This window comes from Nelumbo nucifera, chromosome 1 (assembly GCF_055504915.1).
Source record: "Nelumbo nucifera cultivar China Antique chromosome 1, China Antique-T2T, whole genome shotgun sequence".
In the NCBI taxonomy this organism is placed as follows: domain Eukaryota; kingdom Viridiplantae; phylum Streptophyta; class Magnoliopsida; order Proteales; family Nelumbonaceae; genus Nelumbo; species Nelumbo nucifera.
Window position 1 is genome coordinate 29783923 of NC_142649.1, and position 72089 is coordinate 29856011.

The 72089-nt window shown below is 37.8% G+C and overlaps 1 protein-coding gene across 9 annotated transcripts; it reads left to right on the plus strand.

Annotated features, from left to right (window-relative positions):
* The first annotated feature begins 17108 nt into the window (after positions 1-17108).
* On the plus strand, positions 17109-51033 carry LOC148803072 (uncharacterized). 9 transcript variants are annotated; one of them, XR_016081219.1, is made up of 6 exons: positions 17113-17289; positions 17430-19871; positions 33240-34943; positions 41364-41495; positions 41570-41826; positions 50768-50855. XR_016081219.1 is itself a non-coding variant. In XM_088896344.1 (4 exons), exons 2-4 carry the CDS (start codon positions 17537-17539, stop codon positions 36349-36351), a joined length of 4143 nt encoding a protein of 1380 aa, XP_088752470.1. In that variant the 5' UTR covers positions 17109-17289; positions 17430-17536; the 3' UTR covers positions 36352-36513. The 9 variants fall into 9 exon arrangements, 4 of the variants coding, with proteins under 4 accessions (XP_088752470.1, XP_088752467.1, XP_088752466.1 ...); XR_016081222.1 differs by having other exon boundaries at positions 41373-41495; XR_016081218.1 differs by having other exon boundaries at positions 41364-41826.
* Positions 51034-72089: the final 21056 nt, after the last annotated feature.

A 72089-nucleotide genomic window follows, 5' to 3' on the forward strand; every position in this document is an offset into this window, starting at 1 on the left:
TATTGAAATGCAAAAGGGGCCTAAGAGAGAAATTGTAGGAGCATTCAAGGGAGGCTAATGAATTCATAGGAGAGTATTCTACGTGAGAAGGGAGATGATACCTTAAATATGATTGGATAGTTTGAAAATGACATGGATTTTAATAATATAAAATTAAAAAAAAGGAGAAAAAATAGGAACTTCTTTCTTTTAGTGTGTGTACACACACACACACACATATATCTATATATATATATATTATATATATATATATATGTATATATATATATATGTATGTATATATACACACACACCCACCCACCCTTTTTTGAATTTTTGAATAGAAGATATCCCACCAAGACCTAAAATAGGGATGAAGCAGACATGATTAAACACCCCTAAGGAAAATAAGAGGTTGATTCACTAAGGCTTATTTTGGAAAGAGTACAAATACAAATATGCAGAGTACAAAACCTTGTATTTAGTACATATTTGCACAATGCATATTTGTATTTGTACTCCTTCAAAACTAAGTCGAATAAACAAAAAAGGTTATGAAGGGATTGAAAATGTGGTGATTTAGATAGGGGTGTCAATGGTATTCGAAAATCTGATTTCGAATTCAATATTCGACATAATCGAATCAAATTCGAATAATTCGAATATCTAATCGGTCGGATTTAGATATCCTATGCTTACCGAATGGTTAATCAGATTCGAATTTGGATATGACCTGATTCGATTTGATAAATATCTAAATTCGATTGATTATTTAATTCTTATATATAATATATATAATATTTTATATAATAATTAAGTTATATAAATAATTTATATATTTATATACTTTATATCAATAAAATATTTATTTTATATATTTATTAATTATCTAAAATAATTAATTAATCAAGTTTAAATTGAATATTCGAATATTTAATCGGATTCAAATTCGGATATTAATTTCCAATATCCATCAGATATCGAATCGAATTCGGATATCGGATTCGAATTTGGATATTACCTGATCCGGTTTGAATTTGACCCATTTACACCCCTAGATTTAGATGATATGAGAGTGAGAAGAATTGTAACATGCATAAAACATTCCCCCAAAATTTATAATGAACATTCATCTAATATTGAAAAATTATGTCATTTCCATCAAGTGTTTGCATTTTTTTGGGCGATTGATCTGAAATTAAATCTTTAATAATCTGATTAATATTTAGAACTGTTCTATATATTTTTCTTGATTTTTGGGCTATTCGTATGGTGGAGATTGAATTTTTTAATGGTGCAAGAAATCTATACACCTACTATTCTATTCATTATTGGTTTGTAATTAATTATTTTTAATTTGTAGACGGAATGTACAGGAATTCAATTCTGATGTAATATTAATAGAAAATTAAGTTTTCTATTTTATTTCATTCGAAGTCGAAGCAAAAAGCGCAAATGAGAGATTTTCGCAGATTTGGGTTCGGCCATCTATGATTTGCAGTTTTGGAAACTATGTACTGCGAACTAATCTTTGTTTTTGTAGGGTAGTAGTACGAACAACCCTCCTACTGATTCTTGATTGTCTTGTATCAGTTATTTAATTTCAAATCATTATATTGAATTAAATCTTAAAATTAAACATCGAATCCTAGACCCATTCGAACCAGATTGAACCAAACTGGTTAGATCGAATCTGTGGTTCTATGGGGGTTGTTATCTGCCCTAAAATTTTCTACATAGATCAATGAATTGATGGTTAATTGCAATATGCAATTCGGTCCATAGGTGTAAAACCTTGTGTTTTAATTATGGGTTTTACAGTTATCTAATTGATTGAATCAATTATGATTTTTATGCATGTGATGTATGGATGTATGATGTGCTACGTTCTTGAGCCATAAGCACTTGGCCCATGCTGATTCGTTAAGTGTCTCTTATGCACACCATGGTTGAATGCATATCATTGTCATGGTGTCCTTAAGATCATTGGATGATCTCCCTTTGTGGTGTTCCCCACACCATTTTCCCCTCGAAGAGAAACTGTGTAGATCCCTAGCCATTTAGGGCCTATCTAAATTTGGTTTTGAGAAAGTCAGTGAGAGCCACTTTGGTTTGACCTAAATAAAACTAGGGCATAATATTCCGTTCCCTCCATTGAAATATGAGTGCATGTGATAGGGCAATTCTTATAATGAATTCTCTAAAGGCCTTCCATCATTAACATGAAGATGCTCCATTCAGTAATGAGAAAACGCACCATAAAATTGGGTTATTCATTTGCTGTTGGATTTGTTGGAATGTTTCATAAGATGATAAGGGCATCATAGACTAATGTGGGAGGGGCCTATCCTAAAATGGAAGACTCTCTCACGGTACCTTAGCGTTCATGAATATGATGAGTAAGCACTCACTGGATATAAATGTTTAACCTAAAATGGTAATAAACCTTGTTAGACAGAGGCCAAAGGGAAAACTCATAAGATGACTAGATGTAATCCTTTACAAAAGGTGGTGGGGTTATGCAACTGAAACAGTTGGTTTCATGCACCTTATGTAATTTCCCACATTTCTAGAGACAATTCATAGTTTTTGTCACTACTGAGATGGGAGGAAAATCTCAGAGATGAATAAATGAAAATAAAACATAGATTAAAAATCATATCTATATAGATAACATGAATTAAATAAGATTGTGAACTAATATTTACTTTGCCCTTTATCAGAAATGACAAACAGACAATTCGCTAAATTGTTAGACGACAACAAGTTTAAGGGCCCAAACTACGGTAACTGGTATCGTAACCTTATGTTGGTCCTGACATCCGAAAAATTGAACAATGTAGCTAAAAACCCTACCTTGTATTATCCGAGTGATAGGGCTTCTAAGGCCCATAGGAGGGATTATCAAAAATGGGAAGAGAAAAACTATCTTGCTCGGTATTACATCATAACCTCTTTAAATAATCAGATACAACGACAATTCGATTAGATCAATTTGTCCAAAAATATCTTGGATAGTCTAAGGACAATGTATGAAAAACATAATCATTATATTCGTCAGAAGGTCTTGAAACAGTTCATAACTGCATAAATGTCCAAGAACTAAGTAGTTCATGACCATTGTCTTAAGATGATGGAATACATTAATGAACTAGAGGCTCTTGGATTTGGGCTTGATTATGTCACCAAAGTTGATGCCATCCTAAATTCTTTGTCTTTTTCTTTCAATTAGGTCATCATAAACTATAACATGAATAAACTATTAATGTTAGCATCCAAGAACTCAACAATATATTGCAGAGGGCTAAAGAATTAATAAAGAAGGATGAGCCCATTGCCATGCTTGTTGTAAGTGGCAAATCAGACAAAAAGAAGAGAAAGGCAAAGAAAAAGCATTAGAAGAAAATTAGCAAACCCAAAAAGGCAAAGAAAGGACAAAGCAAAGAACTCTTTTTAGTCACGAGGAGAAGTTACATCCTGTATGCTTGCATGTGAAGAACTCTTTTTAGTCAAAGCAAAGAAAATCACCTCCATATTAATCAAATACAGGAGAACACTGCTACAAAATTTCAACTAACCCGAACTCTAGAAAAATATTTTGTATAAGCATAAAGGTGGATCAAATCAGCAGCTACATCATGCCGACACTTGTATATACATGGAGAACTTCAAACTTCATCCCTCAACCTTGTATGTACACTGCTTACCATAATAAAGATTTCTACAGCTCTCTCCGGAGATCTACAGATCCAGAAGTATGGGTGGAGCTTTATTTGGGTCACCAAATACACTTCTCATTACATACCTTACCTATTAACATGAATTACATTCAGATCACAATGAAAGACAAGCATTGTGGGGGGGGGGGGGGGGGGGGGGGAGAGAGAGAGAGGTTCCCTCCCTCAAGTAAAAATAGAAAGGTAAGCACCTTATCAAGAGTAAGAGCCAAATTCTGAAGCCTCTGGTTATAGACCCCCTCAGCCTGTATCATGCAAGAAGAGATAAGACACAAGTTATTATAAAATCATTCATCAACCCACAAGCATAACATTCATAAGCTTATGTCCACCCATGCATCACATAACAATGTGCAGAGTCTGCAAACATGCAATGAATGATATGATATAAACATATCATAACCAATAGTCACTTGAATCTCAGCTTCATTTTTCTCAACTTCTTCAGAAATATCTAGGAAAATTTTCCTCTTCTCTTCCAAGTTATGCCTTAGAATCTCCTCAAGAAGCTTTGTTCTTTCAAAATTTATAAACCTCACCTTCATTCAAATTCGTATAAAATACATTCAGAAACAAACCAGAGAAGCATCAATTCTGTGACAAATTATAAGGTAACAACATATACCAGACGGGCTGAATATGCAATAAGTCAATCAGGTAACCCAGCAAGCAAGCAGGCACCTAGACCAGCCCTTCCCAAGTCGATATAATCCTCCTCAGATACGGAAGTCAATTCACAAGCTTCTAACATCAACACTTCTCTTGGATAGTTTTTCTAGCACTAGAAAGGATTGCAGGAAACAAATTGAAGAAGTAATTTTTCTTCAATCAATTCAAACAGAGAAGAAAGGAAGGAGGTCATTACCAGAACACTAGTATCACTGTGATTTCTGTGGAAGAACCGCTTGGGCAAACAAGTTGTGAGAAGTTCTAGAATATACCAACTGGACAGTGATGGAAGCACTTCCACTGAAGGATGGCTTAAACTCATCCTGGAGCCTTCACAAATCGGGCATATTTGGCATGGATGGAAGGCAAGTCAAGAGCTCGTGCAGATCAGTTTTTTTTCAGCACTTCAGGCAGGTGATGCAGGGATTGGAGATCCACAACTTCTGGAAAAGGGAAAGGAAAAGGAAAAGGAAGAAACCAATCAAGTGCCTGAAACAAAATGGTCTAGGTTTTAGAGCAAGAAAATTTCCAGACTGAGAAAGGCTGAAAAATATAAACTTCTTTTACTATAACACATCCAAAGACCAATAAACTCATAAGTCATTAGAACCCACAATTAGAACCTTCGTAACAAATCAGCATAGAAAAAGAAGTTTCTAACTATTGGACAATACCATTATGTTCAGAAACTCGGACATTTTTGTTAATACAACAATGTGATTGCATTATTAGTTAGAGCCCAGAGAGAATTCTTTGCAGGCATATATATTTTCTCAATTTTCTAAACTTGGATTTTCCTTCTTTATCTGAAATGAATTTTTATTTAAAATAAATTGGAAATGATCTGGGCACATCCTATTTATGTCATATTAGGTGCAGCCCCAAATCACTCTCCAATGAAGATCTTTTGTTATAGTGAAAATAACATAAGGAGAACTATCCATGGGCATACTAGTAACATATTCAAATTGGTACTAGTCAACATCTTGTACAAAATGAAACATACCGTCAACCACAGTGGGAGGAAACCCAAAACAGATGGAAGAGAAGCAAAAACAATGCAAGATAGAGCAAGAACCACACTTTGCTTGACCTGCAAGAGTGCATTCAGATTAGATTAATTAACATGATCTGCAGTTCCTGCAGAAATATAAATGGCAGTGGACTGATGAATACCAGTGATGTTGTTTGACGAGCTTTAGTAATGCAAAATGGTACACCAGAAATATTATCCTGCAACAATAAACCATCTGCAACAGCTATAGCAGTTGCACTGGCACGTTGAGCAAGCACTATACCCACAGTTGCTGCAACAAGTGCTGGTGCATATACCATTATCAAACCTCCTCCTGTGAAGAAGTTGCAGAACTTTGCTTGACCTGCAAGAGTGCACTCACGTTAGGAGATAGCCATGCATTTTGTACCACACAGACTAGTTGAAAACAGAGAATAAATAAGCATGACAGGCTACCACCTTCTTTGTTGCAAAGCATAAGTGGATCCTGCGGGACATTTCTGTCTTGCTACTAGAGCTTTTGCTACCATTGCAGGCAGGCTATGGCACATTGCAGGGGTAAGGCTGCAAACATCTTTTCTAAAGCCCATTTAGGACTGCATACATCTTTTCTAAAACCCATTTAGGAACTTTAGTTTAATGTGGATAGAATGCAAACCATTCAGTAATGTTGCTTCACAGAATTCCCATACCCATAGCTGATACCATGTGGCTCCACCCAGTAACCAACTGGAATTTCTGTTAGAGGCATTAAGAAGTTTGCGATTGGAGCACGAGCAGAAGTCTAGGTGGGGCAGAAGAGAAACAAGAGAAAAGAGAAGCGAGAAAGAGAAAGCCTGAGGAAGTATAGAAGCCATGACCACTCAATGAAGAAGATGAGGAAGAGGCAGAGGAGGAAGAAATTTCTACAGTCATATTGATGATTGATGATCGATTAAGAGTCTAACAATAATAGTAAACAAAAAAGCATATCAGTAAACACACTTATAATGCCAATCTTGGAATTGTACTTTGAGACACATATTACCTCTGCACCTCTTGAAGGTAAATCCCGATCATCATTTAGCATATCCTGAAGATTTTGCGAAAGTATAGATATTATCCTTCCCACCCGGTGTTGTACATCACTACATGCTCTAGACACCCTTTCAAGGTTATCTTCTATCCGCTTGAATCGTTCATCTCTATCCTCATGCCCCCAACCTCCTCTTGTTGATGTAAACTCTGATGCTCTATTTCTACAACTCATGCTCAAAGTGGAAGGAGTAATGCCTAATCCATACGTTCGCACATACCCATGTCGTTTTGCTCCAAACATTTGATCAAAGTCGTCGTCATTAGGGACTGAGGACCCACCAGAAGTCGTGGTCCATTGTGATGTTAGGTTCTCTAATTGTTCCTACAAAATACAACACAACTGTTGTGAGGCTAATATGGGATTTTTATACTAAAACATATAATTAACATTAAATACGTGTGTGTTCAATAATCAACCATTGCCCTTCTTGATTCTGCATCTACAGGCGCCCCATCTTTCCTTTTATGTGTTTTGATCCACACAAGTCCCTTACTTGGTTGTGCCCCATCACTGGTTTCCTGCATCTATATCCATACTAAGCATTCGACATTATCATCATTTTCAAGTAGTAGTATAGTTAGCTGATTGTATTACCATCTCATGACGCAATCTTGCATTACTCTTATTGGTCCCCCCAGAGTGTGCGTATTTTTGCTAGGACCGATTTCCTCTAGCTATAGCACTCTGTATCTACAGTTTTATGAAAACTACAAGTGTAAGGCCACATATATTGTGACACTCGAACAATATAGGTTAATCAATATAATTAAGAGATAATACCTTGCCCTCATCAAAGTTCCAAAAAATGACAAGAATCTGCCATTGATCATTAGGAACCTTATTTGGGCAATTCCGCATTGCCTCATCAGGGGTAACTGGATCATAGTATATGGCTTTCAAATCTGACTTGTAATCTTTCCATTTTTTTCCAATCGAGGACAATACCCACTTTTTACCTGTACTATCTATCTCAAATTTACCCTACAAAGAACACATTTAAGCCAATGTATTAGCAATTAATGTATGAATTCAATCAAATAAGCAGACCTAAATAAAAAAATCATATACCAGTACAAGGTTCCAAATGTCCTCTTTACGGGACTGGAAATAAAGTCCACTGCTTGAAACCTAGAGGACAGAGATCGCTGTTCCTGGCAATTGTTCCTTTAAACTTCACTATTTTCTTTGTATTTTCTCCAATTCCTTGGCCTACCTCATTTAATGTTATGGGTATTTTTTTCTCCTGTTGGCAAGTTCCAAATATCGACAACTCTTATGGGGCCCCTGCCCCTCCTTTGCACTGAGGCATCTATTTCATAGTACACAAGAAGTTAAAACATTCAAAGTGAATATGATAAAAATAAGGCCCAAAATAAAAAGTTATTCATAAAATAATACCAATTGATCCAACAACATCTTCAACCATAATTTCCTACGAGAAAGAAAACAAACATTTTAAATTAGTTTCCTTTGGATTCCGATTTGGAATGATCCAATCCCAATAGTCTGTTTGATTCAGACAGGAATGGGAATGATAATTAGAATCAGCAAGAATGAGATTTCATTCCCCAAACTGTGCAAGGGCTGGTACCATCCATACTCCCAAATATTGGAAGTCTAATGCCACCACAAGAGTCAGCATCCCCACTCCAACTCATCTAGGGGTTTGTACCATCTGCCCTACCAAGGGCTCATTAACGAAGAGCACCCTATTCTCATATATGATGTAGTATGGACCAACAGACCTGAACTTGCAAACTTGCATGGGGACCATTAGGGTTATCAATGGTATGGACCAACAGACCTGAACTGATCTGAATCTATTATATGGAGCTGGATCTGTATTTTAATCCCCAATTATTAATAGAATCAGTTCCTGTTATGTATTTTGAGTCCCCATTAGAATTTTCTATTTTGGTTAAGAAAGGGTGTAGACATCTTAACAAAGGACCATTCTATTTTGGTTAAGAAAGGAGAGGATCTGTACCCATGCAGTATAAAACAAGAAAGGAACTTACATGGAAGTAAGAAAAACCTAATTAGCTAATTCACTCAGCAACAACCCCCAAAGTCCCTTTATCAACAACCTATCAAAAGATAGTATACTCCAATCAACTCAAATCAGCCTCAACCCCACCTATTTAGGGTCAGTCATGTCAGTACATTACATCAAACCAAAGAAATTTTGAAAACTCTGTTTCCTGTTTGCAAGGAGCTTAGAGTTTTTTTTTTTTTGGTTTGGGGTTGGTTGTATTGGGCATACTGGTTTTCCTCTGTACAGCTTCTCAATGTACCGGGGTTCTATCGTATCTTTGCTTTATGGTTTTTAATGAATTACTTTACCTTACAGTTCAAAAAGACAGATCCCCAAAGCATACAATGTTTTCAGACAACAGAATATCCCAGCCTCAGTTTCAGTCCCTTTCCTTCCTGAGGACCTCTACTCTCACCCTCGGGGGTACCAGTTCAGTCACCATCTCTAACTCCACCTTCAGACCGCAATTACAAGGGGAAACTCAGTTCCCCAAACAGATACCCAGTCAGATCCAACCCCATACACCAAGGAAGCCATATAATATGTGTAGAGTTTATCTTGTTTATTGGGGTGGAATGCTTTTATTGTTTGTTGGGCTAATTGGCTAAATGTCCTGAGGTGGGGATAATGTTGGCATTGGAAAGCACTAAGTTGCAGCAGTGCAGAGTGATAATGGAGGATGACAGGGGACACTAAAGTTTCTTTGTATGTGCTATTGTGAGCCAATCAGGGAAGAGCAAAAGATGGGAGTGACCTACTGCACTAACTCCTCTTTATGTTTATGATAAGAGCATGACAACTCCTTTATATCAAATTCATGGATACCAGCTAAAAGCCAACCATCCTTTTGTAAAGCTTGTCCTTTATCCAACCACTTAGGAGTCACATCACTTGGTCCATACTCAGCACCATACCGCATCCACCTCTTCCTTTGATGCCAAACACTACTTTACCAAAGTAAAAAAAAAAATCTCTACTATGTACCCTTCATAGGATACTCATAAAATCTCCTTTTCACTATGTCTGAAAGATACCCATCACAGCTCTTCCCTCTCTTGTTAATTTGGATGTTAGTATTCATGTGCGTGTGCATAGAATAGAAATGTAAAGTAGTTAGTATTCATGTGCGTGTGCATAGAATAGAATTTGACTGTATGTTAGCTGTGAAACAAATGGTTCACCTAGACAAAAAAAGCCCCATTTCCCAAGGAACAAATATTCCCAAGACCATGATTTAGAAAGTACTTTTTCAGAATGATAGTCTAGTAGTAAATAATAACTTCCAACAGGTAGGTGCGTGGTGCTAGACTTAGGGTTAAGATCCTCTAATGACATCTACCTTTCAGGCATCAGCACACCTACCAATGCTACTGCTCACAGCTATTCTATTCTAAGTTAGGTGATTTCTAGTACATTTGCATTAGCCTAACATAAACATTTGTGCAAGCTATAGGATCCGGCTGTAGCGGCCTCTTGTTGGTGTTTAGCCTAACATAAACAACTTACGATTACTGTTTCTCCTCGGATGTTTTCTGGAAAAGTGGTTCTCAAGATTAAAAGAAAAAGAAGAAAGAAGACAAGTCATTTAAATTGCTTCTCGTTTTTACTCATCTGGGTCCTACCCTACACATTATATCAATATCAAGTTATCTCTGTTGGACAGTTTTGTATGTCCTTAGCTCCAATCAGTTTTGATGTACTTTTGATATTTAATGTAAATAAATAAAGTATATGTTTGATTCATGTTGTGTGGTATACTTTTGTGTAAAACCCTTAAACTGGACACTTAATGAGACTTGTGTTAGTTTTAAATGTTCATAGCCGTTGGATAAGTCTGGGGAGATTTATCCTACCAAGGCTAACACTGGTGTGCTGCCAACTGTTGGGGTGGCTTGTCTCAGCCGCTAGGGTGAGACCCAAGGCACACGTAGTGTAGGATTACTTGAATCCTTGAACCGGACCAGATTTCCAATATTGCCATAGACCTTGGAGATTGATGGACAAAACTGGAAAGTTACACCTGACCCCTAGACTCGATTATGATATTGGACTAGGTGTCGGATTGGGCTGTCTTTGATATCCCAATCAGTGAGATCCTTAGCGGGGGTCAAAACCTGGGTATGTTGGGACAGCTCGAGAATTCATCTGAATGGGTGATCGTAGTGACAGGATCAACCCCTTTGTCGGACAAAGGTAATGATCGGGGATGCACTCTCACTGATGGAAACCAAGACAGCCGATTTCAACAGTCTTGGTTTCCATCAATGAGAGTGCATCCCCGATCATTACCTTGTCCGACAAAGGGGTTGATCCTGTCACTATGATCACCCATTCAGATGAATTCTCGGACAGTCCCAACATACCCAGGTTTTGACCCCCGCTAAGGATCTCATTGATTGGTATTTCAAAGACAGCCCAATCCGACACCTAGTGCAGTATCATAATCGAGTCTAGGGGTCGGGTGTAACTTTCCAGTTTTGCCCATCAATCTCCAAGGTCCAGGGCAATACTGAAAATCTGGTCCAGTTAAAAGATTCAAATAATCTTACACTGTATGTGCCTAGGGTCTCACCCTGGTAGCTGAGACAGGCCACCCCAACCGACTTGGTGGCACCACAGTGTCAGCCTTGTCAGGACAGATCTCCTCAGACCGACCCACTGGCTGTGAACATTCTAAACTAACACGAGTCTCATTAAGTGTCCAGTTTAAGGGTATTACACAGAAACATACCAAGGGAACATGAATCAAATATGCACTTTTATTCATTTACAATAAACTCATAAAGTACATCATTCTGATTGAAGCTAAGGGCATACAAAACTGTCTAACAGATCCCACTTGCACTTAGGTCTAATCAGGTACTAGCCGGAGTCCCATGCTTTTCACGTGTTTCTCAAACACTTTCTGTGATAGTGGCTTTGTCAATGGGTCTATCACATTCTCTGCTGATGCTACCTCTTATCATCATCCTCCCGTAGGTCCAGTGTTGTTATACAACAGTGGAATGGATGATGTGCTAAATTCCAAATTTAGGAATGAACACTTTCATTCATAAGGCAGCCTCACTTACGACAATGTGTTCGGCATTGGTTGTGGACTTTTAATTTGCTACTTAGGACCCTTGTTTGCTGACATTCAGGAAACAGCACACAATCCTATCGTGAAAACATATCCAGATGTAGACTTTCTATCATCTGAATCCGACTGGAAATCGGCATCTGTATACCCTTGGATCTGCAGTGAGCTACCGTCGAACACTAGACAAAGCTCTTTTGTCCTTTGAAGGTACTTAAGTATGTTTTTCACAGCAATCCAATGCTCCTGCCCTGGGTTGGCCTGAAATCTGCTTACTATAGTCACTACCTGGGCTATGTCAGGACGAGTGCACAGCATGGCATACATGATGCTCCTTACGGCTGAGGCATAGGGAACGTCTTTCATGCCATCAATCTCCTCAGAAGTTTTGGGAGACATCTTCTTGAAGAGAGTAACTTCGTGCCTGAAAGGAACATTTCCTTTCTTGGAGTTTTCCATGCTATATCTTTTGACTATTTTGTCAATGTAAGCAGATTGGGATAATCCTATTATCCGCTTCGATCTATCTCTATAGAGTCGAAGACCCAGTATATAGGAGGTTTCTCCAAGATCTTTCGTGGAGAATTGTTGTGATAGCCATACTTTCACCGTAGTTAACATTCCTACATCATTCCCAATGAGTAGAATGTCATCTACATACAGAACCAAGAAGGTAACCTTATCTCCACTATACTTCCTGTAGACACAGGGTTCATCTGGATCCTGCTCAAAGTCAAACGATTTGACAGCAGAGTTAAAACGGATGTTCCAACTTCTAGAAACTTGCTTAAGTCCATAAATGGATCTGTTAAGTTTATATACCATGTTTTCGTGTCTTGCAGCAATGAAGCCTTGCGGATGCTGCATATAGATATCTTCAGTAAGATCTCCATTCAGGAATGCAGTTTTGACATCAATTTTCCAAAATCTCATAATCATGGTATGCTGCTACAGCTAGTAGGATCCTAATGGATTTAAGCATGGCCACAGGCGAAAAGGTTTCCTCATAATCGATGCCCTCTTTCCGAGTGTACCCTTTCGCCACCAGTTGAGCTTTGAAGGTCTCAACCCTACCATCGGGGCCCTTCTTCCTCTTGTAAATCCATTTGCAACCGATTGCTTTTACCCCAGAGGGTGAATCTACTAGAGTCCAGACTCCATTGGTCTCCATTGAGTCCATCTCTGCTCTCATGGCCTCCACCCACTTCTAGGAATCTATGTCCACCTCACTAGTCAAGGTTTCCACCAGGTAACTATCCTGGTCATAACCATAACGGACTGGTGGCCTGGATACCCGAGTGGATCTTCTTGGTTGGTCACTACCTAGAACTTGTGGGACATCTCCCACTGCTCCTGAACTCTCATCATCAAGGACTATTTCCTAACGATGGGTGTCCAGGATATAATCGGTTTCCAAGAATTGTGCATTTTGTCTGCATAACACTTTCTGCTCACTTGGGTCATAGAATAGGTAACCTACAGAGCCTTTTGGGTAGCCTACTAATAGGCAACGGCTGGTCTTGGATTCCATCTTGTCTGCACTCGTTCTTTTAATGTGTGCTGGACAACCCCAAATCTTCAAGTGTCTGACACTTGGTTTCTTTCCAATCCAAAGTTAAGTCCCAGAAAGCTAAGTTCTCACTTTTTAGAAATTGAAGCTATCACTTTATAGTTTACATTTTTTATGAACTCAAAGACTATGCAGTAAACTAACAGACTAAGTAGCTCTACCAACCTTACTTTCAATTCAGATAAAACCTCATCAGTCCTCTCCGCAAGGTCCCTTCTACAAAGATGAGCTCTTCATTGCTTCCGCGGGGGTTGGCAGCCAACGAACTAAATAGGCACCCATGTTGGTAGAGCCTTCCAAGGCTCCCGTGTGAGTTGGTGACCTAAAGTTAGTAGTGCTGCCCCTGAAGGTCGAGCTCCTAGTAGCTTCTTGTAGGAGTGGGTGACCGCATTACAAGGCTGATTCATCACAATCATAGGTAGCTCGGCACCTGGTCAGCCCGACACCTCAGGTAGCTCGGCACCTGGTCAGCTTGGCACCTCATAGGTAACTCGGCACCTAGTAAGCTTGACACCTCAGGTAGCTCGGCACCTCACAGGTAGCTCAACACCCGGTCAGCCCGACACCTCAGGTATCTCGGCACCTCACAGGTAGCTCGGCACCTAGTCAGCCCGACACCTCACAGGCAGCTCAGCACCTAGTCAACTCGGCACCTGGTTAGCCCTACACCTCACAGGTAGCTCGGCACCTCACAGACAAAGCCTACAAGCCACATTACTGCTTAAGACCCAGTTGCCTCTTCGGCAAGGGCAAAGTCAAGAAGAGTGGACTACAAGTCGCTCCCAAAGCCTACAGGTCACATTATTGCTAAATACCCAGTTGCTTCCTCAGCATGGGCAAAATCAGCAAAAGTGAACTATAAGTTGCCCCCAAAGCCTAAGGGCTACACTACTGAACTGGCAGAGACCTCCTCACCTTACAGGCTGCTTGCTACTTGCAAGCAGCTCGCCACATACAGACGACTCCCAAGGCCTAAGGAATTGGATCGACATTTACTAGCTCGTCGACTTACAGGCCAAAAGAAGAATACTCCCTTCACTGAGTTACTCTCAGCTCGGGAGTGGGGGGCAAATGATGAGGGCAGATTTGGCCCTCCAGTGAAATTGTGACACGTGGCACCTCGTGACAACTAGGCGACACCCAGGCAACAACTTACCAAGTTGGTGTCCCACCCGGGCACCGGCCTGGCGTGGCCTGCGCGACCTGGCCGACCTGGATCAGCCTAGCACATGATCCGACTTGGCCGACCTAGCCGACCTGGATTAGCCCGACACATGATCCGACCTGGGCGACCTGGATCAGCTTGGCACACGACTCGACCTAGCTGACCTGGCAACCCATAAGATATGCCCACCGATATCAAGGAGCTCGCCAAGGAGCTCGGTAGCTCACCAAAGAGCTCGCCAAGGAGCTAGGCAGCTCTCCAAGGAGCTTGCCACCAAGGAGCCAGGCAGCTCGGCTGAGCTCGCCACAAGCAGCTCGGCTGAGCTCGCCACAAGCAGCTCGGCATAGCTCCCCCGGCAGCTCGCCACTTGTAGGGTAGCTCGATACAGAAGAGCAATTTGGCGTATCACAGGAAGATCTCCTACTGACAACCGTACCTGACAGATCTGGAGACCTGTGCCCACGTCTCTCGCCAAGCGGCGCCTTGCCTGGTAGAGCCGTACTCTGCTACAGTTGCCTGCACCCGCCGCCTCAGCTCTGACAGTGACGACTGTGGCAGAGAGACAGAGGCAATTATGCCTGACTTGACAGAGGTGGTCACGCCTGATTTGACAGGACACCACTATATAAGGACTCCAACCCTCAAAGGCAAGGGAAGAGAATGAAAAAATGGAGCTAATCCCTGCTCTCTACCTCTCTCATTCCTCTAATATCATCTTCAAGCTCTCGACAATCAGAGTGCTAACTTAGGCATCGGAGAGTCCCTGTCAGGTAAATACTCCTGGGCCCCCTAGTTCAGTTCTTGTAGGTTCCTTAGCTCCCGCCGCCTACAAAGAGGAATGAAAGATGGAGTTCTCGTAGGTCCCTCAGCTCCCGCCGCCTACAAAGGAGAGGAGATCACCTCATGCAGAGGGCAGTTGGGTTGCGCTACACCAGGGAGCTCCACCATCCTCTGAGTTACAGGCCGCCTAGGAGCAAGTTAAATGACGAGTCCACCAAAGTAGCTCACCACCAAGGAGCTCAGCATAGCTCTCTCCCGGGCAGTTCGCCATCAGGGAGCTCGCCATAACTCTCCCCAACTCGGCATAGCTCTCCCCCAGCTCGGCATAACTCTCCCTCAGGCAGTTAGCCATCAGGGAGCTCGTCACTAGGTAGCTCACCACCAGGGAGCTCGTCACCAGGTAGCTCACCACCAGGGAGCTCGTCACCAGGTAGATCACCACCAGGGAGCTCGTCACCAAGTAGCTCGTCACCAGGTAGATCACCACCAGGGAGCTCGTCACCAAGTAGCTTGTCACCAGGTAGCTGACCACTAGGGAGTTCGTCACCAAGTAGCTCACCATCAGGCAGTTCACCATCAGACAATTCACCATCAGGGAGCTCCACCATCCTCTCCTGGGAATAGGTCAAATGACAAGGCACTTAGCCAAAAAAAATTGATACATCACAAAAATTGATATGTAACCAGAAACGATTACATCAATTTCCAATGTTATTCCTTTGCGATTAAGCTTGGGAGGTCTAAAACGAAAGGTCATGTCTTTTCTTGAATTATATCTTTTGAAAGGTAGAAAGATTTCTACATGTTTCTGAAAATTCGTGTGTGTGCAGTCAATCCATCATACCTATTATCGCAATGCTTGGCTCGCCAAGTGGTGCATTACTTGTCTTTAGATGGCATGTTCCATTGGAGTTGCAACATCAGCCTGGTTGTCACCTCATTCTAAATTCATCGTGATTGGGCATCATTTGGAGGCCCCTCGGAGATCTTTGTGGTATCATAGCCCCCATATCTCTACCGATTCCCTTGGTCTATCCAAATTGGTTTAGGGATAAGAGACCTCTTTCGTTTGAGGGGCGATTAGTCCATGCACAAGTTGGTCATCCAAGGGCAATCAGCTTGTTATTGAGATGGCCCATGTTAGCCCACGCAGAGAGACAATCACGCATCATGCCAAAGAAATGGCCGAATGCCCACTTGATGTCCAACCTGATCTCATGAGCGCGACATAGGCTAACATACCACTCCCGCCCATGTCGAGGATGAGGCCTTTTCTAGCCTACACAGCCTCCAGGCCATAGCCACCGAGACCGAAAAAACACCAAAATAATTATTTGCCAAATGAGTGCAAAGTATTAATTGATCCAATCCACATAATTTGAATAGTTGTAGATTAGGGTGTGATATAGATTGATCCTTACCACAAGGTGTAGTAGCATGGACCAATCTATATCCACCAATTTCTATCTATAATTCGATACTAAAGAATACCCTCTTAAATAACTGCCTAAAATTTCCACAGGCCAAACCTAGTTTCTTGTAGTGAGTTGACATGGATAATTACATTTTAGAATATACCATTAATAGATAGAATTTTTTTGGTATTGGCTATTAAGTGCAAAAGAATTAAAATGACTAGTCTGATTTTTTTTTTTTTTTTACCGAAGCAATTACCAATATGTTATAAAAGGGTGAAATACCCCCCTTCCACCATGTTGAGGTGAGTCCGCCAAATCTACTCACAAAAAAAAAAAAAAAAAAAAAATCTATTTTAACACATTCCGACGGAAACGGGGTCTGCTCTCACGAATGGGCGCCTTTACATGTACATCCACCGTGCATTGAGAACATCCCCGTGAATAATAATTAATAAGTGGTAGGATGTGAGTGTGAGGCGCCAGTAGTGAGGAGCAGATCCGGTCTCATTCCAACGTGGACCGTGTCCACAAATCACAGGTATGGTGGGCTACAGTCTTACAGACTCATGGTGAGATGTGTGAACAGTTTTGAACATTTTATCGTTAGCAGATCCCGACTCGATTAACGTGCCATGAGGCTTTAAAACAGCCCAGGCTGTTTTTTCTCCAAACAGCCAAAAACTTCTCATGATTTTGCTTGTTGGAGAGATCTATCCTGCCGGAGTTTGTCAATAGCTTCTGGACTCCATTACTGTCCTTTTATTCAGGTACATATGTTTTTTCGTCTTCTCTAGTTCTATTTATATTTGCTTTAATTTTCATAAATTGTAAGATTTAATCTTCCGCTTTCTATCGAAATTTATTCAGTTGTTCCTTCCCTTTCATTCATTTCGACAATCACCTCCAGGGGAGACCAGGGTGGAGTCTGGAGTGCAACACAGAGAAAGATAAGTTGGGGGAGGAAGAGGGAGTCTCGGTAACGCATGACCTCGTTTTGACTCTGCAACATATGCTATGGATTCGAAGGATTTTTCTCATCTGCTCAAAGTCGAAGGCAAACGACGACCCAAAGCCCAGTTTATTCGCGGGGGCCATATAACTAAAAAATCCGGGGCCAAACGGGACCAGAATTCGGTGCAGGCGGCCGTTGATTTAGCCCGTCCTGATCTACTCGGACATATCAGCACTATTACAGAAAAGCTAGATGAATGGAAGGATTTAAATCTTATATGCTTTCCTTCCACCGTAATTCCTCGTCTATCTAGGTTAAAGGAGGCTTTGCTGAGCTTCCCGTCAGAAGAAAAATTAGAAACACCAGATGTTCAGTCTCAGCGTGAAGAGTTCCATAATCTCCTTCAAAATCTATGGAAAATTTTTGGCGGCATTAGAAAAGTTTTATCGTCAGTGTCGAGCAATCAATGGGACAGAGAAGATATGCTTGACCATATCGACTCAATTCATGACAAATTATTTGTGTTTGACGACATCTCTGGCCTATTAGAAACGGTTGCAAAGGAAATTAAAGCTGCAACTTCAGATGAGGAAAAATCCAAAGAAGAGCTACCTTACTCATCCAGTACTAGTCGAGTAGCATCTACTCAAATTATTACCACACCGCAGATTGGTCACAAATTCAACTTGCTACCTGAATCTATAAAGAGGTGCTTTTACTATTCCTGTCTATTTCCTAAACGGTATGAATTTGAGGAGGAAAAGTTGATCCAGTTATGGATTGCCGGAGGCCTTGTACTCCTTTATGGGAAACTGAAGGAGCAACTGGAGGATGAAGGTAGAGGTATGAAATTGTTCTGGAATTCTCTGTTTCAGAGATCATCTGTTGTGTATCCAAACGGTATTCCGAGGTACAAAGTCCCCGAGCAACTGGAGGATGAAGGTAGAGATATTTTTGAGAAATTGTTGTGGAATTCTCTGTTTCAGAGATCATCTGTTGTGTATCCAAACGGTATTCCGAGGTACAAAGTCCCCGATGATGTGTATGATCTAGTCCAGCAAAGCTGTCCAGATGTGTTTGTAACAACGGCGGACCGCGAGCCAACTGCAACGACGTTGCATTCCTTGTTGCTGCTCCACCACAGTAATGATACGGCGATTTTTAAATCACTCTATGAATCCGAGATGCTGCGAACCCTTATTTTACTAAACGAAGAAAACCACCGGAGCCGCATCAGGCAAGTCCCTCCCGATCTTTTTCTCAGACTGAGATTCTTAAGTGTTGTAGATTTGAGTGGCACTTGCATCATGGAGTTACCAACATCCATTGAAAACTTGAAGCATCTAGCATTTCTAGACCTCTCCTATACTCCCATCACAATCTTACCAGATTCCATATGTAGCCTCAATCATCTCCTAACATTGAACCTCAGATATTGTTCAGAACTTATTGAGTTACCCAATAGCATATCAAAGATGTTGAGCCTTCGACATCTTGATTTAGAGGGAGCTCGTCAACTAACATCCATGCCCCCAAGCATTGGTAAGTTAACAAACCTAAGAAAATTGGGCACATTTGTCGTGGGAAGGGAAGAAGGATGTAGAATTGAAGAGTTGAGAAACCTAAACAAGCTTCGAGGATCACTTGCCATCTTAAACCTTGAGAATGTCATGGATGGAGACGAAGCTGAAAGAGTGCGTTTACAGGACAAATGGTACCTTACAAAATTAGAGTTCCAATGGAGAAGGGTAGAGTGGGGTGATAAAGCAAAGCACGTGCTTAGCAATCTTGAGCCTCCCCCTGAAGTCAAAGAATTAAAGATATTGCATTACAGTGGTTCCACATTTCCAGGATGGTTGATGTTGAGCATCTCAGGTTTCTGGTGTCTTACGACAATCATCCTTATCGGTTGCGGGAGGTGTACACATCTTCCATCTTTGGGAAAACTTCCAAACCTCACATCATTGTGCATTGAAGAAATGCATGCACTAAAAGAAATAAATAATTATGGGTTGTTTGGGATTCCAGAGTTTCCAAGGTTGATGAAACTGGAACTTGATGGCATGCACGAATTGAGGAAGTGGTGGGAAATAGAAGTGGGTGACATGCCTCGCCTCCACAAACTTACCATCACTGACTGCCCCAAGCTCACTACTCTTCCGATGCTTGAATGGCTCCCATCTCTGCGACATCTAGAAGTTACTCTCTGCCCTAAAATCTCATCACTACCAGATGGAGCACCACCAAATCTTCGATCACTAATTATCGCGGAGAGCCCAAAACTTGAAAAACGATGTCGGAAGGGAAAAGGCGAAGATTGGCATAAGATAGCTAGAGTCCCAGATATATGGATTCATTACAAACAGATTTCTGGTATCAAAACAGAACATTCTCAAGGTATGAGTCCTGATCTTACCATATTGATTACTTTAATTACATAAGCATATAACTTTATTAAGATTTCTTTTATTTTCATCATGACACAATTTTATTTTCTTTTATAGGCTAAATTTAATATAGGTACCCTGTACTTTGGGATATTCATGCTTAATTTTTAAATGTACTAGCATCTGAATTTCTGGAAATATACATTTAAGCATAACTCCCATAAACTAGATAAAATTATGAAAGTATTCATGTTTTGATTCTCTTTCTTCACTGTTCATCGTTCTACTTCTTTGGGACTTTGGACACAAATCAGCAGTTCAAAGTAAGCATCCAATCAACACTTTGTACTCTTGTTACTTTTCACATGAATAACAATAATTTATTAAATAAAAAAAGAAAAAAAAAATACTAGATACAAGAGAGATTGGTCCTCAAAACCCAATTAAAACAAGCAAGGGCCTAACATAAATGCTAAATATCATCTACTCAAAAAAGCACCACAAGACCCAACAACCAAAACACAACCGGGTCTGACCCAAATTAACATGGCCCATGTCAAAACAATTGCTCACAGAAAATCTCCGATCAAAAACCACACCCAAACAAAAGTTAGTTAACAACAATGGTCAGATAGTGTGGACCATGTCCACATAAAGATCTATGAGTTTCCTTAATTTTCAACATCCTTATAAGTTCCCCATACTCAAAGAGATCCTCTTCTAAGCTTTAGCTCTTCTTCAATCTCTTCCCCTTATTCCTTCTCTAGCCCAGACCATGTGTTTTTATTTTGTCAGAGATTGCTTATCACCTTCCCCAAAATTGGCTACATCCACTTTCGCCTCACTTGCCAAACCAGTACAAACCTGATGCAGTATGGGAATCGGCTCAACTAAGTTGGATTCAACAACCATCTTAGTTCGTTTTTACGAAGTTAGCTCCATTGTAGAATTTCTTTCTTCATTCACATTTACCTAGTTAGAGTTATGGTAGGATTTCCAAATTTGTATTCAATTAGGACTTTCTTTTTAAAAAGATTTAATAAGATTGCAATTGTTTTATTAGATTAGGAAAGTTCCTTTTTGGAGGCAAAAGGGTGTAAATAAATTCATATAAAAGTAGTCAAAAGCTAGGGTAGTTTTGGTGATTTTCTCTTAATTATTCAATGAAGAGTTGTTCTTCTTGTTTTTTTCAGCTTTAGTTGTTTTCTTTAAATCTTCTTTAAACGTGATTTTTTTCCAAACTACGCCATTTGGTATCAGAACACAAGTTTGATCATTTTTTCCTAAGAAGAAACAAGTGGCTCGGATCATGGAGTAGAAACTCAATAACAAAACACAAAAAGAAGTGACGAAGTTGAGAAGACAAGTCAATACACTTACTCGAGTTAAGATCGCTACATTCTCGTTCTAAAACAGAGCATAGTGACTTCGACACAAGTGCTTTCACTCATTCCTTTTCATCATCAAGGCAAGCAACTCAAGATTGAAATGCCAAAGTTTCATGGAGGTTCTTTCACTTGTTCTTTATCATCATCAAGGCAAACAACCAAGGTCATTATATTTGAGGGTGGTGATCAAAAGTAGTGGAAAACAAATCCAAATCTAATGACTTTATTTATTGGTCTAATATTGTTCAGGATTGTAATGAAAATCATATGTGGCCGTTCTCTTGAAGAACAATATGTTGATTGGAACAAACCTTCAATCTATGAAGAAGATGTTGGAAGGGTTAGAAATCAAAATTGACATGGCTGAATCTAGTTTAATGGATGGTCGAATTTTCAAAAATTTTCTAACCCAACCTAGTAACTAATATCTCGATGATTTTGAAATTTGAAATTTCAAGATTGATCTTACACTGAACTGGGCCAAATTTGAAACCCAAATTAAAATTGATTGTGCCTATAGAGACCACAGTGTACAACTCCCAAAGTGATAGTTCACGCCCAATAGTAGTCCTAAAATTGGCCTCCATTGAAAATGGGGTAGTGTGTATGTAAAATCGATTCAATAGCACCGTTTCAACAAAAACTGGTCCCCAACTTGCTTGAATCAACGAGAGTATGTGAACCTGCTATACCTTGATGTTTTTTTTGCAAAATCATAGTGGATGACTGATAAAAATCAGCCCTTATCAAGGCTAGATCAACTTAAGGTTTCTGAAAAGCTTGGGAGAAGAGAAGAGAGCAAGAGAGTGGAGAAAAGTAGTTGAATTGGACTCTCCCCTCTTTTTTAGAAGCTGATCCAAATCAAATTTGGTTAATGAGTTTATCTTTAATTGATAAGCATTATCTTGTTAAGAGGATAGGTGATCCACACCCAGATCTATGACCATTCACGTCCTAAGGTGTTGCATGGCCACTTTAGGCTTGATTATTGCATAGCGTGGGACCCAAAAAGGTCTTACACTAGTCCATAAGGGTTTGGCCCCACCTCTGGTAGAGGTTACACCGAATCCACTGCTCAAGGGCAATGAACCCCTGACCCAGTCAACTTGGCCTCAGTTTGGGCCCAACATTTACACATAAATGATCATTGGATTCAACTAATCTATGAAGATCTAAGGATAATGGACTTTTGTATAATAAAGTTCATTAGGTAATCAGCCTAATAATGGTTTCTTACACCTAACCTCTTGGCCCATAATTATGAAAACACTATCCACAATAAATAATCTCTTCCCTAACTGTAATGTCACACTCACTGTCGACAGTTTAGGCATCCATTAGAAAGATTGTAAAGCATGATATTCACTTTATCCAGGTATTTGACCCTTGATGGATCTCACTAGTTAGTACATTAAAGGCAACTTAGTCTAATACCTAGTGTAGTATCACAATTAAATCTAAAGTTAAGTGCAACTTTCTAGTTTTGCCCATCTATCTCCAAGGTCTACAACATAACTGGAAATTGGTATGATTTTAGTGTTTTTTCTAAACACTCACTGGCTATGCTTGAGATTTAACCCTAGCAGTTGAGACAAGCTATTCTACCAATTCAGCAGCACACTAGTGTTAGCCTTATCAAGATAACCCTCATAAGTCTATTCAATGGCTAAGAACATTCTAAAACTAATATGAGTCTCATAAGTGTCCAATTTAAGCAGTAATTCAGAGAAAACATATCGTTTAGAATATGAAACAATTATGTAATTCACTAAATACTTCAGAAAAAAACCAACAGAACTCCCTAACTATTCTTTATATAGACTTCTTTACAACCTTATACCTCTTAGAAGGAAGTTTCCTAATCTAATAAAACACTCATTATAATCCTATTAAATCTCTTCAAAAAGAAAGTCCCTAATTGAATATATATTCAAAAATCTCACTGTAATGCTAACTTGGTAAATACAAACTAAGATAGAAATTGACGCTAACTTGGTAATGTGAAGTAAGATAGAAATTCCATAATAATGCTATTTTAATAAATATTTACTAATTTGGGTTAGTGGCGTCATCTTCACTTCTTATGTGTCTTATAGTGGTCATAACTTGCATAGAACTTATTAACCTCCTTCTATTTTGCATCATCTTCCCTAAGTTGAAGAGAATCCAACCTCATATTCATGTTACCATTTGAGTGCCACCAACATATGTTGTTGCACTTATGCTGTATTTCTTTGTTTCTAATCATCTGATAGATAATTGATGATATAAACCTCCAATATGAATTGAGATTTATTCATTATATCTCTTAATCTTTGAACCATGTTTCTTAATCTTTAAATAATTCAATTCCTCTTTTATTAACCATTTTTAATAATGTACAGTTACATATCAATGTGGAACTTCATAGACTTGTATGATGATAATATTGTCAAAGCCTCCAGTATGATAAATATTGTCTCCATCGTCTTGAAATTCACTATGAAGGATAACATATTCCTCTTGAGTAATGGGTTGTTTATCATAGATTGGAGGTTTCTTCTAACCAACATATTGTTCTTCAACAGATGTTGAGGAGAATGGCCACACAATATTTTTATTACAGTCCTCAGCAATATTAATCCAATCAATAAAGTCATAAGATTTGAATTCGATTGGATTTATACCTCTATGAAACTCTGGAAAGTCAATTTAGAGATTTGTTTCCCACTGCTTATGGTCACCACTTGCAACTACAGCCACCTTAGTTGCTTGTCTTGAAGATGATTAATAAAAAGTGAAGGAACCTCCATGAAACTTTGGGATCTCAATCTTGAGACCCGTTTCCCACTTTTTCTAGTTACCATCCACAACTACAATTGATCACCTTGATGATGAAAATGAACGAGTGGAGGAACTTACATCGAAACCATTATCCCCTTTTTTGGAACAAGAACGATAGTGATCTAAACTCTTGAGCAAGTGCATAGACTTGTCTTCTCAAGTTTGCCACCTCTTCTTGTGTTTTATTGTTGATTTCCTATTCCATGATGTGAACCACTTGTTTCTTTTTAAGAACCATAATCCAGAGAATGATCAAACTTGTGCTCGGATGCCAAATAGTGTAGTTCATCAACAAATCACGTTCAGAGAAACTTCAAAGAAAACAACTAAAGCCAGAATAAATAGAAAGAACAATTCTTCACTAAATACCTAAAAGAAAATCAAGCAAAACTACCCTAACTTTTGGCTTAGCTACTCTTTATATAAACTTCTCTATACACCCTTATGTCTCCTACAAAAGAAGTCCTAATTTAATACAAATTTGGAAATCTTGTAGTAACTCTAACTTGGTGAATGTGAACCAAGATAGATACAAAAATCTGGCGTCAATGCTATTTTGGTAAATACAAATTGACTAAAGTTGTTAAAAGCCAACCTAGTAAATGTTTACTCAGTTGGACCGAATCCTGTACTGCATTAGTAGTGAAATTCGGAAATAAATAACATTTAGAGAAGCTACAAATAAAACCAAAGTTGAAATAAATAGGAAGATCAAGTCTTTAATAAACACATAGAAAATCAACAAAACTACCTAGCTTTTGGCCTAGGTACTATTTATATAGACTTCTTTACTCCCCTATGCCTCCTACAAGAAAGTTTCCTAATCTTATAAAACACTCTTTATTGTCATAATTGAATAAAAATTCAGAAATCCCATTGTGATGCTAACTTGATAACTGTGAACCAAGATAGATAGATACAAAAATCCAGCATTAATGCTATCTTGGTAAATTTGAACTAACATAGGTCATCAGAAGCCAACCTAGTAAATGTTCACTAGATGTTTACTAAGCTGAAACCTAGTATGTTGGCACAATTCAGAAACAAATCACATTTAGAGAAGATTCAAAGAAAGGAACCAAAGCCGAAAAGAACAGGAAGAACAATTCTCCAGTGAATACTTAAGAGAAAATCAATAAAGTTGCCCTAGCTCTCTTTATATAGATTTCTTTACACCCTTATGCCTCCTACAAGGAAGTTTCCTAATCTAATTGAATATTCCTTATTAGAATCATACTGAATGTTCTCAAAATGAAAGTCCTAATTAACACATCCAAAACTCCCATTATAACGCTAAGTTAGTTAATACGAACTAAAATAGAAACTCTATAGTGGCGCTAATTTGGTAAAAACGAACTAAGATGGCTTGTTGAAGCCAACTTGCTAATCGTTTACTTAGTTGGGCCGAATCTCGTACTATCATCCTCCCCGGGTTGGAGAGAATCCAACTTCATATTCATGTTAACATTTGAGAGGCCGCCAACATATTTTATTACACTTCCGCTGTGCTTCTTTGTTTGTTAACCCTCTCATACATAACTAGTGGTGTACACCTCCAATATGAATTAAGATTTCTTTATTACATTTCTTAACCTTTGAACTATATTTCTTAATCATCAAATAATTCAATCCCTCCTTTATTGACCATTTTGAACATTGCAAAAATGCATGCCAAATGAATCATCGTAGACTTGTATGAAGACAATGATATCAGGGCCTCTTATATGATAAATATTGTCTCCATCATCTTGAAATTCATTATGAAGACAATGTTATTAAAAATCCTGCATTGATGCTTTCTTTGGTAAATGCGAACTAAGTTAGCTTTGGAAATCCCACTATCAAAGCCGCACATCTCACAAAATGAGATGGTAATGTATGGTTGCAATTCAAGGTGAGTAGAGTGTGGGTAGAGAGTAGTGAGTAGGAAATCCGGTTTGGGCCAATACCACCAACTATACACACCTTTCTCCTTTCCTACCCAAATTTCTTCTTGCTTCCAACTACCTATTTTTACCTTCTAGAGTAAGCACCACTGACACTCTTTTCCTCAACTATTTTTTTTTTCTTTTAAGCTTTTATTTAGACATGTTCATGGGCTAGGTAACCCAGCAGGCTGGCCCAACTTAGCTTATTTTTATCATGTTTGGACAAAATTTTAGGGCCATGGCCTAGGTTTGGGTTCTAAGCACCATGCCTAATTATGTTTTGCATTGGACTTTGACTTTATCAAATAATCCCAGCCTGATAGTATAATATATAATAAAAATGTATGTTAATAATATATAATATATATAATATTAGTTTATTAAATTATTATTAAATTAATATATTATTAGCTTATTAGATTAGATTATAAGTAGAATTTTTTATGTCCTTTTCGAACTTTGGACTTGGGCTCAAGCTTTGGGCTTTATATAAGGGTTAGTCACCAATTAAAGATCTAGGCATGATGATCCAAGATGACAACAATAAATAGCTTGGCCTAAACTTGGCCCATGGATAAATCTACTTCCAACCACCCCTACAAGATTGCAACAATTTTACCGTAATTCCAGCAAAGTTTTCCTTATGCTCTTTTGTGTTCCAAAATAACCTTGCTCTTAAGTTTGGTTCTTGTGAAAAGCATTAATTTTTTTACTCATTCTTGCTTCCAATTTGAAAAATTACTATCATCTATAGTTTCATCAAAACAAGTAGGCTGACTATCCTCTATTACAAAGCTTCTATGGTAGCAGGATCTACACAATCTTTGAGAAGAGTTGGTAAATTCCTCTCTCTTCTTGGATGGTCTTGTAAAAGCAATGGTGCTTACTGATGATTTTCAGTGTCTTCTTCAATTTCACCACCATTCCTATCCACATCATGTTCAAATTGAATGTCACTTTTTGGAGTTACATGATTCGTACAAATTCAAAATACTTTGCTCATTCCTAGTACAATCCTTTCTCCACCTCATTCCTACGAAACTTATACAAATTTCCAACCTAAATGCCTTCCATCACAACCAAAACACCACTAGAAATGTCAAGAACTCCACCTTACCTGATGAATTTGTAGTCACTTGAATGGAATTTTGATAAAGAAATCAAACTTTTCTTCAAGCCTAGTACATGCCTCACAGTTTTAAGATTTCTACTATTTCCATCAAACATCCTCAATTGAATATTTACAATTTCCCTTCAAAACGAAACCACTTAACAAGGTTGATAAGAGCAAAACGAAGAATGTGTTAACACATGTGATGAGTAGCACCACTATGAAGAATTCAATTATTTTTATGGAAAATGATATTACTATGAACTATAAGTACCTCATCTTCAATTATCCCGAATTTTGACTCTTGGACCAACCTGGTTGGCTTCATCCTTTGTCTCGGCCCTTGCATTTTGAAAGGTACTTGGATTTACTTCTTAAATTCTTGTTTGAAGAGTTATCCTGCTCAAGTTGTTGGCCTTTAGCCATAATGGTTCATTTTCACCATCCTCCAAACTCTTTAAAGATGCCGTTTTTTGAAGCTTGTTTGCTAGCAAAGTACTGCATTTATCATTCAAGCAAAGAGTGTGAACTTTGGTGCAACTCAAGGCTCTAACCAAGTTGTTGTAATTATTTGGAAAAATACAAAATAAAGGTGCCACCTTATCTTCCTCTTCCATCCTCACACCAATGATATAATGGAAGATGTTCAAGTGTTTAGAAACCTTCATCCCTTCATTCTCAAACTATACAACATCTTCAAAAGTACATGATTTAGGAATGACTTGGTTTGATATAAGCTTTCTAATTTTGTCCACAATCTCATGGCTATTTTTTCTCTGAAAAATTCCAGAAGCCAAAAGGGTGCCCTTTCCATTGATACCTTATAATATTTATATACAAACAATGGAGTTCCTTGCTCTCCAAAACTTTTTAAAAACAAGGTCTTCCTAATCAAAAAAGAAAAGCAAAACAAAAAAGACTTCTTATCCGGGACTCACACGAGTCTATCTGGGACTCTACTTCCTATCCGGGACTCTCGCGAGTCTTATCTTTGTCCAATACTCCCCCTCAAGGTGGTGCATGAGGATTGCGAATGCCTAGCTTGGGAAGGAAAAAATCAAATAGTTTTTGTCTGAGAGCCTTTGTGAAAATGTCGGCAACTTGTTCACTGGTACGTACATAGGAAGGCGCAATGGTGCCGGCTTGGAGCTCATTGTGAGTTTCTGATGCAATTCCCAATGTTGGGTCGTAGCAACTACTAAGAAGGTTTGAACTGTGACTATTTTAGCCACAGGGGCAAAGGTCTCGTTGTAATCAAGACCTTCAATTTGAGTGTTGCATAGGACTACCAACTGTGCTTTAAATCTTTCAATGGATCCATCAGAGTTGTACTTGATTTTGTAGACCCATTTACACCCGATTGCCTTTTTTCCAGGTGGGAGGTCTTTCAAGGTCCATGTCCCATTGTCTTCCAAAGCCTGTATCTCTTGGCGCATAGCCTCGCACCACCAAGCATCAGTAATTGCCTCAGAGAAACGAGTAGGTTCTTAGCCTACAGTAACATCTGCCAAGAAATGTCTTTGTTTCACAGAAAAATTATCATACGTCACGTAATGAATTATGGGATAAGGAGTACCTGAGGACGGCAGAGGGGTCTAAATGATGAGCAATGTGTGTGACAAAGTCTTGTAAATAGCTGGGGGGCCGCTTTTCTCGATGTCCGCGGCTTAATAACTCCGTGGTGGGCTGAGGAGCAGCTGAAGTTTCATTACTTCTACAATCTGTATGGCTCCTTGTCTCATCAAGAGGACCTGCCTCCTCATCATTACTCACGTTTTGATGTCCTTCTTCATTGATCGTGTTGCTCCCCTTGACTTCTATATGAGGTGACTCAGATACCATGTCAGGAGGAGTGGCCCAAGGCAACCAACATTTTCTTTGGCTTTGGGAGGACTGGTTACTGAGGGTTGATGTTCCGGAGTGGCAAAGGGAAACTTGGCCTCACTAAACACCACGTCTCGTGAGACGAAGTAATCACCAGACTCAAGATCATATAATTTTCATCCCTTTTTCCCAAAAGGATACCCAACAAAGACACATTTCCTACTCCTAGCGGCAAATTTGTCACGGTCCCGAGTATTTGAAAAACACAAGCAACCAAAAACTCTAAGATGTTTATAAGAAGGACTTTGTCCAAACAGCATCTCGTAAGGTGTTTTACCACCAAGAAGGGTTGAAGGTGTCCGATTAATCAAGTACCCTACGATCAAAACACACTCACTCTAGAAATTGATCAGAAGATGTGCTTGAAACCTGAGTGTTCTTGCCACATTCAAGATATGACGATGCTTTCTCTCCACACAACCATTTTGTTGTGGTGTTCTAGCACAGGAAGTCTAAAATAAAATCCCTTGCTTGTCAAAATATGATTTCAAGGATTTAAACTCTGTTCCATTATCACTTCTCACCACCTTAACCTTCTTGTTAAATTGTCGTTCAATCATTGCACAGAAATTTTTGAGTGTTCGACCAACTTCACTTTTTTTTAGCCAGCAAATAAATCCAAAATGCTTGAGAATAATCATCAACAATTGTCAAAAAATATACAGCACCGCAAGATGCAGGTACTCTATAAGCACCCCATAAGTCACAATGAATCAATGCAAAACAATCAGTTGCTTTATTGTCGCTTTGGATAAAAACATCTTTAGTTTGCTTTGCCTTCAAACAAACATCACAGGTTTTGTTCTTACTATTACTGATATTAAGAAGCAAACTAACCGTTTGATAAGAAGGGTGTCCCAATCTCCGATGCCACAAATCGCATGATCCAATTCCTTCTGTCTTGTAAGCACGAGCCGACGCCACACCCTTGAAGACATAGACCCCATCAAGTTGTTCACCCGCACCGATCAGAGTCCTCGAGATGCGGTCCTGTATCACACACAACTTATTAGTAAACGCCATAATACAATCTGTGTCACGAAGTAACCGACGTACTGACAATAAATTACAATTGAGTTTTGGGACATATAATACGTGCAGCAATTTAAAATTATTTCCAAGTTTAACAGTGCCTTCTTTCACGGCCTCGGTGTGCGCACCATTGGGTAAGCTAACAGGACAAGGTGCAACATCATAGGTGTCGACGAGCACATTTAAATTCCCTGTCATGTGATGTGACGCCCTAGAGTCAACAACCCATTTAGTGGAGTAATTCTTTCCAAAGAGTTTTTCATTAGTCCTGGTTTTGTAAGCATTAAGCATGCTTACAAAAGTCTGCCATTGCTCGTCATTAAGTCCGTTCAGTCCGGTCTTTTCTTCGTCAGTCACAACTGCATTAGTAGCCACCTCACGCCCCGTTGATGACCGAGCAGTATGAGCCTTTGTCGTACCTCAGCCACATCCGCCAGAGGGACCAACAGACTTACTCGAGCTCTCACCGTTCCTGTCGTTTTTGGCAGCCATGGTGACCGATCAGCAACACTACTTGAGTTGAGCGACCGATTAGTACTGTCTCTAATATAATTCTAAGGTGAAGTTAGCGCTGCAGGGGTTTGGACAATGGTGCTAAAAAAAGTTGGTTGGTTCTTCGACTGTACCCAAGGAATGACTTTCTCTTTCCCTTTCAGTTGGATTATTTTACTCTCACCAAGTTTCTGCAGAAACACAAGAAGTCACCTTCTCCAGTCTTTTTGCCGGCGAGGAGAGCAACAACAGAAACCTACAAGAAATCATATTCCCCATCATCCATGCTACCGCAGCTGATGAAAGAATGAATCCTCGCCACAACCGTACTGAGAGAGGAGATCAAAGTGATGAGTTATTCCGGATTGACCCTGCCGCAGTTGAAAGGATGAATCGCTACCATGATCGCCCCAGAGGATTAAACGATGATCACTTCGGTATATCGACAGAACTGAAGTTGCACGAAGATCCCAAGGTATTAAAGAAGACGCTGATGATAAGCGACGTAGACAACCTTTCTCGGCTTATGCTGAAGAAGGCGTTGGTTCAAACTCACGTACTCCCATTTGACTACTGCTGTTGTTGCGCACTATTCTGATCCTTCGGAAAAGGAAAGGGAATAACTATCCGGTATCGCCGCTATTGGAAGAAGACTGAAGAAGAAGAAGAACCGAAGAACTCTGCTTGAGTGCAGAGTTCTTGCCTGAACTGCGACAGTCAGAAGTCAGATGGCAGTGAAGACTGAAGAAGAAGAAGAACCAAAGAACTCTACGTCTCTGCCTGAGTGCAGAGTGCCTGCCTGACTGCGACAGACGAAGAACTCTGCTTGGGTCGATCTCTGCCTCTCTGGAGTGATGGATCTGCTTTTGGCTCTTGCTCTGGAGTCGACTGGAACAGATGATGAGGAAGACGAAGTGTCGAACTGGAAACTGGAGTGCAAAGTCTGGACTCTGCCGGCGCCAAGCGAATGCGGTGTTGCTCTCAGCAACTTCATTACCGCTACTGATCTCCAGATCGTAGAACACAGACTGGTATCAACTTAGAACACAGTCCCCACGTTGCCGGCGCCGAGCAACGTCGCTACCGCTACTGATCTCCAGATCATAGAACACAGACCTCTCGCTCCTGTTTGTTATGGCTCTGATACCATGAAAAATTTCGGAAGCCAAAAGGTTGTCCTTTCCATTGATACCTATGATATTTATATATAAACGATGGAATTCCTTGCTCCCCAAAACTTTCTAAAAACAAGGTCTTCCTAATCCAAAAAGAAAAGCAAAACAAAAAAGACTTCCTATCCAGGACTCTCGTGAGTCTTATCTTTGTCCAATATTCTCCTTTGACATTGCAGATAACATCATCTACCAAACACAAATAAATTGTAGAGGCCACTTTCATGTCCATCTCATCCAAATCATCATTTGACACACTTTCTGGCTTCTTATATCCTTTCCAAGAAAAGCTTTATACAACCCTTTGTTAAACAAGAATGTCATGGATTTTAATTTTCTATAATTCGAAATTCTATGACCTATCAAACTGTTCAACCTGAAATTGGAATTTTGGTACCACTTGTTATAGGCTTTGCCCAAGGGCCTAAACAAGCTATTAGCATCAATAACACTTAAAATAATCCAATACCAACAACTAATAGGCAATCGAGGTAGTAAATCAAAATTAAGAAGAAAGTAAGATATAAAATATAAAAGGTAAGCAATCACACAAAAGGCAAGAGATTTATGTGGTTCACCCAATGAAGGCTACAACAACAAACAAAACCAGCAAGCCAATGATTCACTATCAACAGAAAAAAAAAGGTAAAAGAGATTGTGTACAACACCTCTCTACAAATATTATGAAATGACTCACAAATACAAGTCATTACAACTCAAACAAAGAACCGTTTTACTTTCACAATGTCACCACAAACCTGAATAACATCATGAAAAAAGTTAGAATTGTAGAATCCACCCTTTGTAGGAAAAGAAGAAAGAAAACCTTGTAGAGGAAAAACCTACACCCAAGTGTGTCATGCAAGTACAAAAACTCGTGTTCCTTTTTTTTGTTTCTTTAAAATAAAGAACCCACCAAGGATAACATCTCCTTAGTGCTTGTTAACAAACTTCTCATATTCCATAAATTAAGTTGTAAAAATCATATTCCAAAACTATCCCTTCCAAGATAAAGAAAAAAGTACTCAAGTACATGAAAAATAAAAGGGTGATTTTATATCACACACACATCAAGCCAGGTAAGTGTGACATCATCCAATGCAACATCCTGACCGTGAATTGATGCTAAATTCACGGGGATGGTGCAGTTTATAGGGGTTAATAGTAGAGTATAGGGCTGTAATTCAGTAGTGAGCTGTAGAGTGCTTTTCCCTAAAATAAAACATAATATTAAATTTAATTAAGTTATAATTAAAGGAGCAAGAGCCGTGTGTGCATCATGACGCTGCTTGCATGTGTCATGTGTGCAGCCTAACCCAGTCTGGCCTATCACACGTGTATGCGGTACTTCAACTGATCCACTCTCTTCGCATCACTTTTCCGTCCAACTGATGCCGTATCCTTGAAATCCAAGACAAATAAACAAAGTGAATTTAAAATAGCAATGTTTTGTCCATTTTCTTATAGATTTTTATTATGTGATTGATATTGATTCTGACTTAATTCGGAAAAATAATTATTTTGGTTTTCATCCTTGTTAATTGGCAGCTAACTCAGCGTCAGATGTCATCGCTGCCTTCTACCTCCTACCCGAACATCTAAGGAGGTGCTTTCTGCATGCTTGTTTCTTATTTCCGACAGATGAGAAATTTGACAAGAATACACTAATACAGTTATGGATGGCCGTTGATATGGTTCTCCCTCAAGATGGATTAAGATTGGAGGGTATAGCTGACAATTATTTTCAACACTTGTTGTCATGCTCTCTATTTGAGGAGGAACCTATATACTCCGCACATAAATGGTCTTCTTCCTCTCTCACACGTTATTTCACAAACAAAGACGTCTGTGATCTAGTCCGAGTAGAACATTGTGGAGATGAATACGCCAGAGTAGATTATGAACAACGATCCAGATTTGATGTGCCCGCAGGGACCTTTCATTGCTCCGTCGTGTCGGATGAACGAAAAAGACTATGCTCGTCCTTTGGACCGTTGCCCAAGCCCAAGCCGAACCCCAAACTCCTTTACAAAGCCAAGATGCTACGCACGCTTCAATTACGAGTGTTCGACGACGGGATAATCCAGCAAGGTCTTGATGATCTGTTTCACAAACTGAGATTCTTACGTGCGCTGGACCTGAGATCCGTTAATACCCCTATGTTGTCTGATTCTATTGATTTATTGGATGAACTACGCTACCTTGACCTCTCCAATTCCTGCATCCAAAAGCTACCGGAGTCGATGTGCACACTACGGAATCTACGAGCATTGAAACTCAGAAATTGTCGGAACCTTATTGGCTTACCCAATGACACATCTAAGCTGATCAGTCTTCAACATCTCGAATTACAAGGATGTAAATTTTCATACATTATTAGCCCGAGTATTGGTAAGTTAACCAATCTTCGAACTTTGGACAGATTTTTTCTGGAAAGGGGGAAAGGATTTGGAATTGGAGAGTTGGAGGACCTTAATGAACTAGAGGGATCACTGGCGATTGAAAACCTCCAAAATGTATTGGATGGATCTGAGGCTAAGCAAGCAAGATTAGAAGAAAAGCAACTGAGCATTTTAAAATTACAATGGAATGGTCGTGCCCATAATGCCGAGGAGGTCCTTGCATGCCTCAAACCTCACAAAAATCTCAGGGTATTGAATATAACAAATTACGGTGGTGCCAAATTTCCAAGTTGGTTGTGGAGCTCATCATTCTCCAATCTTACAACAATCATCCTATATCGTTGCGAAAATTGTATCGAGCTCCCGCCTCTGGGACTACTTCCATCTCTCAAGTATTTGTTCATAGAGCAAATCAATGCAATGGAGCGAATAGATCAGCGAGAGTTATGCGGCGATGGCACTGCTGGCAGCGCACAGACATTTCCAAGCTTAGAGACGCTAGAGATTAGTTTCATGGAGATGTTGAAGGAATGGACGGGAATAGCAGCTGGTGACATGCCTTGCCTCCGCTATCTTAAAGTCAAATGTTGCCCTAAACTTACTTCTCTTCCGGTGCTTTCATGCCTCAAAAGTCTCCGACACTTGGAACTGACTCACTGTCATAAAATCTCTTCGTTACCAGAGAAAGGGCTACCAAACCTTCTATCGCTGAGTATCAGAAATTGTCCGGAACTTGAAATACAGTGTCAGGAGGGAAGAGGGAAGGATTGGGACAAGATAGCAGGCATCCCAATTATTCGAATTAATGATGAGCGTATTTTTGGAACCGGAAAACGAGAACAATCGACAGGTATGACCGTAAAACTTTCTTCTTTTTACTCTGACTCCCAAAAACAATCCGCGGTATCCATACATAGTTCTTTGGCTCGATTGGGAAGAGTGTAGATTCAGATACAAATAGCTAGACGTGCAAATATAAGGTTTAAAAATGCCAAATACAAGATTGCACTGAGCACTCTTTCCCAACTGAGTCTAAATAACACAGAAACTAGGATAATAACTTAATTACCAGAATTACTTGCATGCACTTGCCTCTTTTGATATATAAGCTACATCCATCAGCGCAAGGTTCCCAGCATATGCACTCATATCTTGATACCGTAGGCTGCGTTTGGAAGTAATGCAAATAACTGTTAATACAAATGTGTAGAGTGTAAAACGGTTCATATAAATTGTAAAATTTAGTTAGTTTTGCACTAACAAATTTATCTTCTTATCAAACAGATTTTTATCTATAATGGATGCAAATATGAATCCTAATAAAACATATATTTTTTTATCAAAAGCTCACTTGAATGCAAATTTACTTCTTTTTTATTGATATACTTTTACATATTATTGTCAATGTAAATAAACATTGGTCCATCATTTGTCAATTTATAAAGTGAACTAGAGTGCAAACTTACCCTGAACCAGGATTTGCACTCCATTTGCATCGTTCCCAAACGCAGCCTTAACTCCTTGTAACAAATGTGTAATATTCATGTTTGTATTGGGGTGGCATGTCTAACTTAAATCCCAAGATCCTTGACCTTGAGCTATAATTATAAATTGATGCATCTTCACTCGGTGTACGTACTTCCATCAATTCCATTGCATTTTTTCTTTTTAGACCACACAATCAGACATGTCGTTTGATCAAAGCACAATTAAATGTTTGTCTTTGATGGTATATTTAACTTGAGATAAACAGATTAGTTTGCAAATGGAAGGGAAAAAGTGGGTGTAGAAGAGTAGAAATATGATAGAAAGTAGTAAGTTCTTTTTAGTTTCTCTAAGTAATACTTGTACCTCATTTTCAACCATGGGGGGGTGACCATTATTTATATTTGGGCTAAATGTTTTACAAAAGGCGGTTTAGAAAATTTGGTTATTAAGTTGCCACGTGAGACTTTTAAAAACCAACAGTTTTGAGTCGGTTTTGGAACCAACTTAATACTATTCTCAATAAATGTGCAGCAATCGACTTAACACTCCTCCTTGGTGCACATTTCAATAACTCCAATCATATCTCGTAATAGCTTGAACTTGCCTTTTGGTAGTGCCTTTGTGAATATGCCTGCTAACTGTTCTTCAGTCTTGCAGAATTTGAGTTCTATTTCTTTGTTTGCTCCAACTTCTCTGATGAAGTGATACTTGATGCCTATATGCTTGGTTCTGCTGTGAAATACGGGATTCTTTGCCATTGCTATAGCTGATCTGTTATCGCAATAGATCTCTATATCTTCTACTTGTGGTTCTCCCATGTCTTCAAGTATTCTTTTCAGCCATATAGCTTGACTTGTTGTCATTGCTACTGCAATATACTCTGTTTTAGCTGATGATTTTGCAACTGTTGCTTTTTCTTTGATGCCCAAGAAAATATCCCTGATCTAATTGTGAAAGTATATCTTGATGTGCTTTTCATGTCATCTACTGATCTTGCCCAGTCAATATCTGTGTAGCCAATTAGTTTTGAGTCATGCATGGCTTTGTACTATATTCCATAGTTCTTTGTTCCTTGCAAGTATTTAAGTACTCTCTTAGCTTCTCCATAGTGAACTTGACTTGGACTCTGCATGAATCTTGATAGCAGACTAACTGCATACATGATGTCTGGTCTTGTAGCTATTAGATAGAGTAAGCTTCCAATTAAACTTCGAAATTGTGATTTATCTGCTTTTGGTGAGCTGTCTTCTTTCTTGATTGCTTTATTGTTGTCTAATGGAGTTGATACTGTCTTGCAGCCTTCCATTTTAAATTTCTTCAAAAGAGTCTCTGTATACTTCTTTTGTGAGATGAAGATCTCATCTTCTTCTTGAGTTATTTCGATCCCAAGAAAGTAGTGCATTAAACCTAAATCGGTTATCTCGAAAGTCTTCATCATGTTTTCTTTAAATTTCTTGATCTTCTCATTATTTCCTATGTAAATGAGGTCATCAACATATAAAGAGACAATAAGTGTGTCATTTGTACCTTGAGTCTTGATGTAGAGTGTTGGCTCACTTTTGCTCCTCCTGAAACCTTGCTCAGTGAAATAGCTGTCAATTCTATTGTACCAGGCTCGCGGAACTTGCTTTAGGCCATATAATGCCTTCTTTAATCTGAGAACTTTATCTTCTTGTCCTTGCACCACGAACCCTTGAGGTTGCTCCACATAGATTTCTTCCTTAAGATAGCCATTGAGAAATGCTAACTTCACATCTAGTTGGAAAATCTTCCATTTCTTCTGTGCAGCTAGTGCAATTAATGCCCTGATTGTGTCGAGGCGTGCAACTAGAGCAAATGTCTCATTGTAGTCAACACCATATTGTTGTGAGTATCCTTTGGCAACTAACCTTGCTTTATGCTTTTGGATTGAGCCATCTGAGTTAAGCTTTGTCTTGTAAACCCACTTAACTCCTATAATGTCTTCGTCTTGTGGACGATCTACAAGCTCCCATGTCTCGTTTTTCTCGATTATCTTCATCTCTTCATCCATAGCTATTCTCCATACTTCTTTCTTAAAAGCTTCTTCAAAGCTTTCTAGCTCCATAAGCATCAAGTTGCATGTCTCGTATATCTCTGTTAAGGATTTAGTCCGTCTTGGTGGCGAGTCTGGAGGAGATTTTGTGGCTTGTACTAGTTCTAATTGTGTTGTTGGTTGAGTTGGTGATCCAGTTTGATCATGGCCTTCTTCAACTTCTTGTCTTGGTAATAGGGGCATGTTGATACTCTTTCTTTCAACTTCTTTTGTCTCCCAATTGTAAGTAGTGTTTTCGTCGAATCTTATGTCTCGGCTAATTATGAACTTCTTTGTTCTTAAGCTATAAATTCGATAGCCTTTAGATTGAGTGTTGTAACCTAAGAAGATTCCTTTTTCAGTCTTCTCGTCTAGCTTGCCTCTTTTCTCTTATGGAATGTGAGTGTAGCATATGTAGCCAAAAACTCTGAGATGCTTTGCTGTTGGATTTTGTCCACTCCAAGCTTCGATCGGTGTCTTATCTTGCACAACTTTGGTTGGACATCTGTTGAGCAAGTAGACTGTAGTACTTACTACCTCTGCCCAATTTCGGGATTCACAAAACTTGTTGAATTCATTAGAAGTGTATTATTTGCCTCCGTCACTTCTTATCATCTTGATGTTATGACCACTTTGCTTCTCGACATGAGTTTTGAATTTCTTAAAAATATCAAGAACTTGCGATTTATCTCGCAAAAAGTAAACCCATGTCATTCTAGTATAGTCATCGATGAAGAGAATAAAGTACCTGTTTTGATTATTTGATGAAGTATGCATTGGACCGCAAATGTCTGTATGGATTAACTCTAGTGGCTCTTTGGCTCTCCTAGCTTTCCCGGATGGAAAAGGTTGTCGATGTTGTTTCCCAAGCATACACCCTTCGCAGACATAGTTGAGTTCCTTGATTGTTGGTAGATCTCGCATCATATTCTTCTGCTGAAGGATCTTTAACCCATGAAAATTAAAATGTCCAAACCTTCAATGCCATAGCCACAACTCATCCTCTTGTGCTTGCATTGCTACATTGCTTGCATATCTCCATTGTATAGGAAAGTACCTATTTTCTTTCATTTTTATTTTTGCAATTTTAAGGGATTTGTCTTGCTTGTCATAGATTGTACAAGAATCTCCTTCAAAATGCAAAGAATATCCTTTCTCCATCACTTGACCTACACTGAGTAGGTTTTGATCAATGTTGGGGACCAAGAGTGCATCATTGATGTATTTCTTTCCTTTTCCGGTGTCAATGGAAATTGTGCTTTTTCCCGTTGCTTCCATGAAGTCACCATTACCAATTTTGACTTTTGTCTTGACTTTATCAAGTCTATAAAAGATGCTTTCATTTTTTGTCATGTGGTTACTACAGCCACTGTCTAGATACCAAGTATCCTTCTTTTCTTCTAATGCAGCCTGGCAGATGTAGAAGAGGTTATTCTCATCATTTTTCTCTTCTGAAAAGTTAGCTTGATGGGATTTCTTCAAATGACAAGTTTTTTTCAACGTGCCCAAAATTTTTACAATTTTGGCACTGAGGTTTTTCTTTAAACCAACAATCTTTCTCTAAGTGGTTTTTTCTTTTACAAATACCACATGGAGGATACTTGTCGTTATTTCCTTTTTGTTTTCCTTGATAGCTCTTGTTTTTCAGATTTTCTTGTGGCTTTCTCCCATCAGCTTTTGATTTATGACACTGCAAATTAACTTTAGACTGAAAGGCATTTTTAGTCGAATTTTCATTCTACATGTCTCGCCTATTTTCATATGCTTCAAGAGAGCCCATTAATTCAGTTGGTGATAAAGTTTCTAAATCCTTTGTTTCTTCTATAACAAAAACTATTGCATCATATTTTTCTGTACAAGAAATTAGTAATTTTTTGACTATTTTCTTGTCAGAAATTATTTCCCCATAGGCTCTCATTTGATTTACTATTTCTTTTATTCTAGAATAGTAATCTTTTGCGGTCTCACTATCCTTCACCTTAAGATTTTCAAAATCTCTTCTAAGCTTCTGCAATTTAACAGTGCGTACCTTGATAGTTCCTTGGAACTCCTCCTGCAATGTATCCCATGCTTCTTTTGCAGTTGATGCGCCCATAATTCGTGGAAATATATCGTCTGCTATTGCTTGCTGCAAGCAAAATAACGCTTGAGAATCATTTTGTTGACTCTCTTCTAAGACCTTCTTTTGGTTTGCTGAGAGAGCAGAAGTATCTTCAGGGATACTGAATCCTTCTTCAACAATTTTCCATAGATTTTGTGATCGAAAATAGGTCTTCATTTTGATGGACCAAAAATCATAATTTTCTCCATGGAAAATTGGAAGAGAAAGAGAAGAGCGGCTGGAATCGGTATTCATAATGGGTAGGAAGGACTACGCCCAGTGTTGATCAAACCTGGCTCTGATACCAGTGATTGTATATTTAACTTGAGATAAACAGATTAGTTCGCAAACGGAAGGGAAAAAGTGGGTGTAGAAGAGTAGAAATATGATAGAAAGTAGCAAGTTTTTTTTAGTTTCTCTAAGTAATACTTGTATCTCATTTTCAACCATAGGGGGGTGATCATTATTTATATTTGGGCTAAATGTTTTACAAAAAGGCGGTTTAGAAAATTCGGTTATTAAGTTGCCACGTGAGACTTTTAAAAACCAAGAGTTTTGAGTCGGTTTTGGAACCGACTTAATACTATTCTCCATAAATGTGCAGCAACCGACTTAACAATCTTGATCTTAGGGAATCTTTATTTCCACTTCTAAGTCATCACTCCAAAGTCCAATATACTCATGCCTTGTTTCTCTACATTATTTGCAATATGAATGAATGGTAGTTACCTACTTATTTGGGCCATTTCAATAGAGCAACGCCTATCGATTGGGCAACATGGAAAGCTGGCACCAAGGAAGGTTGGACCATACGAGATAATTGAAGTCATCAATGAGAATGCTTACAAACTAAAGCTACCCAGCCATATACATAACCATGATGTTTTCAATGTCAAACACTTGGTATCATATGTTGGCAATCAGTCACATGATGATTTGAATATGAGGACGGATTCTCCCCAACTCGGGGAGGATCAAGTAGTATAGGAGAAGGTCAATAAGTTCTATGCATGTTGGGACCACTCCAAGACACATAAAGAATCTTAGATGATGTCACTAATCCAATCGAGTAATCAATTACCAAGTTAGCGCCAATGTAGAACTTCTATTCTGGTTTGAATTTCTCAAGTTAGCGCTACCACGAAATTTCCATCTTAGTTCAAATTTACCAAAATAGCGCCAACATGGAATATCTACCTTAGTTTGAATTTACCAAGATAGAACTAGCATGGAATTTCTATCTTAGTCCAAATTTACCAAGCTAGTACTTCTATTCTAGTGCATAATTACCAAATTAGTATTTAATCATGATTTTCGAATTTTTGTTTAATTAGGACTTTCTTTTTGAAGAGTTTTAGTAGGATTCTATTATGGAGTGTTTTCATAGATTAGGAAGCTTTCTTGTAGGAACCATAAGGGTGTATGCCTATATAAAGAATAACTAGGGGAATGGTAAGGCAGTTTTTGATATTGAATTTTCTCTTAATTATTCAGTAAAGAATTCTTCTTCCCGGTAGTTCGACTTCTGTTTTTTCTTTTAAAACTTTTCTCACGTGATTTTGTTTCCATACTGTGTCATTTAGTATCAAAGCTCATGTTTGATTATTATTTGAATTATGGCTCCTAAGAAGAAACAGGTAGCTCAAATCATAGAGCAGGAACCTAACAACAAAACGCAAGGAGAGATAGCGGAGTTGAGAAGACAATTCGAGGCACTTGCTCAGGAGTTGAAATCACTGTGAGGGGACAACGACTCCGGTGTAAGTATCTCCACACGTCCTCTTTCATCACCAGTGCAACAATTAGATTGACTGTAGTTGCGGGTGGTGACCAGAGATGGTGGGAAGCAGATCTCAAGGTTGAGATCCTAAAATTTCAGGGAGGCATGACTCTAGAAGAATTCATGGATTGGATCTTCGTGGTAGAAGAAATCATTGAATTCAATGAAGTTTCAAAAAATAAGATCGTGCCCTTAATAACCACGTGGTTTAGATGACGAGTAGTAGCATGGTTGCATCAATTGAAAGTTATGTGACAAAGAAGAGGCGATAAAAAGATTAAGACATAGGAGAAACTCAAGGCAAAGATGAGGTCAGAATTTTTACCCCATAATTATATTACTTTATCAAGAATTACAAATTCTAAAGCAATGAATTGATAGAGTAGATGAGTATATAAAAAAGTTTCATCTGTTAGTGGCCTGGAATGGGTTAGCTGAAATGGAACACCAATTGGTGGCTAGGTATATAGGTGGGTTGGGACCAAATATCCAGGATATATTAGACCTATTTGACTGCTATATTGTTTCTATGGCACATCAACATGTTCTAACCATAGAAAAGCGAAGCAGCCTACCTAACCAATTTGGCCAAACCCAAATTGATGTGGCTAGACCACCTCTACATAGTAATCCCAACTCGCCTCTAAATTCAACTATTCATCCACATCCTATAGGATTTACTAAAACCAAGGATGTTGGCTTAATCAAAACCAGGTGGGTTAACCTGGACTAGAGTGTTTTAAGTGTGGTGAACCAGGCCATAAATCTATTAAATGTGCAAAGAGTGATAAAAAAAGGGGGCGATGTTTGTAGAAGATGAGGGTGAACCCAATTGGAAGTATTTGACTATTCAACCCCACCTGTGTTTGAATGTTATGATGAAGAAACCTTAGAGGAAGAAATGGTGTATGGGGATGTGAGAGAGGCCTTGATAATGCAGTGACCATTCCTAACTCCTAGGGGTGAATCATCGGATTGGCTAAGAAATAATATTTTCCACACCATGTGTATTATGGGTGGAAAGGTTGCAAGGTTTGCAATTGATAGCGGGAGTTGTGAGAATGTTATAGTGGAAGTAGCCGTTCGTAAGCTAAACCTAAAAATTCAACAACACCCTCACCCCTACAAGTTTGCATGGCTAAAAAGAAAGAATGAGGCTTCAGTCACACGACAGTGTCTAGTGAGCTTTTCTATTGGCAATAATTATAGTGATCGTGTATGGTGTGATGTTGTATGCATAGATGTTTGCCATTTTCTACTTAGGCGCCCATGAAAATTTAACCTCTACGTAGTCCATGATGGACGAAAGAACAACTACTCTTTTGAGTTTAAAGGGAAAAGGCTGACCTTATGTCCATCACAAGAGACTATACCTAAACCAAAACTTGACGAGGGTTTTAGCCTTTTTTCCATGACTGAATTCACTAGCGCCCTAAAGGAGATGGGTGTTGCATATGCTTTAATTAATAAAGGGCTAGAGATAAATGGTGTGGGGGTTCTAGAGGAGGTGTGGTCATTCTCTTCAACAATGTCTCTTGAAAAGAAACTTGTTGATTGGAACAAACCTCCAATCTATGATGAAAAACCAATTACTAAGGAAGAATATGCCATCATTCATTATGTATTTCAATATAATGGAGATAATACTTATCATCTTGGGGATTATGATCACATTGTCTACATGCATGTCTATGAAAATCCTTATTGGCAAACACTCTTGCAATGTTCAAAAGGGTTAATAAAAGAAGATTCAGGTTCTATGAAGTTCAAGAATATACTTCAAAATTTAAGATATACAATGAAGAAATCATAATTTGTATTGGAGGCTTACATCACTAATTATCTATCAAAGGATTAATACTTATCATCTCGGGGATTATGATCACATTGTCTACATGCATGTCTACAAAGATCCTTATTGGCAAGTACTCTTTCAATGTTCAAAATGGTCAATAGAAGAAGATTTAGGTTCTATGAAGTTCAAGAAATATACTTCGAAATTTAAGGTATACAATGAAGAAATCTCAAATTGTATTGGAGGCTTACATCACTAATTATCTATCAAAGGATTAGAAACAAAGGAGCACAGTGGAAGTGCAATAGTATATGTTGGTAGCCTCTCAATTGGTAACATGAATCCGAGTTCGGATTCTGTCCAACCCGAAGAGAATGATGCAATATGGGATTTAGACCAATTGAGTAAATACTTACAAAATTGATTTTGGAATAACTATCTTAATACATATAGGATGAAAGTAGTATTTGATGCGGGAGACTATGTTTGGGCCATTTTAATAGAGCAATGCCTACCGATTGGGCAATATGGAAATTTGGCACCATGGAAGGTTGGACCATACGAGATAGTAGAAGTCATCAATGAGAATGCTTACACACTAAATCTACCCGGTCGTATACATACCCATGATGTTTTCAATGTCAAACACTTGATACCATATGTTGGTAATCAGTCACATGATGATTTGAATTTGAGGAATGATTCTCCCCAACCCAGTGAGGATCATGTGGTATAGGAGAAGGCCAATAAGTTCTATGCAAGTTGGGACCACTCCAAGAAACATAAGAAACTTGGACGATGTCACTAATCCAATCGAGTAATCAACTACCAAGTTAGCGCCAATGTAGAACTTCTATTCTGGTTCGAATTTACCTAGTTAGTGTCAACACAAAATTTCCATCTTAGTTCGAATTTATCAAGATAGCGGTAGCACAGAATTTCCATCTTATTTCGAATTTACCAAGATAGCGCCAGCACGGAATTTCTATCTCAGTTCGAATTTACCAAGCTAGTACTTCTATTGTAGTTCATAATTACCAAATTAGTATTAGATCATGATTTTTGAAGTTTTGTTCAATTAGAACTTTTGTTTTGAAGAGTTTTAGTAGGATTCTATTATGGAGTGTTTTCATAGGTTATGAAGCTTTCTTGTAGGAGCCATAAGGGTGTATGCCTATATAAAGAGTAACTAGGGGAAGGGTAAGACAATTTTTTATATTAAATTTTCTCTTAATTATTCAGTAAAGAATTCTTCTTCCTGGTAGTTTGACTTTTGCTCTTTTCTTTAAAGTTTTTCTCATGTGTTTTGTTTCTATACTGCGCCAAAGTGTGGATAAGAACAGGTCCATTCATACCTTGTATTAAAATTTAATTAATTATGACAAAGGGGACAATGAGGATCAAACACTAAACCACTTGCTCGATAGGCTCATATACCATCTCAAGGAACCCTTCAACCTAAGAGTTTAAGGTGTTAGGTGAGGTCCTTGAATAAATTTTTGTTCTCTAACATTGATAATAATACGGTCAGCCATCATTTTGAGACAAATAAAATAATAAAAGACATTGTTGTTCAAACAAAAGTCTTATAACCTTCTAAAAAATGGGATCTTACCCACTTAATGAACATCCAAAATGATAAAGGATGAAGCCGGGATTCATTAACAAAACTTCACCTTACAGTAGAGACAACCCCATGGTGTTCAATGCAACAAAAGAGCCACCTGGGGGAGGGGGTCACCAAACCTAACTAGACACAAACTCCAAATAACTCCTTACAAGCAAGGAAATCTCAACAAAGCCCTCGATGACAAGGGAATGGCTTTTGAAACTTCCTTGTTTCTGCTAACTAAAACACTAACAACTGTACAACAATGCAACTCCACCTTGATCCTACTAATGCCCAACTGTTAGGCCCAATCGAGAACTGGTCTTAAGGCAAGAGCTTCAGCACCCTCCATCGAGTTTACCCAAGCTACCCCAAACCTCCAATAGAGAGCTGGCTTGCATGGTATGTGATTATATAACCAATGCCCACTTTGTCACAGTGGGCCATGAAAGCTGCATCTACATTAAATTTTAGCACTTCCACAATAGAGAGGTCCACCTGGATGATCTAGCTCGAGCAACATCAGGACCACTTGCTTTTCACAATGCTCTTTCCCACCAGATGATGTCAGTAGTCAATCTAGGTGATAACCTACACTCAAAGGGTGACCAATTGAAATCATACCACCTTCGGATGATGTCAGAAGTCGGTATAGGTGATAACGAAAACTCTTAAATCTTATCTAGTCTAGTTCATCTTGATTTTAGAAGATTTTTTCATGAATCTTGTGGTTGTTTGAAACTTCTATGATTTTTTGTGGATTTTTTAAGGAAATATTTGCAAAAAATGTAGATTTCATGTGTAAGCTCGTTTTGCATGTTTGGTGGATTTTTTCCTATAAAATCTAGTCTAATTGAGTCTTCTTATATTTTGGGAATGACAGGAAGTGGTTTTGTATTTTACTAAACCATAACATTCTTTTGGAAGATTTTATTCTTTGGAGTTTTACTAAACCATAACATTCCCACAAAGTTTTGCAGGTTTCAACCCCTTGTTTATTTCTCAATCGAGTTTTGAAATGTCCTCTTGGGTATGTTTTGTGCCAATTGGGTGTTATGATTCTTCTTGATTGTTGAGAAACCCTTTTGACAAAGTATGGAATCATCAAAGGATGTTTATATGGGTTCTAATGTGCTTATAGGAAACATAGACACTTCTAATGGTTTGATAACCACTATAAGACTTGATGGGACCAATTTTTTAGAGTGGTCCCAATCAACGAAGCTTACTATCTCAAGAAGATGTAAGTTGGGATTCATTATAGGTAAAGAGGTGAAGGCAAAACCTAAAAAACCTAAAATTTGCAAAGTGGGAGTGGCACAACTCATTGCTAATGTCATGATTGGTTTGCTCAATGCAACATCGTACGTCTCGTAACTATATGTTCCTTTCCACTATCAAAGATATTTGGGATAGAGTTATTGCCCCCTAGTCCTAAGTTAATAATATAGCTAAGTGTATCAACTTTAAAGAGAGACTTGCGGTATGAATCAGGGAGATAAAACAGTGGCCATGTATTTTTCTTCTCTATAGTCACTTTGGGAAGAAATGGATCACTTAAAGGCCTTGGAATGGAAGGATCTTAAAGATGGTGAGTAGTACCAGAAGTATATTGAGGATAATAAAGTCTTTGATTTCCTAACTAGCTTGAATCCTAAGTTTGACTTCAATAGGCAACATATTGTTAGTGTAGGCATTGCCTCTTGCTATCACCTCTTCCTAGTGCAAGAAAAGGAGAGTAGAAGGGCTTCTATGATGTAACCTCTTGTGATTGAGCACTTAACTATGTCATCTATAAACCCAAGTCGAGCACTAGTAAGCATTTGTTATTGAGAAGGCTAACTATGTCATCTGTTAATATTACAAATAATCCAAAACATACTTAGGATGTAATTTGTGAATTAAACATCTGTAAAAATGTAAAAGCAAAATGATTTCTCTCTCTTAGGGTTTCTCCTCCTTTCTTCTTATTAAGAACCTCCCAATGAGAGTTATCCCAATCCAAATCAGTATTTGGATAGGGATCATCTTAATCCTATCTGCAGATAAAGTTAGCTACTCCCATCTTATCGGAGGTTACCATATTCAAATCTAATTTGAATTTGGTCTCCAAGAGTGGATAAGGCAAAGGCCCATCCTTTTACTAACATTAATCTCGGATTCGCCCCATGGATGGGTGATCATATCAGCCCATCTCAAATGGGCTTTGGCTCATTAAGTGTTCGGTGTCTAATTACTTTCCAATCTGTTGCCCAGTTGGGCTTCTTTGTATGGCATGGAACCCAGCATTGATCTACACACCAGCCACATGGGTTCGGCCCACCTTTAATACAAGGCCTAGCCGATTCACCAAAACCAATGAGCCCCCGGTCCATCATATGGACCTGGGCCCAACACTACATTAAGTGTCCCCGGGCCAAGCCATCTTAAGTACTTAAATGTTAGTAGCTAGAAATTAGTAGAAGTTAGTAACCAATGAAACTCTAAAACTACTGAATGTAAATATTAGTGTAGTCAATAGGGTTAGTAAAGTTAGTAGCTTAGTAACTATACCTAGAAATATATATCTTGTAGTTTAAAAGAAAATAAACAAAGTAAAGTGCAATGACTGCAAGATGAACAGATATTCAATTTTAAGTAGTTGGCTAAAATTTAGTAAATATGAATAGCAAAGTAACTTGAAAGTAAAGAAAAGACAAAACAAGAAAACCATAGAAAGAGGCAGATAGGATTTTTATAGAGATTTGATAAAAACCCCTTCCTATGTCTTGTACCTTAGATACCCTTTGAAGATTTCTACTAATACAACAAGATGAATTTTTAGGCACTAGCAAAGCCTTATAACCTATAAGACATGTGGGTGCCTACAATACCTTACAACAGTAGGATTTGTGGGTGTTTGTACTACTTTGACAAAATTTGCGGGTATCTACCCAACCTAAATTTGTAGATCTTTAAGGTCTCTACCAAATAATGATTAGCCTTCAAGGTCCCAATAAAACCTACAATGGTATTTAAATAACCAAAACACCTATCACAAAGATATTATAAGTATAGCACAAGAAAGTATGATACAAAGTCTCTTAGTAGGTAGATATAAAAATATACAACTCAAACTATTTAGTTATGAGAGTTTGGACTCTAGATGCTTAGCTCAAAGAAGAGACTCACAATAGATAGGTGAAACCGTGCAAGCTCTAGGGATTCTCAGTTTTTATTTTCACTTCTAAAACTATGGAAGCTCAAATATCTCTTTAAGAAATAAAGACTCTTGCTAACTTATTATCACAAAAACAACTAAAAACTATATACAATGATAATACATGTTGTTTCACTTTCTTTCTTCTTTCTTGCTTTGAATCAATCTACGGACTTGTTTGTTTAATAAAAGACTTCAAATAGTCAAATTTCATCAAAGTAATTGACTACAATATCTTAGAAGTCTTTTATTAAACAAACAAAATGAATCTTTTTTCTACTCTACTCAATTAACTCCTACTAGTCAATCAATCGATATATGGTTTGACATAGCCTATCAAAGTCAGACGACTATATAGTTTTGTGTAGTCAACTACTCCATATAGTTTGAGTATTTTAATGCCTCATTTGTCACAAATAGTTGACTATATCATGTATCTAGGACATTTTATGTCCCGATTGTCACAGTAGTCAATTATATTAATTTTGGGTAGTTGACTACATCACGGAGAAGAGAGTTGCAATGGCAGCCATGGGGAAGAGAGGAAAATGGAGGGGTGAAGGGATGAGAGAGAGAAAGAGACAGAGAGAGGAGAAACAAAGAAAAATGAAAGCCTTGGAGAGAAGAGTTCTGAGGGAGAGAAACCATCACCCTGTTTACTGCTATGTCTAGAGGTTCAAGAAAGTGAACAGTGTCCCCCCGAATTCGACTAGTTTGAATTGATTAGGGATTCGGGAACGAATGTTTAAATTTATAGGAAGGGGGTGGCAGACTTATAATTTTGGGTATTTAGGGGTAATTTTGAGAGATGTGGGTCAAACCAGGTCTAAGGGGGCTGAATGGTGGGGATTTTTAGGTCAAAGATTAGAGGGTTGAGATAGGTCCAACCATAGAGAGGGGTTTTGTGTGTGTGGGCCAATGAGATTGGTTATACTGAAATCTTTTTAAATGAGTGGGTAAATTGGGGTACTTTAGGCTAAAATTTGGCAAGGCGGGGTTTTAGGACATTCTAAGTTGATTAATGAGGTTGAGTTGGCTCAACTGGGCACAAATCAAGCTGATATGGAGGGGTAGTGGTTTAACCAACCTAGGGCTTTGAAATAGAATCTTGGTGTGATGAAGAAGCAAACAAAAATATTTTAGACTGAAATTTTACATGTGGGTATTTTAGGGTATCCAGGGTGTGGTGGAAATGTCTGATTGGTTCATGAGGGTCAAGATTGTAGGAATTTGGATCAACGAGAAGATCTGGAATAGAGCTTGGTTTGATGGAAGGGTAAAGGGGGAATTTTGGGTCGAAACTTTATTTTCCAAATTTTCCAAACATATCAATTGTTATCCCAAACCCTTCAATCTCTTTTTTCAAAATTGTTTTATTTTTCAGATTTTCTCTTCATATCAACCTCTCAAAGGTAAAGCTGCAACTTAGTCTTTTTATCTTTTTGTTTACAATGTTGTTTTCTCTAGAAAACAGTCGCAATAGTAACTATATGAGTATTTTGGACATTTTCCTATCACTTTGTTAGAGGATTTTAGCAAAAAGAATCTACTTGCAACTGTGTCAAAAAAATCGGAGGAGATGATTGCAATTGCCAAACTTCATGGCATCGCTTAGAATCTTCAGCAGAGGTTTTAGCAAATTACTCCAAAAATTAATTTGCTAATGAAAGTCATTTATATTAATTACAATTCATTGGTATCTATTTTTCTGAACGCCAATAGAAAGAACGTAGTTACACTCTTTCTATTTTGTAACTCCTACTTCAAAGATTTTCTACTAGAGAATTCTATTAGTTATGACAATGCAATTTATTTTATTTTAGTCCCAAGCTTTACTCATTGTAGAAAAGGCTGCCATCAAAACATTTTATTAACATTGAAACAAGACATAATACAGTTTAGGCTGAGTTTGGAAGGAGTACAAATGCAAATATATAGAGTGCAAAACCTTATATTTTGTATTATTTTGTATGTATTTACGTTTTACATATTTGCATTTGTACTCCTTTCAAACTGAGCCCTAATAAGCACTTTCTGTAGCTTTTGCCATAAAAGCTATTTAGAAAATTCGACCACTTCATACATTGAATCATTTTTTTAACAGTCAAAAAACTAGTACAATTGAAAATAGACTTTTGGTGGCTATAATTAAGCAATTGAGAATATTAAAACATGTTCAAGACTTTCTTGCTACATATAGTTTTTCCTTATTCTCTTAAGCTTTATATTGTTAAACCTACTAACTCAATGTTGGGTTTTAAACTGGGAGAGAATAGCTCTCTTTTTTGCCATAAGTCAAAATGGGGATGGTTTCTCGATATGAGAAAAATTGTATATTTTGACCTTATTATCAGTCTTATGTTGTAAATCGAATCCTCAATTAAGGTCATACAATTAAATCTAGCTATTTATTAGGATATAGAAGGCATTTCAATTGCATGAGACTTTCAAAGCCCTTGTGCTGTGTTTGGTTTGAAGGGAAGAATAGGGAAATGGAAAGTTAGAGAAATCTTTACAAACCTTGTATAGATTTTCTACTTTTCCCTACCTTTTCCTTCAAATCAAACATAGCCTTAAACACTTCTTATAGCCTAAAGCTAGTTAATCTTAATACTTAGATATTGATATAGCAAGATTTAACCATTGCAGGTGTCTTTTCTGATGAAGAAGAAGAAGAAGAAGAAGAAGAAGAAGATGATGATGATGATGATGATGATGATGATGATGATGATGATGATTCTATTGGTGAAGAAAAATGAGATGCTTTTGGCTTTTAACTTTCCATATTTTCAATAAAAACATAATCAGGATTCTGTAATTGCATTTTATCAACTTAATTTTCAATAGATACTAGTTGGTACCCTTGTGATTCACAAACTTTATTGAGAAATAATGAGAAAGGAGACTTATAACAATCTTAGTTAAGTAATTATTATAACTAAACAATTGTAATATTATTGTAATTTTAGCAATTATATTGTTATAATTTTAATATTTTGTTAATCAAGTTTAATTTATTATTGACATAATCATTTTTAAATGAATATTAAATTTTAATTAAATTGAATTTTAAATTTTAATTTTGAAAGTTATAAATTTGTTTATTAACAATTATAATTTTGTTAATAAATTTATTAGTTAACTTTAAAAATTATTAATTAATATAATTATAAGTTTATTTATAATGGATGTAATTGTTTATAGCAATAAATTTTTTATTAAAAATTATAATCATGGTTTAGAAAACTAGACTGGACCGGCTGGTCAAACTGGTTGAACCATAACCTAGGGCTTTGACCAGTTTGGTCACACCCGAATAACTGGACTTGCTCAAAACCCACTGAAAACCGGTTGATCGATCGATTTAACAGAGAAACCGGTGAATAGATCTTGGCTTCATGAAACCACCCGGGTCCATACATAAGTGAAATTTTAAAATATTGTTAAGAAAATTTGAACTCTAAGACTTCTTATTTTCATAAATTATTTATTTATTACTAATCCACCTCTTTACTTATGCCAATTAATGACTATTCATTTACATATTACATTATTATGCACATATTTTAAAGAAAATCTATACTACTTTAAAAGCACGAATAGCCTCAAGAATATTTCTGAAATTTTTTTAAGACAAAATTTACCCTTCCTTATTTAAGTTTATTGATAAAAAATGAGGTCTAAATCAGTTATTGATATTAAATAAGTTAAAAATAGGTAATTTTAACATGGCTAGAGCCATGAATTTTGAACGTAGCACCTCAGAACAGATTGAAGCTCTAGCTTTCCTTGAAGGCATCGGGCTCGCCATTGAATTACAAATCTCTTCCATCATTTTAGAAGGAGATGCGCAAAAGATAGTCTCTCAACTATTGAACCCCTCCTTAGTGGTTCCTTGGTGCATTCACCACTTGATAGCCGAGTGGAGTCTTTTGTGAAGTTTCTCTCTTTCTTCTATCCCAATTGTTTATCATACGAGTAATTGTGTGGCTCATTCAATTGCAAAAAAGGCTTGTTCTTTGTCTAGGCCAAAGACTTGGTTTACCCCACCTAATTTTCTACTACTTGTACTATTTAAAGATGCAATGAGATAATTCAGCCTAGAGGCTTTTCAAAAAAAAAAAAAGATATTCAATGCATTCAATCCCCTCTCATTAAATCATACATTTAAGGAATTAACTTGCATCAACCTTTATTGAATCATATTTTAAGGCACTTTCGTTTATTTTCATCATTAAATTCTATTAACTAAATCCATACATAATAAATTAATAATTCCAATAAAATCTACTTAGAAAAAATAGTGTTTTCATCTACGTAATGGTAAAAAATTAAACCATTTTGGGTTAAATGGGCCAATCCATATTGCCAAATTAAAAAATAAAATTCAATAAATAGATAAGATGCAAAAAAATATATAAAAATTAAAGAAAAACATTTTTAACATCATATGTTTGACATGTTAAATAATAATAAGTGTGATAAATAACAAATGTTTTTATTAATGACCGAAATGGAACGTAAAATTTAAAAGGGCTTTTTACATAAAAAATGAAGTGTGGTCATTTAGCTAAAAGAAATAGGTTTTCGAAAAAATAACCAAAAAGTGAGCGGGAGAATTTTTGTTTTCTTCTGGACTAAAATACCCCCAACTAAAAATCATATACGTCTACTTTCTCTCCCAAATCTCAGACCACGAATATCAACACTGTTGTGATTGGCATCAGCACTAGTCACTGCATCTATGATGGAGTAGACAACGTCATGTTTCTCAACTTGTTCGCTGACTTGGTAGCTGAACAACGAACATGGCTTATGAATTTCAAACCCAAAGCCATCTCGAATCGAAACCTTCTCGATCTCGTGGCCCCACACCAGCCTTAGCTTGACACCCGGTTGCACATCTAGAGTTTGATTGCATCCAAGACATAACTTGGTTGGTTTATAAGTACCCTTGAGAATCACTATCTCCAATCTCTATTTGCTTCGACAAAATCACTCTAACCGAATTCAAGAAGATTGCCTCGTCCACGAATGAACCTTCCTCCTCCCCTCACATGTTGTTTGAAGTACTCTCAGCTCACTTGTAGAGGAGCTAGGCTAGATCTCTAGATTTGCCAACGAACCAGACACTGAGACTACTCTTCAACGTCAACATTCAAGACCAAGTGAAGCTAGGTCGTCATTTCTGTAGACCCAAACAAAAGAACAGTGACTCTTCATCCATCTCTATTCTCGGTTGAGTATAAACAATAACCAGAGATTATTAGGAGAATATCAAGTTGACGCAAGTTGCGATGAAGCAACTAGCGATGAACCTGACTCCTGCAATAAAGCTACAGCTATGATGAAGTTCACTCTCGGGAATGAATTATAGATCTGTTTTGTTTGTTCCTTTGTATTTGCCACGTAAGCATCTTGTAATAAATGTCTATATATACTTGATTATTTTAATGAAGATGAATCACTTTTTTTCTTCATCAATTCCGTGACTCTGAGCTTTACATGGTATCAGAGCTATAGTTCCTCTCGGAAAATTCTGATTCTTGTGGAAAATTTTGATTCTTGATTTTAGTCCTCTTCTACTTCTTGTTTTGCCTTTCTTGACTCCAGTCTCCTTCCTTTTCTTGTTTTGCCCTTTTCTAATATCAACAAGAATGGTCGTGAATAGAAGTGGAAGCACCATGTTCACTATCATTGATCAGATCTCTTCTTTCGGTGATCAGAATTCACCTTTCCACCTCCATACTTTTGATAGCATTGGCACAATGCTTGTTTCTTGTCTTCTTAATGGAGACAATTATATTCGTTGATAACACATGGAATCTTACACCAAACATCTTGTGTAGACACCCCTCAATAGAACGGGGTCGTTGAGCGCAAGCACCGACACTTACTTGAGATAATAGAAAGGACTTCATGATTCCAAGCGCACCTGCCAATCGATTTCTGGGGAGAAAGTATCCTAACAGAAACTTACATCATTAATCACTTGTCTACTCCGATTACTTGCTGGGAAATCACCATATGAACTTCTTTTCAACAAGCCTTCTTCATATAATCATTTCAGAACATTTGGCTGCCTCTGTTATGTGAGTACATCCTGACGTGGGTGCGATAAATTTGATGCTCGTGCCACCAAAATGTGTGTTTGTCGGGTATCCTAATGGTCAAAAAGGATATAGATTATATGACTTGACAACCAAGCGGATATTTGTGTCCAGAGACGTGATTTTCTTTGAACACAAATTTCCTTTTGATGATGAAAACGTTTCTTTGGACCCACCTCAACCATAAACCGTGTCTCTAACGACAATCGATGATACAATGGTTGATACAGTTCTTAGTAAAACACCTAGAATTGAACTAGTTTGTGACAGTTCATAGCCCCCCATTAGTTCAGAATTGACCGAACACACTAGTAACATAGACTTAGTCACTTCGCCAACCTCTGAACCTGTTGTTCCTAGCCCTCCAACCTCACATAACCATCGCCCACTTCAATCCAAAAGACCTCCTCCACACCTGGTTGACTACATTTGCCCAACACTTCAGTCACAAACTAACTCATACAGCACCCACCACCCAATCTCCAATTTTTTATCTATGAATTCAATCCCCCCTAGACAACTTGAATCGTCTTGTTATGATGAAACCAACAAACATGACTATTGGAAACAAGCCATGTCCCCTAAACTAGATGCCCCTGATCACACCCATACCTAGACCTTGACTAACCTACCACCGGGAAAGACTCCCATTGGGTGTCGTTGGGTCTACAAAGTCAAGTGCAAATTTGATGGAACTATTAAGCGTTACAAAGCCCGCTTGGCAGCAAAAGGCTATACTCAAACTGAAGGCATTGATTATATAGAGACATATGCCCCAGTTTCTAAGCTAATAACTATACACTTCCTCTTTGCTCTAGGTGCATCCCGAAATTGGGAACTACATCGGATGGACGTAGACAATGTGTTCCTGCATGGTACTCTCCATGAATAAATCTACATGGTGCCTCCACCAGGACTCCTGCCTCCTAAGGATCAGTGAGTCTGTCGCTTGAACAGATCCATTTATGGTCTCAAGCAAGCCTTGTGCAATTGGCTTAAAATTCTAGCTCATGCTCTTCGCCAACGGGGATTCAAGCAATCCATTGCTGATAATACTCTCTTTACTTCAGTACAATCAGGAAGCATTCTTGTGGTACTTGCATATGTTGATCACTTGGTGATTGTTGGAAATGACCCAACCCACATTTTTTCTCTTAAGGACTACCTATGGCAGTGTTTTCCAATCAAGGATCTTGACATTCTTCAATATTTTCTTGCCCTTGAGATCTCTCAGTCTTCTTCTGGCATTTTTCTCAATCAAAGGAAATATACCCTTGACATCCTTCAGGATGCAGGCATGCTAGGATGAAAACCTAGTATGTTTCCCATTGCACAACAACATCATTTGGGACCTAAATCTGGTGAACCAATTGCTCAACCCAATCAATACAGACGACTTGTGGGTCGTCTTCTCTATCTCACTCTTACGAGACCAGAAATCACTTATTCAGTTCACATTCTAAGTCAATTTATGAGTGATCCTAGACAACAACATTTGGATGCTGTAGTACACGTCCTCCGATACCTGAAGGCTACACCTGAGCAAGGTATACTTCTTCCAGCTGATTGTGACCTCCAATTGTGAGCTTATTGTGACTCATATTGGGTTGGTGGTTGCCCAACCACTCGGAAATCCATCATCGACTATTTCAAAACTCTTGGACAATCTCCTTTGTCATGGAAGAGCAAGAAGCAAGCAACAACGGCCCACTCTTCTACTGAAGCAGAGTACCGCGTAATGGCAGCCGCCACCAGCAAACTGTTATGCCTAAAGCAAATCTTCTCTAATCTTGGTCTCTCTCATCCACAACCGATGCAGTTATACTATGACAACAAGGCAACACTCCACATCGCTGTCAATCCGGTATTCCATGAGCGCACCAAACACAATGAAATAGATTTCCACTTCATACGAGAACACCTTCAGTCCAAAGCTACAACTACTCATCTACCTACATCAGCTCAGCCTGTAGATATCTTTAGTAAAGCAGTTGGCCAAGATAGATTTGTATCTTTATTACCCAAGTTGGGAATTTTTAACCCTCATGCTCCAACTTGAAAGGGGAATAGGAGAATACCAAGTTGACGCAAGTTGCGATGAAGCAACTTGCGATGAACCTGACTCCTGCGATAAAGCTACAGCTGCAATGAATTTCTGCAATGAATTTCACTCTTGGGAACGAATTTGTTCCCTTTCGTTAATTGGTTACGGATTTGTTTTGTTTGTTCCTTTGTATTTTCCATGCCAGCCTCTTGTAATAAATGCCTATATATACTTGATTATTTTAATGAAGATGAATCACTTTTTTTCTTCGTCAATTCCATGTCTCTGAGTTTTATAGAGACCAGTTCAAGAGGAGGAAGAACATGAATAGTAAGTTCTATCTCCTTTCTCAATTCGATGAAAAGGGGCAATTTGGTCAAAAATCTTGCTTACTGTTTTTATAATATATTTCAAAATGCATCGAAATTTGCAAATTCATGAAACTTTATTAATATTTTTCAAAAAAGCCCTAACCAATTGGAAATATAACTATTTTCCTATTCTTTCACATTAAGTTTCATATATAAGGTATATTCTCTCATTAAATGCTATACTTGAGATATATTTTTTGCATAATTAAATTCTATTAATTGAATCCATAGCATTAATTTAAATAGTATAAAAATAAAGATTTTGAAAAGTAATTTGAAAAAAAAAACATTTTCTTCCCTCCTCGTGGTGGGTAAACAATTCAGCCATTTGGGGTCAAATGGGCCATAATTAAATAATAAAAAATTAAAAAAATATATAATATATAATACAGAAAATAAAAATAATTGGGCATATCCCAAATATTGTATATTCATTATACTAAACAAAATGTAAGAAGTATTTTTATTAAGGAAAACTGGAATAACAAATTTAAAATCAACCTAAAATTGAAATGAAATCATAGTCAAATAATAATATTTTAAAAAATAGAAAATATAAAGAATCACAAAAATAAAAAGTAGAGAAAAAGTTGGCCACATATCTAATATTATATATTTATACAAATAAAATATTGGGTACATCTTTAATATTATACATTCATTATATTGAACAAAAATAAGTATTATACATAAGAAATAATTTTGTCAATGATGGAAATGTAATACAAAATTTTATGTCAACCTAGAAACCAAACTATTTTTATTTTTGGGTGGTGAGTTAGTGGTTTGAATAAACTGGATCAATTAATAATATGATAGTTAAATAATAAAAAATGTATAAGTAATCAAAAGAATATATAAAAATTATATATTAATTATATCAAACAAAATTATGTGTGATAAGTAAAAATTATTTATATAATGTAGATGAAATATGTAATTTAAAATTAATCTAAAAACAAAGCTATTTTCTGATCTACATGGTGGGTAAATGATCCAAAATTTCAAAGAAACTCATGATGTCAAAACACAAAAAATGAAAAAGTACAGAATTTTGTCAAAAACATTTGGGAACATTTCTAATGTTATATATTCATCATATTAAATAAAAATAGTTGTTAAAATAAAAATTGTTTTTATTTATAACAGAAATGGAATAAAAAATTTAATAATAATAATAATAATAATAATAATTGTTATTGTAATTTAAAATTTTCATGTGCAATGAACATGTGCATTTACTACAAGCATTTAAGTTAATTTTTAATTATAGTGTTACTTTTATTAAATTTTAATTTCTATCTTAACTATGATATATATAAATTTTGAGTAATTAATATGAAGAAATTTTAGTGTAATTAATTACAAGTAATTAATATGATAAATTTAATTAAATTACACAAGTAATTACTAGTGTAAGTTAAAAGACTTAAACCCTATTCGTTTGTTTTAAAAGTTTAAGAATATTACCATCCATCCACTATATTTAAGTACATTAAAAGTTGTAAAATATATTATATGTAGTATTTATATAACCTATAGTATATATGTATATGCCATGTCATCATGGTTCGACCCCGGTTGAACCTCTGACCCATGAACCACTCCCTTCTTTGATTCAATGATCGGTCTATTTCTCTGAACATTGATTATAATCTTTATTGTAATACTCAATTCCTAATATTATTAACTAATTATATTAGTTAATTAACTTATGTAAAAATAGTTAATGCTATTATTATTTAATAACAATACCACCTTGTATAGTTCTTGTTTGGCCCAAGCTATGTGTTTTAGTGAAGAAATCTAAATGACTAAAAATCTTCCACATGGCAAATCTTCCACGTGCCATGGTGTACAAGCATATTTACCATAGAAGGTCAGAACTTCGAATTTCCCTAGTATCAATGGCACGTGAGGAAGCTTGAGAAAGGCGTACCCTTGTATTTCTCTCTCTCTCTCTCTCTCTCTCTCTCTCTCAGTTTCTAAGCCGCTTTTGCGTTGAAGGTCCTGAAGAAGATGGTTCACTTTGAGTTGGTCCAATCTCCTCATGAACCTCATCCTCTTCTCATGCTTCCACTTTGGACACCAAATATTTTGCCATACAGTACCACATCCTAGACAATCTTTCACCTGTAGAATATAAAAATTGCAAACTTAAGCAGTTTACCACACACAATATCTGGCTAGAATGATAAGAGAACAAGTAAGCTTATATAAGATGGACACCCTTTTTTTAGAGAATTTCTTCCTTAAATGATATCTTATGAATTCGAATAGTGCATCTTCCATTTTGACAACAAATGCCCCCTCTCTAAAGTTTGAATTGAAAAATAAGCAAAGGTAAAATTGTCATTTTACATCTTCATTTAGTAATGCTTATTTGATAAAAATACATAAAAGTACTTCTTTTGTTCAATAATTGGAAAACAAACTATATCAAAAATGTTATTTACATCTTTCATTTAATGCTTATTTATACTATTATTAAAAGTGTAAATAATGGTGTGAAACTTTTGTTCGACTAAATTACCCCAACTTTTGAATTTGGTTGTTGTCTAATTTTAAGGATGGAAATGTAATTTGAAAAACCACTTTTCTCCTTATTCATATCCCTTTCATTAAGTCTTATATTTAAATTATTAAATCCCATTAATATTCATTGAATCATTTTTTGACTAGAATACCCCTGTTTTTGAATTTGGTCTCTCTCTAATTGTGAGGAAGAAAATGTAATTTGAGCTACTACATTTCTCCTCATTCAATTCCCTCTCATTAAGTCTTATCTCAAGGTATTAACCCCCCATTCTTAAGGTATTAACAAATAAATTCTATCAATTAGATCTATATCCAACACTTTTAATGATATAAAATACATGTTTTTTTTTTAAATTTACCCAAAAATAAAACTATTTTTCCATCATGGTGGCAAATAAGTAATTCAACCATCTAGGTCAAGTGGGCCAATCCATAATGTCATAATTAAGTAAAAACCTTAAAATATAAATAAATAACAAATATAGAAAATTTGAGCATATCTCTAATGTTTTATATATATTAATCATATTAATGAAAAATAAGTATGATAAATAATAATTATTCCTATTGATGTTAGAATGAAATATAAATTTAAAACCAATCCAAAAATAAAAATTATTTTTGTAATGGCAGGTCAATAATTCAGCCTTATTAGTCAAATTTGTCAACCCTTGATATAATAAAAAATAAAAACAGAAAAATATAAAAACACAAAGACATTATGTAATAATACAAAATTTTACAAGTAACATTTAGGGCCTGTTTGTTTCCTCTTAACTCTTATCTCTTAAGAGGAATCTTTTAACTTTAGGAGAAAACCGGTTGCTCATTTCCTCTTATCTCTTATTTCTTAAAGTGCAATCATACAATTTTTTGTTTTCCAATGATACCCCAAAAAAGACAAACAAAAACTCCCATATATGGGGTCAAAATGGACATTTGATAATTTTTAGAATTCAGAATTCAAAACAAAATTCTCTGCATTTAGAGTTCAGAGGAAAGAAAATTTTACCAATACCAATATACCTCTTAATGTAATTATTGCATTTTCAAATGTTAGACTCCAGAGCAAACGAACAGACCCTTAGGAACCTATATAATATTTTATATTAATCATATTAAAAAGAAATATGATAAATAATAATTGATTTATTGATATTGGAAATAAAATATAAAATTTAAAACCAACCCAAAAAGGAAATTGTTTTCCTAGTGGCGGGTCAACAGTTTAACCTTCATATTAAAATTTAGGCATGATAAACAAGAATTGTTTTTATTTTTTATTGATGATATAAATAAAATACAAAATACAAAACTAACCTAAAAATGAAATTGTTTCCCTTTTTGGTGGTAGATAAATTCAACATTTTAGGTCAAATGTGTCAACTCATGAGGTTATAATTAACTAATAAAATTTTAGAAAGATAAAACACAAAAATATACAAAAAATATATGAATTATGTAGAAAATATTTGGGCATATCTCTATAATAATGAACCATAATAAGTTTGACAAATAATAATAATTTTAATTTATAAACATAAAAAATATAAAAATAATTATAGAAAATTTTGGAAACATAATATATACTATCATCATCACAAAATTTGTCATGTGCAAAACACACACACACACACACACACACACACATATATATATATATATATATATATATATGTGTGTGTGTGTGTATGTATATGTATATACTAGCCTCTTAGAATGAAAAAAGAACCAAGTCATTGGCCATATTCAGGGCTTGAATGCTTAAACCCCACCCATCCAACCAAAACACCATGTATAAACAAGACAATAAGAATAAAAACAGCAACAAAAGGAAGTAAAGATAAGACAAAAAAAATGAAAGAAAACTAACATCAACTACAATTACACATAGACAATAATTCGTAGAAATTAACATTGTAGAGACTGATAACAAACTTGGATCCTTGGGAGAAGAGGACAATTAGAGAAAGATACAACAATGCTAGGCAAAAAGTGTAGAGTGTTGGTGCATGCCCACTCCTTATTTTATTAGACTAAACATAATATAAGATGAAAGGACCCTATTACCCCTACATCACTAAAAGTATTGATTATAACACTTCCCCTTAAGTCGGTCATAAACCCCAATATATATAAAATATTATATTTATGTAAATATATACACAAATATATTTTATTTTATTTTATATTAAATCTTTATACAAAAAGATTAGTTTATAAATAGTAGACAAGGCCATTCCAATCCTAGAATGAAGCCGATACGTTTAAACATTCTAACAGTTTCACTGCTCTCAATGGCAACTATTTTGATGCATTGTTCCAACAAAATCATGAAGTGGAATTGTTTCGCCGATTTCAAGTAAGACATGATTTGAATTTGTCGTCATTTATAGTAAAACCAGGCACTGAAATTGTTCTAACAAGCTTCGATTAAGAGTCTGGTTGCATACTTGCAATTGCATGGACAGCGGTACAGATAATCAGCTTAATTAAAACATTATATTATATTATCAGCTTAAAAGAAGATACAGATAATCAGTTGAGGGGTAGTTGACAGAGTAGGCTTTGGTAACCAGTTCATGAAGTACTTTTCGAAAAGTGCTTTTACAAAAGTATTTTTATAAAAGTACTTTTACAAAAGCACTTTTCCAAACTTCTACAAATGTACATTTATAAAAATGCTTTTGCGAAAACAATTTTACAAAAGTACTTTTATAAAAGCACATCTACAAAAGTACTTTTATAGTCTATGAAAGTACTTTTCGAAAATGCTTTTATAAAAGTAATTTTACAAAAGAACTTTTCCGAAGTACTTTCAATAAAGAGCTTTTGTAAAAGCACTTTATGAAAAATATTTTTATCTAAGTACTTTTACGAAAGTGTTTTTCAATGCTAAAAATGCTTTTATATATTTTTTGATATTTCATTCAGTTTGAATTGAATCCAATCCAATCTAATTACATTTTAATAGATTGGATTGGATTTGGTTTGTATTGTATTTGGACTGGATTGGATCCAGTACATTTATAAGTGGACTCTCATTGGACTGAATTGGGTTGGACCAAATCCGTCCAATTGAATTCAAAACATATGAACCAGCTACCCGATTCAACGATGGCATGAATGAACCGTCAGTATAAATGCAGAATTGGGATTCTTCTATTTGTTGAATACTCCATATTTTCCTTGTCAAGGGGGAATATGTACAGAGATAGTTGTCTATTGAATTCAGAACAGATATGGGATCTGGAGAGATATTTTCATGCAACATCCTGTTCCTTGCATCCCATATCAGTCTAAGTGCAACCATAACTCTTTGGAAAAACAGCATTTTCTGCACTTTTGACAGGGTACAAGGAAGATTTTGTACCAGTTTTGAATGTATGTATTCACTAAGTCTGCAGGGGAACCTTGCACGTTGAATCCCACCTGTAATCCATCCCAAACTGCCCTTGCAAACAGGCAAAAGAAAAATCAATGATGGGTTGTTTCAGTAGCTTCATTGCAATGCAGGATTCTTAATTCCTCTTTCTTCCTTTAGAAACTTTAATTTATCTATAGTGAGGACAGCTTCCACAGAAATATGTGGAACCTAAAAGGATTTTTTTTTTTATTCCATATGAGTTGCCATGGTACAAGTTGTTGTTAGGAAGTTGCCCATTCCATATAGAAACAAGTAGTTTAGGCTGATTTTACTAACGTGCGTGTGTGAGGGAGAGAAAGAGTTTGAATGTCTCCATACGAGCTAATCATGGTATAAGTGAGAGGTAGGTTTAAACTTTCAATATTTCTACAATTGTGCTTGAAAGGAAGAGTTGAAGTAGAAGTTGTTTATCCCATCAACCATCCAAATGGAGCAAATCTTTTACATTCGTTATAGTGGAGTTGTTAACAAATGTTTAATTTAACTTGTATGGTGTTTGGAAGCGTGAGTGTTTTTTGGGACCGATTTTTAAGAAAAAATGCTCATGCTTTTAAGATCCATTTTTTACAAAAAAAACGATTCTGCCACGTAGGCAGTAAGCAACACTATGTTGTTTGGTAAGGTGATTTTCATCACCGTTTTTCATGTATGTACTGACAGATAAACACCACATAGGATATACATTAATCAATCATTGGGAGAAAGGATTCACAAAATTTTGGCGTTTCATGCATCAGTGGGGTCCCAATTTTTAAGGCATGCCCGATTTTTTAATAATCAGCTGAACCAAACAATGAGATAATGGGCGTTTATTGAAACGCCTATATGGATCCAATATGGCACTGCTTTTTTTAAAAACGGCCACGATTCCAAACATAAGATAAATGAAAGAAAACAGTAAGAGATAATAATAGGAGAGAATCATTAATTGTTGGTGAAGAACTCCATGCACGTCAGGATTCTTATCGTTATCACCCCCTTCAAACGCAGCGGGGCCAGCGGTAACACAAAGTGTGGATATGTACTTTACATGGAGAGTGCCAAGGTAGGTGCACGAGCAGTTCGAATTTCCTGCTAACTTTTTCTTCCTCTCTTCTCTACCAACCCACTCAAATCAGGTCACCTGTCCCTATCTGTTCAACCTCTCAACAAATATCCAACAAAGATTAATCCTCCCTTAATTTTATTTTTTATGCATTAATCTTTTGGGAAAAGATTAGCAAAATATCCGAACTGGGGTTAGGTCTGTTTTATCTTTCTGATTCGACACTTCACCCTTCCTTTGTTGGTTTTCGGCACTGCCGTCTTCTGCAAATAAAGTTGCATTTAAGTGGGGTTTCTGGCCGAGACCGAATCAGCCCCCACAACTTCCCATGACACATCCCCGCCGAATATTAGGAATATTTCTCAATGATGACATCATCATTCCTGATATTATTATTGGGAGATGTTTCCAATTCACGGGCGGGGATGTGCCGTGGAAGGTTGTTGATGGAGTGCCAGCTCGTGACCAGCCATGCTAGATCCGTTTTAGGGAGGAATTCATATGCTAGATATCCATCGTCGGATGAGGGGCATCGAAGACTTCTACTTAGTATCGAAGACTGTTATTTTACTTATTCTACAATTTGTCCTTAGACACATTATAAATACTTCTTATGTTTTAAGTTTTAAGAACAACAATAATATTTTCTTTATCAATTCATTCTACTGTTCTATTGAAGTCGTACGTTGAGTTTCCTTCGTGAGTGAGGTTGGTCTCTCGACCAACATTCGGCCGGAGGGTTCGCTTGTGCAACCATTGCTGTTCGAGCAACTCACGCTGCGTCAGGTGGTACCAGAGTGGGAGTTCGCCCAATTAGATAGCCAACCAAGACGGTAGCAGTCGCAACCAACCCCGTGACGGAGATCAGGGGTTACAAGTTGTTTGGAGAGCAATTGAAGAGCAGCGAACAGCCACTCGTAACATTGAGCAACAGTTGGCAGAGATCGCTGGACAACTACGAACTGTGTTGCGAGAGGATGTTCCAAGGAATGGGAATAATACATTGAATCAAGTCGGAAGAGACTGTTAGACAATTTTGTATGCCCTTAGCTTCAATCAGAATGATGTACTTTATAAGTTTATTGTAAATGAATAAAAGTACATATTTGATTCATGTTCCCTTGGTATGTTTCTGTGTAATACCCTTAAACTGGACACTTAATGAGACTCGTGTTAGTTTAGAATGTTCACAGCCAGTGGGTCGATCTGGGGAGACCTATCCTGATAAGGCTAACACTGTTGTGCCACCAAGTCGGTTGGGGCGGCTTGTCTAAGCTACTAGAGTGAGACCCTAGGCACACACAGTGTAGGATTGATTGAATCTTTGAACTAGACCAGATATCCAGTATTGCCCTAGACCATGGAGATTAATGGGCAAAACTAGAAAGTTACACCCGACCCCTAGACTCGATTATGATATTGCACAAGGTGTCGGATTGGGCTGTCTTTGATGTACCAATCAGTGAGATCCTTAGCGGGGGGTCAAAACCTGGGTATGTTGGGGCAGTCTGAGAATTCATTTGAGTGGGTGATCATAGTGACAGAATCAGCCCCTTTGTCGGACAAAGGTAATGATCGGGGATGCACTCTCATTGATGGAAACCAAGACTGCTGGCAGCCGATTTCAATCGTTGAGATTTGTTTTGCAAAATATATTTTATATGAAATATAAAAGTGTATATATTATGGTTTCTAAAATGTTTGCAAAAAGTTTTAATTCCTGGGATCCATATAAGCAGAGAGTGCAACACTGTTCCTTACAGCCAAGGGAGAGTGCAACACTGTTCCTTGCATCTGCCCACAGTCCCTAGGTGTTACAAGGTGGCTTGGCCCAGGGACCACTTAGGGTAAGTGTTGGGCCCATAGAGCCCATTTGATGGGTTTCAGGTGGTGCACTGTCCATAATAGTGTATTCGGCCAGGCCTTGTAACAAAGGCTGGGCCGAGCCCATGTGGCTGATGTGTAGATCAATGCTTGGATCCCATGCTATACAAGGAAGCCTAATTGGGCAGTAGTTAGGAAGGCTAAGTGAGCACATAACCTTAATGGGCCTTAAGCCCACTTCGAACTGGGCTAATTTAATGAGCTAAATATGGGATGAATTCTGAGATGGATTAGCAGATAGGATAGGGTCTTAACCCTATCCACTCAGAGAGTTCAGATCTGAATGTGATTCAGATCTAGAAACCTCCTAATGAGATTAGGAGAAGGCTAATCTAATCTGCAGATAAGATAAGGGTTTATCCTTATCACCTAAAGGGATGTCTAATCCAAATCAGATTTGGATTAGCAAGTCCTAATTGGATTAGGAGCTGATCCTTTAGGGTTACAAGAGAAGGAAGGGGCGGCAGCCTTTAGAAGACACATTGTTCACATCCTCTTGAGAGCTAAAACCACAGAAGAAAGAATTAAGCAACCCTACAGAATTCTTTCTTGTCGCCTGCTTCTTCTTGTTGCCTATCTTGCCAGTTCGATCTCCAGTTGTGGGAGAAGTCAAGATTTGATCTTGATATCAGTTCTTTGTGAAAGGACTGATAGGAAGCTGTGCTCACGTGCCATCCTTCTGTTTCATGCGAAGGACAAGGTTCTTGGAGAAGAACACTGTTGATTCTGATCCATCCTGCACTATGCCATCTTCAGTGGGAGCAGTCTTTGGATTCTTCCTTGGGCGTGAACACCTCCATTGGGAGATATTGCTTCTCCGTATCAGGTATAATTCTCTCCTACTGCTTTTGTTAAGATCTGGTTCAGTTTATGGTTCAAGATTGATCTTTGAAAATATGATTTTCTAAATAGGGAATTCGATTCCCATTAAAGGGAGAGAAATTTTTTTTTGAAATTCGCCCACCTTATTCCGCAAGATTTGGGCGTCCATACGATGGATCTCTCACCCCTTCAGTGGTATCAGAGCCATGGTTCAAATCTTGAACCAATTTGTTTCAGATCTGAATCTACGCAAATGGGCAGAAGGCGTTCTACCCGATTTGTGCGGATAAGGGTTTTGGGAAATTTGTTCCCAAAATTATGGGCGAATAATCTGAAATTAATTTTTACATAAATCTGATTATTGTTTAGAATTATTCTTTATGATTTTCTTGGTTTATGGGTTGTTCGTACAATAGGAGATCGAATTCTTGATTTGCGCTGGGAACCTGTGATTTTGCAGTTTATGGATTGTTTTATTTGGTCTGTAAAATAATTTTTTTTTTTATTTTTAGACTGAATGTAGAGGTATTCGATCTGATGTAATTATTAATAGAAATTAGGATTTCTATTTATGTTATTTTTGGATCGAAGATGGCAGCGCAAAGAAGGAGATCTCGCAGAAAAGGAGATTTCGCAGATGGGAGAATTGCAATCTGCGATTTGCAGTTTATGAAACTGCAACCTGTGATCTAACCTCTGTTTTGCAGGATGGAGTGTGCGAACAGCCCTATGAGACTGATTATTGCTTTTCTTTTGTCAATATTTAATTTCAGATTATTTTCTTGAATTAAAGATTTAATTAAAGATCAAACCCTACACCCATTCGAACCAAGATTGGTTCAAATTGGTTGGACCGAATCTAGAGTTCGATCAAGGCTGAAAGTCAGCCCTAATTTTCCCACTAATAGGCCTAAGGATTGATAATTAATTATATAGTTAATTCGGCCCAACCTGTAAATGCCTAGTTTTAAGTTGTTAAAACTGCTAAAAGCCCACTTTGCGGATAAAGCTATATGGACCGAACTGATTCAACCCTAATTCGGCCCATATACCTAGATAATATTAATGGTTAATATTATGGATTTAAATATGTGCTTCAAATGGGCTTTACAGATAATTAATTGATTGGATCAATTTATCCTTGCATGTGATGTATGGATGTGTGATGTGCTACGTACATGGGCCATAAGTGCTTGGCCCATGCTCAATCGACAGTGGCTCTTGCGCACACCATGGCTGAATGCACATCATTGCCATGGTGTCCCTTTTGGTCATTGGATGACCTCCCTCAGTGGTGGGCCCCACACCTCATGGAGAGGTTACGTGCGGGACCCTAGCCGATTTGGGCCCACCGAAATCTGACTTTATGAAAGTCAGTGGGAGCCACTTGGGTTTGACCTAGATCAAAATAGGGCGTAATTGATTGTTCCCTCCAGTTAATATGAGTGCATGTATTCTGGAGATTCATGTGATGAACTCTCTAAAGGCCTTCCATCATTAACATGAGGATGGGTCATTCAGTAATGAGGAAACACACCAGAAAATGGGCTATCCATTTGCTGTTGGGCTTGTCTGAGTGTTTCATAAGATGATAGGGGCGTCATAGACCGATGTGAGAGGGTCTTCACCAGAAAATGGGAATTCTCTCACGGTACCTTGGCGTTCACGAATATGATGGGTAAGCACTCACTGGACATAAAGGTTTACCTGAAAACGGTTCTGAACCTTGTCTGACAAAGGCCAAAGGGAAAGCTCATATGATGAGTGGATATGATCATTCACAGAAAGGTGGTGGGATTATGCAGCTGAAACAGTTGGCTCCATGCACCCTATGTGATTTCCCACATTTCCAGAGACAACCCGTAGTCTCCGTCACTGAGAAAGGAGGGAAATCTTAGAGATGAATAAATGGGAATGGAACATAGATTAAAATCCATATCTATGTAATGAACATTAATCAAATTAGGTAGTGGACTAATGTTTACTCTTTTATCAGAAAATGGCAAACGGACAATTTGCAAAGCTGCTTGATGACAACAAGCTGAAGGGCCCAAACCATGCCGACTGGTACAGGAACCTTATGTTGGTCTTAACCTCTAAAAAGTTGGATAAGGTAGCCAAGAATCCTGCCCGGATCGTCCGGGAGATAAGGCTTCTGAGGCCCGGTGAAGAGAATACCAAGAATGGGAGGAGAAAAACTCCCTTGCCCACTGCTAAATCATTGCCTCCTTGGACAACTCAATTCAGAGGCAATTCGATCAGATCAAACTTGCTAAGGACATATTGGACAGTCTCAAGACAATGTACGAAGAGTAGAATCGTTCTACTCGGCAGAAGGTCTTGAAACAGTTCATGACCGCGTAGATGTCCAAGGGCCAATAGTTTCACGACCATTGTCTCTGGATGATGGGTAATATCAACGAACTGGAGGCTCTTGGATCCGGGCTGGATCTGGTAATACAGATTGATGCTATTCTCAACTCTCTGCCTCCATCCTTTAATCCATTCATCATGAATTACAACATGAACAAGCTGAACGTCAGCTTGCAGGAACTCAGCAATATGTTGTAGAGGGCTGAAGAATTGATTAAAAAGGATGAGCCCATTGTCTTGCTTGTTGAAACTGGCAAATCAGGCAAGAAAAGGAAGGCAAAGAGAAAGCCCCAGAAGAAGGCTGCCAAACCCAAGAAGCAGAGGAAGGACAAGGCATCGGATGCCTGCCACTTCTGCAAGAAGACCGGCCACTGGAAAAGGAACTGTCATGCCTACCCGGAATCCAAGAAAGGAAATCTCGAAACTTGTGTTATAGAAACCAACTTATTGGTAGCTTCTGCGTCCTGGTGTATTGACTCCGGGGCTTCAACTCATGCGTGAAACTCACTGCAGGGGTTCAAGGTAAGTAGAAGGCTGAGTGAAGGAGAAGCTACGCTCTACTTGGGGACCACTACAACTGTTGCAGTTGCGTCCTTAGGAACCGTGGAGTTAATTTTTAGAGAAGGAATTGTTGTACTAAGAGATTGTCTTTATGTACAAAATTTAAGGAGAAATTTGATTTCTGTTTCAAAACTGTCTGCAGATGGTTATTCTATTTTCTTTAGTAATACGATTACTATTAAAAGAAATAACAGATTCATCGCATACGGGGAACTGGAGAACGGTCTCTATGTTCTACATCCTTCTCTAGAAACTAACATAACCGAAACTACGTCGGCTGAAATCCCCAAGAAGAGAGTTCGTGATACAGTTAATCCCACATGCCTGTGGCATTACCGACTTGGCCACATCGGTGTTGACCGAATCACAAGGTTGGTAAAGGATGGTCATTTGGATTTTCTAACTATAGAAGATCTTCCCACTTGTGAGCCTTGCCTACGAGGTAAGATGATGAAACGGTCATTTGACGGTAAGCCTGAAAGATGTACAGGCACACTTGACCTTATACATACTAATGTATGTGGTCCCCTGAGTGTTAGGACACGGAATCAACACATGTATTTCATCACCTTCACAAATGATTTTTCACGATATGGTTACATGTACCTAATGAAACACAAGTCTGAATCCTTTGAAAAGTTCAAGGAGTTCAGACAAGAGGTCGAGAAACAGTTAAGGAGAGAAATTAAAGCCCTTCTATCAGATCGAGGTGGCGAGTATCTCTCTGACGAATTCAGGGACTACTTAAAGGACAATGGGATAGTATCACAATTAGCTCCTCCTGCTACACCACAATTTAACGGTGTTTCAGAGAGGAGGAATAGGACCTTATTGGATATGGTCCGGTCACTTCTCATACACTCAAAGTTACCCACATCCTTTTGGGGTTACGCATTAGAGATTGCGATTTATGTGCTGAATCGGGTTCCAACCAAATCGGTTCCGAACACTCCATATGAACTTTGGACCGGAAAGAAACCAAGTATCAGACACTTGAAGATTTGGGGTTGTCTAGCACACGTTAAAAGAACGAGTGCAGACAAGTTGGAATCCAATACCAGTCGTTGCCTATTTGTAGGCTACCCAAAAGGCTTTGTGGGTTACCTATTCTATGACCCGAGTGAGCAGAAGGTGTTCTACAGCCGAAATGCACAATTCTTGGAAACAGATTACATCTTGGACACCCATCGTCAGGAAGTAGTTCTTGATGAGGAGAGCTCAGGAGCAGTGGGAGATGTCCCACAAGTTCCAGGTAGTGACCAACCTAGAAGATCCACTCGGGTATCCATGCCACTAGTCCGTTATAGTTATGACCAGGATAGTTACCTGGTAGAAACCTTGACTAGTGAGGAGGATCCTGTGACTTATGCGGAAGCTATGTTGAACATAGATTCCCAGAAGTGGGTGGAGGCCATGAGAGCTGAGATGGACTCAATGGAGACCAATGGAGTTTGGACTCTAGTAGATCCGCCCTCCGAGGTAAAAGCAATCGGTTGCAAATGGATTTACAAGAGGAAGAAGGGCCCCAATGGTAGAGTTGAGACCTTCAAAGCTCGTCTGGTGGCGAAAGGGTACACTTAGAAAGAGAGCATCGATTATGAAAAAACCTTTTCGCCTGTGGCCATGCTTAAATCCATTAGGATCTTACTAGTTGTAGTAGCATACTATGATTATGAGATTTGGCAAATGGATGTCAAAACTGCATTCCTGAATGGAGATCTTACTGAAGATATCTATATGTAGCAGCCGCAAGGCTTCATTGCTGCTGGTCAGGAACACATGGTATGTAAACTAAATAGATCCATTTGTGGACTTAAGCAAGCTTCTAGGAGTTGGAACATCCATTTTGACTCTGCTGTCAAATCGTTTGACTTCAAGCAGAATCCGGATGAACCCTATGTTTACAGGAAGTACAGTGGAGATAAGATTACCTTCTTAGTTCTATATGTAGATGACATTCTACTCATTGGTATTGATGTAGGAATGTTAACTATAGTGAAAGTATGGCTTTCACAGCAATTCTCCATGAAAGATCTTGGAGAAGCCTCCTATATACTAGGTTTTTTACTCTATAGAGATAGATCGAAGCGAATAATAGGATTATCCCAATCTACTTACATTGACAAAATAGTCAAAAGATACAGCATGGAGAACTCCAAGAAAAAAAATGTTCCTTTCAGACACGGAGTCACTCTCTCCAAGAAGATGTCTCCCAAGACCTCTGAGGAGATTGAGGGCATGAAGGACGTTCCCTATGCCTCTGCCGTAGGGAGCATCATGTATGCCATGTTGTGCACTCGTTCTGACATTGCTCAGGCAATGAGTGTGGTAAGTAGATTCCAGGCCAACCCAAGGCAGGAGCACTGGACTGTTGTGAAAAACATACTCAAGTACCTTCGAAGGACAAAAACGTTTTGTCAGTTATTCGATAGTAGTTCACTACAGATCCATGGGTATATAGATGCCGATTTCCAGTCGGATCTAGATGATAGAAAGTCTACATCTGGATATGTTTTCACGATAGGATCATGTGCGGTTTGCTGGAAAAGCAGCAAGCAGGGGTCCACTGCAAACTCCACGACCGAGGCCGAGTACATTGCCGCAAGTAAGGCTGCTAAAGAAGCCGTGTGGATGAAGAAGTTCGTTCATGAGTTGGGAGTAGTTCCATCCAGCACATCACCCATCCCGTTGTTGTGTGATAACAATGGAGCCATTGCTCAGTCTAAGGAGCCACGAGCCCACTCGAAGTCGAAGCACATCGAGAGGAATTACCATGTACTGCGGAAGATTGTTGGT

What these genes read in the sequence shown, in the direction of transcription:
- LOC148803072 (XM_088896341.1), top strand. Translation starts at nt 17,537, where the DNA reads ATGGATTCGAAGGATTTTTCTCATCTGCTCAAAGTCGAAGGCAAACGA. An exon ending in CAAAACAGAACATTCTCAAG is followed by an intron (nt 19,872 to 33,239) that starts GTATGAGTCCTG and finishes GTTAATTGGCAG; the next exon opens with CTAACTCAGCGTCAGATGTC. An exon ending in AAAACGAGAACAATCGACAG is followed by an intron (nt 34,944 to 36,238) that starts GTATGACCGTAA and finishes TCAGTCTTGCAG; the next exon opens with AATTTGAGTTCTATTTCTTT.